We start from the raw sequence: 72089 nt of genomic DNA on the forward strand, positions 1-72089 counted from the left end.
ACATACATACACAATCATGTCATCTACACGCACACTCTTACACATACAGCCAGACAGACAGACATACATACAAATTTACACATACACACACACACACACACACACACACACACACACACACACACACACACACACACACACACACACACACACACACACACACACACACACACACACACACACACACACGCACACAGATACTACCGATGTGGAGAAGATAATTTAAGATGTAGGATACCCTGGACAGATCTGAAGATGAAGGATGAAGGAATCGGAAATAAACATTATACCGGGAAGCTGAACAAAATGACGTAAACATCGATGCCGTCCAGGGCTGACAGAGAACTGCACAGGGTGTCTGTGTGCACAAAGGGTATGTTTTATATTTGGTGGCACGTAGTGGAGCGGGTTGGGATGCATTTGGTGCCTGTGCGGCCGAAGTGCAGCTGCTGAATTTAAAAAAAAGAATGACATTAACTGAAAGTTTGCAGGAGGAGACTGAGAGAGTATTCATATGTCCCCGGATGCAGAGCACACTGATCTATTTGCAGATGAAACAGCAGGCGTGACAGTGAAAATTGCCGGAAATGCTGGACACATCGATTCCGGATTGCTTGTTGAAAGAGAGACACAGAGTAAGTTTGAGTTCGGAAAACCGGAACAGTCGTGACCGCTGCCGATACAACTGTGGAACGGTGTGAATACAGCCGCTCATTGCTCACTCACTGGTCTCATTGCCCGTTTCGGTCGCATTACACAGAGGGATCTGACTGAGGTAATACCAATGACATTGACGTGATCATGTTACATGCCCACAGCATGTGCACCTGAGACGCTACCGGTGATGTAATTAATTTGTTCAATAACAATGGGAGAGTTTGGGACCTTGTCACTGGAGATCGATCCCCTGTATAAATCAGAGCCTGTTGCAGTTCGTCAGTCCAGAATGTCTTGCGAGCTGTGGAATTCAGAGCAAAAGCGTTCACTGTGTCACTCAGATGGGGTATCCAGTAATCTGGCGGATAGAAGACATTTACTACCCGGTTATTTCAGCCGCTGGAATTCCCGGTAAGCCACTGACACACCAGCAAACGGCAGAAACTGAGAGTTAATTCTGATGTCCTGAAGCGATTCGCTGGGTAATTCTTTCCACAGCGGAAGGCGCTGATAATGTTAATCGCATTGCTTTCGTAGCGGGAGGCGTTGCGTATTGAAGCCTAGATGCTGCCTTTTCGCTGCCTCGATGTCATGAGGTAATTGTGAATTGAAATGTCTGTAAGGAGGAGACCGGGCTCTATTGCTTCTGAGGGAACCAGTTGTCTTTCTTTCTGTCCACAGGAATTGCATGACTGGGTGAGCAGAGGGAACTGCAGATGTGGATTTCATTTCATTCCTGTGCTGGTCAGAGCCAGTTATGCTGATAATGAATGCACATCCCGTACTGCGGCCGAGAAAGTATTTAAGCAGCTGTCCTCTCGCCGGTTTGAGAATGCACCCAGAATTAAACCATTTACAAAACTCTTGGCAAATCTTGGCAACTCAGTTACGCGGAGAATGCACATTGTCAGTTGCTTCATATAAACTGGGTCCAGTATTCACCCTTCGAGGCAGAAACAAAAACACAAGACCTAATTTGATTCTATCACACTGCGGCTCTATTCCACTTACTAGTGAGGGATTTCTCTGTTCTCTACACTCTCTGTTTCAGTAAACCTAGTGGCGATTGTGATCCTGTCCCGAGGAAAGTGCGGTCTCTCCAAATGTGTCACTCGCTACCTGCTGGGAATGGCAGCGGCCGATCTCCTCGTCGTTGTCTCTGACCCTCTGCTGAAGTGGACGGTTTTGATATATTTTAGATTTTCTTTCCTCTATTGGACACCCGTTTGCAGGGGAGTTCGTTGCCTGCTTTTAGCCAGCACCGGGGTCTCTGTCTGGCTGACAGTCGCGTTCACCTGTGACAGATTTGTGGCCATTTGTTGTGAAACGCTAAAAACAAAATATTGCACCGAAAGAACTGCGGGTGTGGTTATCGGGGCAGTGAGTGTTCTGAGCTGTTTGGAATGTATCCCTTTTTACTTTACATTAGAGCCTTCGGAGATAATTAACGGAGTTTTCTATGGCTGTTTTACCAAAGAGAGTTTTTATACGTCCCCCTCGTGGGCCGCATTTGAGACGATTCATCGCATTTTCATGCCGGGTCTCCCGTTTGTTCTGATTTTATTGTTCAATGCTCTGACAGTGAGACGGATCTTTTCCGCCAATAGAGTCCGGATGGGGCTCCGGGTCCGCAGCAACGGAAAGATTGACAAGGACCCGGAGATGGAGAACCGAAGGAAATCGGTCGTTTTACTGTTCAGCATAACCGGTAGTTTTATATTTCTGTGGTTGACACGACTGGTTTTCGATATCTATCGATGGATTGCAAACATCAATCGTTACACGGATTCGATTTATATCATAGAATCCACGGCGACGATGCTGCAGATCCTCAGTTCCAGCACCAACACATGTATTTACGCCGTGACTCAGAGCAAGTTCAGAGAGGAGCTGAAAAACGCGGTGAAATACCCGCTGAAACTGTTAAACACATTCGTTAAATCATAGAGCGACCAGCTTATTTCTGCAGTAGAATTAAGCCAAGGGCCATGTTTCCTCCATAAGCTATCCACTTGCCTATATATACTGCCGATATATATACACGGCTGACAACCGAGCGATTGATATAGTGGTAATATATTTTCCTCGCTGTCTACCACGTACAGATAAAAATTGTCCTTCCTCAGATTCCTCTCAAATAGGTAATTCACCCAGACCTTGTACAACACTTGAACAACCAGGGACGGTCCAGTAAGGTCCCGCCCGTTTTATTTTCATTCTCTCCATGAGATTTCATTCTTGGTTCTGGTGATGCTGGCAGCGTTTCACTCAGGGATTGTTCAGTCAGGATGGATCCACTCCCTTTTCTCCACCATGTCCGCTGCTTGTTACTCTTCCTTTTAGTGCTCACTGTGTTTTACTCCCAAACACTCTCACGATGCCCTCGATTCCACCAGAACCTCCCGCAATTCTCTTCTCCTCCGCCACTTTAGATTGGTCAGTTTCACAGCAAGAGGAAATATTAGCGGATTGAAGCATACCGTGTTTTTTTTCAGCTCCGGCTCCGTCTCTAGAATGCTCCTTTTTTGTCCGTGCGCATCTTTTCCCTCGATCGCATCTCAAGGTCCTGTGTTTCCTTACATCAAATTCTGTTCTCTGTCTCTCTCTCAATCTGCAAGTCCAGTCCCGATCTGACAGAAACCAGAAACCAGTCTCACTGCAGTACTTCGTAAAAAATATTTACACTGATAACAAAAAAGTAGGCAGAAATATAAAGAACTTCTGGAGCAACGGAAAAAAAAAATGTCGGCCTTTTGTTTGTTCGCGCTTCTCTCTCTCTCTCTCTCTCTCTCTCTCTCTCTCTCTCGCTCTCTGTTTTTCTGTCTTTCTCTGAACCTTCTCTGAAACTAATTAAGCTCTCCGTAATCTTAAATCGATATAAAAAAAAAACACTAGCAACCTGAATTAAAATCAGTACTTACTGGAAACACTCAGCTGATAAGGAAGGTTTGGTTAAAATTTTAATTATTAATTGAGGCATCTGTGCTTACCATTCATCGCTGTATGTTACCGTATTCTCCTTAATAAAGTAAATACTTCGTGTCTGTATAATCATTCAACACTGTATCTTTCACATTGATTATCTGATGCGCCAAGCCACAAATAGAAATATCGCAGAATTACTTTCAGAGCTGTGGTACAGCTTTCTGACCGATCATTACTCACTCTGTTGCAGTTCCAGTTCCGTCTCACTGTTATCTGTCCAGCAACCGATCAGCGTTATGCAACACCGGTGATTATTCTGGACCGGGGTTTGACCCATATAATCGGTAACACGACCTGTAGCGTTTCGACCGCAGAATAGATTTACGTCAGTTTTTAGTAACTCAATTCTTTGTCCTAAATAATATCTCCGATGATATGTAAGGATTATGCCCATCTCCGGCCACCCCGTGAACACAATAACAGTCTGAATCCCACGATACTTCATTCCAGTCTTGGCCACTTGCACTCCCGATCAGATTGAGTGGCTTAATAACTACGCCATCACTGTCTGGCATGATTAAATGAGAAAGTATTGCATTCCGGAGATGCTAATGACCAGGGATTAACTTTGCTGTCTGAAAACAGCGCATGTCCTTCTGTTGTTGACAGTTGTTCTGTTGTTGGCGACATATCGTAGACAAACAGGCACAACTTTTACACCTGATTTTAATTATAGAGTATATTATACATTGGGTCGTCTGAGGCCCCCAGGCCGTTGTGATACATTGCCACTAGCAAACCCTTGCTGAACATTGACGAATAATTGGAAAGGATCTGGATAGTCAGATATGCCCAAAGCAGGGGAGGCTGACAAAGCGGTGTTGAGAGCATTAAAGGCTGTGTTCATTTCCTGAGTTCACTGTATTCCGGCGGACATGCTCGGTAATGAGGGTTGTCGAAGAGGAGCCTCCATCATTCGATATTCAGAAATCCAATGACTACAGTAATCGACCGTTCCAAAACGGGCAGCATTTCAGTTCGGGTGCGGGGAGGTGGCTCATTAATAAAAGCAGCAATTTGTTCTTCGGAAAGTGGTTCAGTTCCTTTAGAAACCATGTGTCCCAAATACTGTAGAGCGGGCAGAAAAAGCTGATGTTTATTGAGGGAAACATTTTGTCCATTTTCAGCATGGTTTTTGCATAAAGCAACAAAGTCTTTTTTCACAATGATGTCGGCTGGGAGAGACAATAAGTAGATAATCGGCACTTTATAAAATTATACTTTACTCTGGCAACTGGAGAGCGCTTAAATCCCGTATGACTGCTGCGGCATAAAACGAGGGTCTCTCAGTATACTCAAGATTCAACCTGGACAAAGGTCACTGTCTACCACTGTAAGCAAAAACGAACAAATACTGACTATCCTTATGCACTGGGATGGAGAAAAGGGCAGAACAGGGTCTATAAGAGAATAACATTCAGATGTGGCAGGAATACCGAGAGGTTAACGTCAGTATTGTCAACGACGGGAGGAAGAGGTGCAAATATGTTGTGAATAGCCCTTAGCTCTTGTAAAAATCGTTACTCATTATCACGACCTGGTTTCAGAACTGGTAAAGTAGGGGAATTACAGAATCGACAGGTTGGTAGCAGCACTTCCTGATCCAAAAGTTATTTTATGACAAGCTTGATGCCTTACACTGCATCCGGTAAAAACAATCTGTTGCCATATGGAGGGTAGAATAGCATCGGTCTTCTTCTGGTGGGGCCGAATGTACACGACCCACGTGATTTGTGTATACCGCCCACAAGGTGGAAGGTACCTGCGAAGCAAAGCACTATATTACGATGTGCTCAGACAAAGCAGGGGAAGTAAACAGGTCAAACTTTGTTTTAACGATGACGAAGGAAGTATTGTACAACCAGCCTGAACGGAATGAAGTTCCAGAGTATCAGTGATATGAGGCAGAGTTATACACTTTGTGGGGTTTAACTCCTGTAAAGTCTGAAGCACGGGATCAAGTCGTTCAGGAGTAGGAGGGGGGTTGATGGCTCTTGTGACATGCGAGTTGAGTTTGGCAATTTAAATCACTCATTCTGTTCTTCACTCAAAATCACGTCTGAAACTCTGCCCTCTGGACCGTCAAAGATGCGTCGGATTAAAGAAAGAGTTTCTGCTCTGTTAAACACGGGAAGTACCTCTTGGTGATTGCTCGGCTGAAATGTCTCATTGTGTCGGGCGATGCAATGGAATGCATCAGATGTTCCATGCTGGAATAAGCTGTCGCTGATTATAAGGGTGGTTAGGCAGTCTAATTATATGTCTCGAAATTGTCCCCCTCCTGCTCCATGTTATATTATTTCCATAAGCTCATAAGACGCCCATAGAGCCGCCGTCCTTGAGTCCAACCACAAGCGTCATTCGTAAGAGGAACCACATGACCAACATACCCAGCTTCCAGCCAGACCTTATCAGCAGAAGACATTGTCGGCACCAGCGGTTCTCCCAGGGATTTCTTTACTCGTTCAACCTTCTGGAGCTTCTCTCCCTATTTCTACTTTACCTTTACAGAGAAAACACTCCACGAATTTCTCTCATCAACTTTACTATCATTACTTCCCATCTTCCTTCAATCTACTTACCTGGTTTTCATCATTTTCTTACAGGGAAATTTCTCCACTCATTACTTCACTGTCACTAATTATCATCCTACTTCAATCTGCTTACCTAGTCCTGCAAAGGAAAAAGGACAGTGTTAAAGTGTTACTTATATCTATTGGTTGTATTTGCTAATCCAATAACATATTGGGTGCGACTAGGATTCCCACCCTAACTTGCTTACTCCACACAATACTTCACATAATGCTGCAGTCTTACCTACGTCGTCTTGCCGATCCCGTCCTTTCCACCCGGACATGGGCCAGGGTCGGGGAAGCTCAAAGCGGATCACGCAACGGGTGGCGAACACAAATTGCCTTTGCGACCCTCACTTACTCCATCGTTCGTCTCCGTTTTGTTGGGATCCCACTCGACTAAGGTAAATTGTCAGAAACGTTAAAAATAAAGTTTAATTGGATTTTTTTAATTTCAGAATGATGTGACGGAGAGTCCACATGTGTGGAACTCTGATGTTCGGGTAAAATGCTTCTCGTTGAACCGACTAGCAGGGAATGTGTTAACCTTCAGCAGAACAATGGGATTTGTTCACAATGTCTACTTTCATGATTTGCTGTTCCTCGGTTTACACTTATTTGTGTCGCCGTGTTATTGTTCTGAGGAGTAGAACTGACAAGAACGATATTCTTAAGTGCAAAACACAGAAGTCCAGAATGTCAAAAAGCTAAAGCAACATGCAGCCCTGCAAACTTTATATTCTGAAAATTCATCCACAGGGAGGGAGGTTGGATATCAACCAGAGGGAGTGTGATGGTGGCGAATAATGTTCGGAGGGAGGGAGGGAGACCGTGAATGCCGTTTGGACGGAGTGGGGTCAAGGGGAGAAGGCACCAAGACTGTACAGATTGGTTATTTCAGCAGAACTTTACAATGGTGGCACTGCAGTCCCAGTACGCTATTCGTGATGGAAAGCCCTCAAGCTCCACACGGTATATATTTCTGCATTTTGACAGAGACTTCCCTACAAGCTCTCATCCCTGACGTACCCGCCCCGACATTTTGCTGTACCGCGACTCTCTCTGCCCAACCCCGGTCTCTTTCTCTTCCCAATGTCTCTCCGTACAGCTCAGTTTCCCTCTCCACCATCCTGCTGCACACAAAATGCACTGCCTCTCTTCACAGGCTTTCTTTCCCAGCTCCCCTCTCTCTGTCCGTCTCTATGCTGTTCCACTCTCTACCCCTCCGATATCTCTCTCATCACCCCGGCTTCTCTCTCCTCCCAAGCTCCCACTCGCCTGATCTTTTTCTCCCCATTGCTAGTTCGTATCTCACCGGCCTCTGTCCCGACTTTCTTCTCCACTCTCCTCTGCAGTCTTTCTCACCCCGATTCTGACTCTCCCTCGTCTTTCTTTCCCCAAATCTCCCTCTTTCCACACTCGTTTTCTACCCAGTCTCTCTCTCACCCAACCTCAGTGCTCGACCAATCACTTACCCATTTCTTGCACTGTCCCTCGTCTCTCTCCCTCTCTCCCTCTCTCCCTCCCTCCCCCCTCCCTGTCTCACCACCCCAAGGTATCGCAGTATCGCTCCGTTTGATGTCTCTGATGTACCCTCCCCCAATCTTCCTTTCGCCTGCATCTCCCTCTCAAGCTTTTCTTCGCTTCCGTTGGTCTTATTGCCTGTCTCGCTCCCTCAACAATCTCCCTTCCTGTACTTTTCTTCCATTGTCAGTCTCTTCCCATTTTCCCTAGCCCAGACTCTCTTTCCAGTACCTGCCTCTTACCTCAGTTCTTGTTTCAGTCCTTGTCTCTCTCATACACCAGTCTCTCTCACCCCCTCACTCCCTCTCTCCCTAGACCCTTACTAACCCGACCTTCACCCTATCTCTCTCCCACACTCTCTTTCTCCTACCCCTGTCAAGCTCACGTTCCCGTCTCTCTGACCGAATGTCGCTTCTCTCAGCCTTTCTCTTATCACTTACAGACAACAGTCTCCCTCGTACACCCCTCGCCCTCAATTTTCTCAATCCACGCCACGCCGTAACCCCACTCTCTATCCCCCTTTCACTGTTTCCTCAGCCCGTCCCCAGCCCACCTCTCCACTATCACTTTCTCCCTCAGTCGAACGCTACTCCGTCCCTAGCTAACACATATCTTAAACAACCGTCTTTAATTTGCTGAGGCATATTTTCACTTCCAGTGATAGAGATGAACGATGCCTTTTATTTCAAACGAACAAGAGATGCTTGTATTTCTACAAAAACTGCGGTTTGATATTTTCTTTTTAAAGTCTTGTGTTTGGTATTTTCATGTCACACTGCAATTAACTTTGTGGCAATAGTAATTCTCTGCCGAGGAAACTGCGGTCTTTCCAAAAGTGTTATGCGTTACCTGGTGGCGATGGCTGCGGCGGATCTACAGGTGGTGATTATTGAAGTCCTGTTCTACAAGATGTGTCCAGCACACGGACTTTACAGTGTCCAGGACAAGGCTCCGTTCTGCCTTGTCCACGACGTCCGTTGTCACGTGGCTGTTGACTGTTCCGTCTGGTTTACTGTCTCGTTTATAATCGATCACTTTGCGGCCATATCCATCTCTAAATTTAAAACAAAATTATGAATCCTCAAAAACTAGGGATTTTCTGGATTGGCACAGTATCCATCAAATTGTGTGTAAAAATTCCCATTGTATCTTATTTATATAGAAAGAAAAAAGTTGATGGTGACAGGTAATTGGGTCAGTTCCGGAAGACTCGGACTTCCTTTCTCAGAATCGTTTGAAGTGTTTTATTGGGTGGATCGTCTGTTGAATCCGCTACTTCCTTTCTTCCTCATATTGACCCTCAATCGTCTGACCGTCAGACAGATGCTCGGGGCGAGCAGAGTCCGCAGCGGACTCAATGGACGTGAACATTTCGGGAAACATCGAGATCCGGAGATGGAGAGTCAGAGACAATTCTTCATTCTGCTCTTCACCCTGTCGGCTTGTTTCCTTCTCTGTTGGGCGGCAGCCACTCTGGTCTTCATTCTCATGCGATGCCTCGACACAGACCTGAAATGTCTATTCGGCTTTTCCAGGCACATTTTGCGGGTTCTGTGATTCAGAATTTTCGCAGCTACACAAATGCATTTATCTATGCAGTGACACAAACGATTAAAGTTTAAAGTTCTTCTGCTCTCTACCGCTACCATCGTTTTGATTTTATTTAGAAGTCTGTACCGCTCCGATGAACGCGTCAAATAATGTTCCAAAATCAAGGTAATCTCACACCTGAACCACAAGGATTGTCGTAAATTAAACTGCCTGAAACTGTTGTTCTCAGTCATTACATCTGTTCCCAGCAGGACCGCATTGCCTTTCATTCAGCAAAAGATTCTCCTTTCCCGTTATTGATTACGGCGTTTGATTAATTCCCTCCCGTAGCAATGTAGTTTACCTTGCAGATTAAATCACCCGGGTATCCAATTGTGAAAGCACGTGTATCCATTCTCGAAGTACGTAATTCCTAAACTTTTGCGGTGTGCTGGTCGTGGCTGCCGAACCGGGCATTCAAATTCCATTCTCTTTCTCCCTTGTACGGTGTTTTCCCTTAATTTAATGTTCGCATTTACGTGGCATATTTCTGGGAGGCTGTTGTATTTTTTCTGTCTGGCTGAAGCATTCCAGTTTCAGCACATCGAAGTCCACAGTATGAATGAGAAATAGTTCCGCTTCGGCACAACTTCGCTCTAATTTGACAACACATTGGGACACATTTCCTATCGGCCTGACAGTATTTCCATACAGTAAATATAGGTTGCCCTTGCTAGAGCAGGTTTGCAGCACTGGCCCTTAACAGTAATGATGTCGAACATGGGGAACGACAAGAAACACGTTTAAAGACCTTACGTTTTGTTCCCGTACACTAATTCTGAAATGTATACATTCATATTGAGTTCGAACGAATACAATAGACAATAGACAAAAGGGGCAGAAGTAGGCCATTCGGCCCTTCCAGCCAGCACCGCTATTCACTGTGATCATGGCTGATCATACACAATTAGTGCCCCGTTCCTGCCCTCTCCCCATATCCCTTGATCCAGCTATCTATAAGAGATCTATCTAACTCTCTCTTGAATGCATCCAGAGACTTGGCTTCCACTCCCTCTGGGGTGGAGCATTCCACATATCCACCACTCTCAGGGTGAAACTGTTTTACCGCATCTCTGTTCTAAATGGCCTACCCCTTATTCTTAAACTGTGGCCTCTAGTTCTGGACTCACCCATCAGCGGGAACATGCCTCCTGCCTCCAGTGTGTCCAATCCCTTAATAATCTTATATGTCTCAATCAGATCCACTCTCATCCTTCTAAGTTCCAGTGTATAAAAGCCCAGTCGCTCCAATCTTTCAACATATGATAGTCCCGCCATTCCGGGAATTAACCTTGTGAACCTACGCTGCACTCCCTCAATAGCATGAATGTCCTTCTTCAAATTTGGAGACCAAACCTGCACAGAATACCTCACCAGGGCCCTGCACAGCTGCAGAAGGACCTCTTTACGACTATACTCAATTCCTCTTGTTATAAAGGCCAGCATGCCATTTGTTTTCTTCACTGCCTGCTGTAACTGCATGTTTGCTTTCATTGACTGATGTACAAGAACACTTAGATCTCGTTGTACTTCCCTTTTTCCTAACTTTACTCCATTTAGAGAGTAATCTGCCTTCCTGCTTTTGCCACCAAAGTGAATAACCTCACGTTTATCCACATTAAACTCCGTCTGCCATACATTTGCCCACGGACCCTATCTGTCCAAGTCACCCTGCATTCTCATAACCTTTTCCTGACATTTCACACTGCCACCCAGCTTTGTGTGATCACAAATTTGCTAATATTACTTTTAATCCTTTCATCTAAATCATTAATGTGTATTGTAAACAGCGGTCCTAGCACTGAACCTTCCGATACCCCACTGGTCACAGCCTGGCATTCCGAAAGGGACCCGTTAATCGCTATTCTTTGTTTCCTGTCAGGCAGCCAATTTTCAATCCATGTCAATCCATGTCCAATACCATGTGCCCTAATTTTGCTCACTAATCTCCTATGTGGGACATTATCAAAATCTTTCTGGAAGTCCAGGTACACTACATTCACTGGCTCTCCCTTGTCCATTTTCAAAGTTACATCCTCAAAAAAACTCCAGAAGAATAGTCAAGCATGATTTTCCCTTCATAAATCCATGTTGACTCGGACTGATGCTTCTACTGCTATCCAAATGTGTCGTCATTTTATCTTTGATAATTGGCTCCAGCATCTTTCCCACCACTGACGTCAGGCTAACTGGTCTATAATTCCCTGTTTTCTTTCTTCCTCCTTTCTTGAAAAGTGGGACAACATTAGCCGCCCGCCAATCAGCAGGAACTGTTCCTTAATTTATAGAACATTGGAAAATGATTAACAATGCGTCCACAATTTCTTGAGTCAGCTCTTTAAGTACCCTGTGATGCATACCATCAGGTGCCGGGGAATTATCAGCATTCAGATTCAACAGCCTATCCAACACCGTTTCTTGCCTAATATAGATTTCCTTCAGTTCATCCTTTACCCTGGTTCCTTTGGCCACTATTACATCTGGGAGATTCTTTGTGTCTTTCCTAGTGAAGACATATCCAAAGTACTTGTTCAACTCATCTGCCATTTCCTTGTTCCCCAGAATAAATTCACCAGTTTCTGGTGTCTTCAGTGCTCCAATTCTGGTCCTAACAATGTTTTTTTTTTTCTGTTCACATACCTAAAGAAGCTTTTACCATCCTTCTTTATATTTGCTAGTTTACCTTCGTACCTCATTTCTTCTTGGCGTATTGCCTTTTTTGTTATTTTCTGTTGCTCTTTAAGAGCTTCCCAGCCCTCTGGTTTCCCGCTCATCTTTGCTATGTTATACTTAAATTTCGTTTATTTTTATACTGCCCTTTACTTCCCTGGTCAGCCACGGCCGCCCTTTACTCCCCTCAGGATCTTTCTTCTTCTTTGGAAAGAACCAATCCTGCACCTTTTGCATTATTCACAGAAATACAGGTCATTGTTGTTCCACTGTCTTCCCTGCTAGGGTATTTTTCCACTAAACTTTGGCCAGGTCCTCCCTCATACGTCCAGAGTTCCATTTGTTCAACTATAATACTGACACATCCTATTTTCCCTTCTCCTTCTCAAATTGTAGGTTGAAACATACCATATTATGGTCACTACCTCCTAATGGTTCCTTTACCTCCAGGTTCCTGATCAAATCCCGTTCATTGCACAGCACTGAATCTAGAATTGCTTTCTCCCTGGAGGCTCGAGCACAAGTTGTTCTAAAAATCCATCTCGGAGGCACTCCAGAAACTCCCTTTCTTGGGATCCAGTGCCATTCTGATTCTCCCAGTCTACCTGCGTTGATATCCCTCATGAAAACTGTATCATGAGCTTTGCGACATGCCGATTTTAACTCTTCATTCAACTTACACCCTGCATCTAGACTGCTGTTTGGGGGCCTGTAGGTAATATACATTAGGGTCTTTCTACCCTTTGAATTTCTCAGTTCTATCCATACTGACTCTACATCTCCAGATTCTATGTCCCCCCTCGCAAGGGACCATATCATTCCTCACCGACAGAGCCCCTCTGCCAGTCAGTCTGTCCTTTCGATAAGATATATATCCTAGAAAATTCATTTCCCACGCCCTGTCCGCTTGAAGCCATGTCTCTGTTATTCCCACAATATCGTACATGCCAATTTCCAACTGAGCCTCAAGCTCATCTACTTTATTTCTTATCCTTCGTGCATTCATATATAATACGTTTAATTCGTTACTCCCCTCTCCTTTCATATCAAATCCTATTTCACTTGGCCATACTGTATGATCTCTTCTTGAGCTTTCTATTCCATTGATTCTGTTGTCCTTTTTAACGTTTCTTATTTTCACCTTCACTTTAACTCCATCCTTATATTTCCAGTTCATCCCCTCCCGCTCCCCCACTACTTAATTTAAAGACATCCGTGTTGCAGAGGCAACCCTGTCTGCCAGTATGCTGGTCCCCCGCCTATTAAGGTGCAACCCGTCCCTTTTGTAAAATTCATCCCTACCCCAAAACAGATCCCAGTGGTCCAATCCTTTCTTGCTGCACCAGTTCCTCAGCCACACATTCAAATCCATTATATCTCTGTTCCTGTCCTCTCCAGCACGAGGAACTGGAAGCAAACCGATAACCACCCTGGAAGTCCTGCTTTTCAGCTTTCTTCCCAGTTCTCTGAAGTCCCGCTGCAGAATGTCCTTCCCGATGTCATTTGTGCCGACATGCTCTACCACTTCCGGCTGTTCACCTTCACCCTTGAGGATTCCCTGCAATCGATCCGTGATGTCCTGGATCCTAGCACCAGGGAGGCAAAACACCATCCTTAAATCTCGCCTGTTGCCGCAGAAACCCCTTTCCGTACCTCTCACTATGGAGTCCCGTACTACCACGGCTCTTCCTGATGTCTGTCTCCTCGGTTCTGCTTCTGCACCAATTTTCGGCTCGGAGACCTGTCCGCCTCTCAGACTGCTGTATCTTCTGTCCTGACAGCTTCCAAGAGGGTGAACCTGATTACGAGAGGTACATGCCTAGTGTCTCCTGTATTTCAAGCATTTTTTCCGTCCTCATTGTCGCCCCCTTTCTCTCTTCTGGTATCCTCGGTGTGACAACCTCACTGTAGGTCCTGTCCAGAAAACTCTTATGTTCGCGGATAAAACTGAGGTCATCCAGTTTTTTCTTCAGTGCTGCAACATGATCCTTCAGAATCTGAATCTGGACACACTTTCCACAGCTGTAGTAGCCGGGGGCACCAGCAGTGTCCCTGGCCTCCCACATCATGCACGTAGCACATTGAATCAGCTTATCGATCATGCCTTCACCCTCTCCAATTGTGCCTGGCGTAGTCTCCTCCCACAAGCCTCAAACCTCCTCGCCTGAGACTCTCGAGCCAAAGACTAGCACTTTTCACAACAGGCAATTCCCTCAACCAAGCCGCACTGCGAGAGGTTTCCCTCTTTTTATTTGCTTGAGCTTTGCGAGCTGCAAGGACACCTGACCTCGATTGCCCAATCAGCTGTTTTCTGCTGAGTCTGAGCTATTCAAATCTTAATTGCCAAACAACTGCTAATCAATTCTTAATTGCACTATCCAACTGCCAAAACTGCCAGAATCTCTCGAGCCAAGGACTAGCACTTCTCACCCCAGGCACTTACCTCGAATAGGCCGCTTTCGGACAAACCCGATCCGAACACTGTCCCGCTCATTCAAGCTAATGTCCTGCTTTATATATTCCTGGATTCATTCTGTTTCCAGGGGTTTTGTATTGTGATGGTATTGAGCTGTGATCTCTTTGCAGTGACACATGTGGCAAGCTACTTGGTTGTAATCAATTACAGTGAATTGATTACACCGAGTCTGTATTCACGGGGGTTCAGAAGAATGAGGAGGGATCTGTTTGAAACCTTTCGAATGCTGCAATGCCTGGATAGAGTGGAGTTGGAGAGACATTTTCCGATAGTGGGAGAAATTAGGAGGGGATAGCACAGAATTGAGAGACATCGATTTGGCACATAGTTGAGGAATTTTTCCTTTAGCCACGCACGGTAAATTTGTGAACCGATTGGCACAGTCGGCGGTGCAGGTCCAGGCACTGGATGGATTTAAGGCGGATTTTTATATATTCTCAGTTAATCAGGGCATGAAGGTACAAAGTTAACAATAAATCAATCATAATGGAATGGCGGAGCGAAATGCACTTGCGGAATGGCCTAATTCTTTCCAAGGCTTTTATGGTCTCATTGCATTTATTCTGATTCAACGACACCATTTTCTCATGTTTTCAACGCCAGTTCTTAGATTTTAAAATGTAAATACAAAATCAGAATCAGCTGGAGGCTTTCTATCTGGTTTTCATGCTGGACTAAATGTAGCCTTAATCATTCTCCAATTTCCAAAGAGCGCGATACATCTGGAAATCCGGACGTCTGTCCCAGTCCCAGTAACACGTTGACAGCCGTTATACTAAAATCTGCATGAACAGTACAGGTTATCTAAAAAAGAGCATTCAATTACCTTTTTTTGACTCTACCTACCCAGAATAAACTCAATATGGAGCTGAAGTGCTGGCTGTGAACTCTGCCCCGTTTTCAGCATTCAAAACTCTGAACGGAGAAACGTTCCAATCAGTGAAGCAACTTCATATATCGGATTTTCGGAAATATATTGCGCAATCCAAGTTGGTGTATCACTTGACAAACGTTAAGTCATTAAGAATCAAACACGAGAAATCTGCAGATGCTGGAAATTTAAACAACAACATACAAAAAAATGATGTTAGAACACAGCAGGCTAGGCAGCATTTTGTGTGTGAAGTCATTAAGAAGTTGTTTCTAATTACTGAAACATCAGAATTGTCTTGTAATTCCTGCACAAGCTGTGCCACTTTGTTTCCACGTACTTTTTCCGAGGATAAGTTGCTGAAATGGCTGGTTTGCTATATGTTCAGTTCAGTGATCCCCATGAAAATGTTTTAAACTTGATATGGAGCAAAATCCTGAATTCACTTCGACTTGCATTTACCATCAGAGTCTGATGATGATTTAAAATTCAGACAGATACATTTGCGTACTTTGTTCCTATCGTAAGTAAACTGTCTCTGACTGACTAAGTCGTGTCCCATATGTGTATTGGTTAGGAAAATAATTCTCAAATGCTGAAGCTCCTGGAAGATGCTGGGTCTCCCGCTGCGCCTTTTCTAATTATACTTGCATTATCGGACGGTAAAAGGAGCCGGACACATTCGGTTATGGTGCATTGTAATGGCCAGGTGGGGTTAAATGTCTTTTTGTGAAGAAAGCGCGTTAAGTATTAAATACTTCGAGCAAAAGATCATTCAGTGGTGATGCATTCCTGCTCTCTGACTTTATCCGTAGGTGTAGCGTTTGAAATTAGGTAGTGTCAGAGCGACTCTGATAAATGTAATCACATTTCATTAGTCTTTTCCGAGATTGAGACTGCTGGAAGATAAAATCTCAAGAATGTAGAAGAATAATTAATAGCAATGGAGATGAGACCTCATAAGCGACATTGTGGACAAGTGAAATGAGTTAAATCAAGATTTTCCGGAGTTGTTCGCTGTCCTGCAGTTCCGTTTCAAGTTCCTCGCTCTCCAGTCATTGTTCAACCCCTTAATACGTTTCTCCTATCACGTGGTGCAGGATCGCTGACACAGTCGGCAACAAACACAAATATCAATTGTAAATGAACTGAATCAGTTGCTTGCACATATCAGTCAGCAGTGAAAGTGGTCACGTTGTTGTTGGTCTGCAGCAGGCCGGACCGTAGTTTTACGAACGTTAACTTCCCGAGTGAACCGAATGTAATATACAACCTCATGTCGCTGTAGGACTAACTTTCCAGATAAAGTGGGAGGAGGGATTTTATTGAATTGATTTGTTCAATTGAATTCAAATTTGCAGTGAAGTTGTCAGGTTATGAAATCATTCCCAATGCTCAATGCTCACTGCACGACGGGAAAGCATTCCCACGATAATTCATGATTACCGCGGTCAATGGCGATTTATAGATGTTTATATTCCGCCGAGTTAAGGTTTTAGAAGGAAGTTCATGCAGCTGATTCACTTCTTGTACAATAACATGTTCCACACACAAAATATTGGAGGAGCTCAGCAGGCCGGGCAGCATCTATGAAAAGAGTACAGTTAACGCATCGAGTCGAACCTCTTGTCGGACTGCTGAGGAATAAGGAATTAACTGCATGAGATAAATTATGCCCGTGACCTGTGATCACAATGGACAAACTGAGCATGCGTTGCACCAACTATTCCGGAAGGCGGCATTCTTGAGTAATTTATTCCTATGAAGCTGCCTGGTTTTCATCTTCGACATTATCTTCAGTAGGACTAACGTGCGCCCGGCAATTTTGCTTCAGAAAGGTCAATAACAGTATAAAATTTTATTATTTATGTTGTCTTCCTATCCTGAGAATCAAACGATAAGCTTGTAACATAAATGCTCAGAGTGTTTGCTGTCAGTTATATGGTTGATTTGGAAGAGGGGTTAGATTATCCTTGGAAGATGAGAGGCTGTGATGGAATCTGCCAGGATGACAAAAAGCCTGAAGGACAGAGTCAAATGTTAATAACGTTGGTTTTCAGTTATATGGAAGATTTGGCAAGAGATAGCACTTACATTAAATTAGCCTTGGATGAGAGAAGATGTGGAGAATCTGCCAGGATGGCAAGAGCATTTGGAAGGTAGAGTCAAATTAGGTGTTAGGACTGTGGACAGTCAGTACCGGAAGAATACATTGAATGTGTCTCGTAGAATCTAACCGAGAATGAAAACACATTCTACACCGAGGATGGAAATGCAGGCAAGGGGCTCGATTGGCACTCACTTGGAAGTGGCGATATGTTAGAACGGGATTGTTAAATACAAATCGCTTCTTAATAATATTTCAATGAAACATAAGTTGCGTAACAAATGAAATGGGGCAGTTACTTACTTCCAAATGCTGCTAGATAATTGGGTTGTCATGAAGATTAGATATCGTGTAATAATAGGGACTGAGAATCTGCAGAAACAAGTCCTCATATGTTGCTGGTTCTCTGGACCGCTGATGGATTTACACTGGACTTCCTCAAATTACAGTAGCATTTGGCGGTGAATTCATCTACCCCTTGCAGGGTGTGCTCGCAGATGCTGCTGCTCGGGAGATCACTGACGTCCTGGCCCATGATCTTGCATTCTTCAGACTGATGGTGAGACCAAACTCTTGGCAAGCATGAGACAGGGATCTGACTAGCCTCTGGAGAGCAGACTGTGTGTGTGACGTCAGGGCGGCATCATCAGTGACGACTATCTCCCGGATCAGGACCTGACGCAGTTTGGACTTCTCGCTGAGGCGTGAAAGGTTGAAGAGCTTGCCGTCGGCCCTCGTGTGTCGGTGCACTCCGTTATCAGATGTCCTGAAAGCGTACAGCAGTACGAGGCAGAAGAAGATCTCGAAGACCATTGCGACAAGGACACAACCATGCTTCACCCCTGCTCTGGATGGGGAAGGGCTCAGAGGATGATCCATCGAATTGTACTGTCCCCTGCATGCCGTCGTGGAAAGTCGCGATGAGATTCAGCAGCTTCGATGGGCAGCCGATCTTCGGCAGGAGTGTGAAGAAGCCCTTTCTGCTGACCAGCTCGGTAGCCATGGTAGATCGATAAAGGGAATGTACAAAGGCTGTCTCTGCTCCCGGCTCTTCTCCTGTCGCTGCCCAAGGGAGAAGATCTTGCCAATGTTGGATCTTTCTGCTTTGCAGCCACGCTGAGACTCAGGGCAGATGTGTTTTGCCAGAGTCTGCAGCCGCTTAAGAACTACTCGGGAAAATGTCCTCCGAATGGCGTTGAGCAGGAATATGCCTCCGTAATTATTACAGTCGTTGTGTTCTCCTTTATTCCCTAACAACGTGATGTGATGAAAAGAGAAATACCTACAGCACAACAGCAGAAGTACTGTCCAGGGAATTACACTAACATCAGATCTTCCAGTTTCCACAGAACCTTCCCTGTTGCAATGTTGGCTTCACCTGCTCTGTTTGCAGACGGTCCCGAACTTAAGGTGTACCCGTGGTGTCTTCCAGAGTGAAAACTAATGCAACGTACTTATTCAGTTCGTCCTCCATTTCCTTCTTCTCCCATCACTGCCCATCCAATAACATTTCTAGTCATTCACTGTCTACTGTCGCCTGAATTTTATATTTCATGTAGAATATCTGAATAAACTTTTAGTCTTGTATTATATAATTGGCTGGCTTTGCATTGGCCAGTTTTTTGGGTTGAATTCCCAATGGTTTGATTTCCACTGTGCATCACGTCAACGTATTTTGCTATCTATGGTAACAACAAAGTTCAAATTGCAAGGTACTTATCCTTTCTGTTTAAGAAAGTACATGCACATCTCTACATATTCCTGAGTTTCGTTTGCTTCCGGGCAGACTCAGTGTAACCGTGAATCCAAATAGAGTCAATGAAGTACCACATCCAACAAAACAGACAAAATAACCAACAGACAAAAGATAACATACTGTACAGATGCAAACGAAGGAAAAAATATAAATAATGATAACAAAGATTAAGCTATTACTTTCTAGAGAATGAGATGATCATTGACAGTGAGTCCAGAGATTGTGGGACCATTTTTGCAACGGGTCGAGTCAAACTGACTGAAGTCATCCTCTGTGGTTCCTGATGCTGAGGGGTAATAACTTCCTCAAACTGATGAAGTCAGCTTGAAGGCTACTGTATCTTCTCTCTGGTGGCAGCAACGAGGCGAGATCATGGCCTGGGCATCCATGACGATCGATGCTGACTAACTGTGGCCGCAGTCGGTGTAGATGACAAGAATGCTGTCGCTGGGTGGGTGACGAGGGCATTACCCAAGATGGATTGGAGTCGATCTGATACTTTTTCCAGAATGTTCGTTCAGGACCATTGTTTTTCCGGTACCTCTCTTTTTGCATCCAGTCAACATATTTGCTACGGAACACCAAATAATGTTCGTAGAAGCTTTGGATGTCACGCCGAATTTTCACAATCATTTATCCCCCACACAACCAGCCTTCGTGTGATCTGCAAACGGTATAACCCACCATTCCACCTATAAGCCATTTATAAAGATTACAAAGTGCAGGGATCCATGAACAAATTCCTCCGGAACACCACTAGTCACTGAACCCCAGGTACAATACACTCCATCGCTAACACCCACAGCCTTCCGTGGACATTCCAGTTCTGAATACAAGCAGTCCACAGACTTTCTGAATAAGTCTGCCATGGGGATCCAATAAATTGCCAACCCCTTGGGAAACTCTATGTCATCTTACCAGCAGCATGGTGGGAGAACTGGGTTATATCCTGGCGTCCTTTACCTCCCTACCCGGTTAAACAGTAGTGTCACATTTGAGAATTTCAAAATTTCCCGAAGTAAGTAATTTTTGTAAGACCACGACAAAACCCAGCACAATGTCCTCAGGTTTCTCATTCAGAAGCCTGGATGCGGTCCATGTGGCCCATGTGATTTAGTCATCTCCAGGCAATTCAGCCTGCCCAACCGTGTCTCTTCAGCAATGACTTTGGCACTCACCTCTATCGCTGAATCTCGTCAATTTCAGGCATATTGCTGGTGTCTTCCAGCGGAAAGGCAGCTGCAAAAACATATTCCGCTCCTCGCATTTTCCCTATTTCAATCACTTCAATTTTCAATTTCAATTAGTCCAATATTCCACCTGGCCTCTTGTTTGTTCTTCCTTTACCTAAAACCCTGATCTTCTTGGTTCCTTTGTAGTCCCCCTGGTCCGCACAATGTGCAGAGCTGAGATCTCACCTGCTCATTGCAGCCACCTCTTCAAATCCCGGTCGGTATAACACGGGAAATATCCACACACTTTTGCCCTGTTTAATATGACCCGGGAGACCCCGTCCTCTCTGTACAGTGCTTGACCCCTACCTGTCCTAGTGTCGTTATGTGCTGTAACTCTATAAATTAATCGGAAGGGGAACACAGTTGTCCGAGATGATTTATCAACTTAGCTTTCTGTTAGTGAAGAAATCACATATGATGTGATGTCGCAATGATCTATACCATTCAGGTACTTTCTACATATATCTTTAATTCAGTCCCCTGACGATTGAGACCAACACTTCTCACACCTTCTTGACAGCCCTATGAACTTGAGTGGCCACTTTGCTGGATCGATGGATGTGGACTCTGAGATGCTCCTAGTCCTGCGCGCAGTATTTAGGCAGTAATTATCCCTTCTAAATGAGGCCACACCTTTCCACATTGAACATAATTTGCCAATTCTCAGACCAGCTCCGCACTTATCAGTACCCTTTGGTAACCAACAAGAACCGACCACTCCATCCACAACAATACCAACATTAACGTGTTCTGCAATGGTACCAGCGCAAGGATCCACTTCCTCACCAAATTAGTTGGTAAAATTCAAAAGAGTTGGAGTCGTAGATCAGAACTCTGCGGAACCCCACTCGTCACCGATCTCCAGGTAGAGACTCTCCATCTAATATTGCAGACAACCTTCAATGGGCAGACAAAACCAGCTGTGAATCACCACAGCCATTTTTTTTCTATCACGTAACTTATTATTTTCCGAATGAGCCTACAATTGGGAATCTTATCAAGCGTTTTACTAAAATTCCTGTACACAGCATCCACTGTTGTATCTTCTTCGGTGTGCTTAATAATTAAATCACATTCGTGAATCATGACCGACCCTTTATAACTATCGCATATCAGTCCCTCCTCCACATAGTCAGAAATACCCTCCAAGAACATTTTCCAACACTGAGCCCACACTGACGTAAGACTTACTGGTCTGTAATTATCTGCGATGTTGTTATGACTTCTCTTACCACCTCCGCTGCACCCATTTGTAGAAGGATATGATCAAGCTTGGGAGAAGGCAGTGAAGAATCATGGTTCAGAAGGAAGACAGGTGCTGCTGCCTGGGATTCTGTGCTCGATAACACTAGGAGCAAGTTACCCGGCGCATCTGTGCCGCCACATTTCCACAGTCTCTTTGCCATTCCCAGCCGGTTCCGTGGAGCCGGTTCACTGCTGATCAAAACTATCTCTTCAGTGTTAGTCCACTCACAGAGACATTTCACTCAAGTTTCTCTCTTACCATTTCAATCCGGAGCTCCTGTTTATGGCCACGAGGGTATTCAACTGCCCGGTCCAGTGAGAATGAAGAACATGGTTTGGACCCGTCGCCTTGCTTCATGTTACACACCGCTCCCAACATCGATTCTCAGTATCAAAGCACTGGCCATTTCTCCCAGCCTGGCATCGGCACCCAATTACCGACAAGTGTGGGATCATCACCCACTCTCACAATGAGATCCATGCGGTTATATTAGTATCCCAGTTCTGGGGACATCCGGCCACCATGGTCCTCCACCGACCCAGGAATATCGGACCACGGTGATAGTGCAATTGGCCCTGAGAAGACCGTACTCCTCTTGGCCTGGGGATCCGCGCCACGGTGAACAGACAGAGCTGTCCTGCCACCAAGTCTTTTTTCATTCCTGATGCACGAGTGAGATCAGGAACACATCGAAAACCCCGAGCAACGCAAATTGATGGTTGGAGTTCGAGGGGATGTCTGTGTTTCCTCGGGGGACACACTGGGGAAGATGAAGGCCACAGGCCACTTCGGTCTGACCGCCTGGGTTGTCGGCGCCGCAGCGGTGCAGACTCTGGGCAGAACGGGCACCGGATGTTTCATATGTTGCACCTCCTGTGTCGATGTAACTGCAATAATTCCGTTCTTCTCTGATTATGGGAAAGGGTTAACGTATTCCTGTGTTCACATTAGTCTAACAGGTTAGATAGCGTGGGATCGAGAAAGACTGAGCGGATTGGGTTCACAATGACATCAGTGGGAGGAAGCAGAGGATGATAGTTGAAAGACTGAGCGGACTGGATTCACAATTACCTCAGTGGGAGGAAGCAGAGGATGATAGTTGAAATTCTGAGCGGATTGGGTTTACAATTACCTCAGTGGGAGGAAGCAGAGGATGATAGTTGAAAGACTGAGCGGATTGGGTTCACAATTACCTCCGTGGGAGGAAGCAGAGGATGATAGTTGAAAGTCTGAGCGGATTGCGTTTACAATTACCTCAGTGGGAGGAAGCAGAGGATGATAGTTGAAAGATTGAGCAGATTGGGTTCACAATTACCTCACTGGGAAGAAGCAGAGGATGATAGTTGAAAGACTGAGCCGATTGGGTTCACAATTACCTCAGCGGGAGGAAGCAGAGGATGATAATTGAAGTTTGTTTCTCAGAAATGAGACTTGTCTGTAATGTTGTATCACAGGGGCTAGTTCCAGGACATCTGTGCTTTAAACATTATATTAATTATTTGAGTGTGGATATGTGAGGCATGCTTAGTTTTCAAATGATACTAAAGTTGCTGTTGTTATACTAGTTTAGCTGACAATGAAAAAAAAACATAAGGGGATTATTTAGCAACGTGGGCTGTGGATTGGCAAATAGAGTTCAGACAACTACATGTGAAGCATTGCATCGTGGAACTTAAAACCAGTGTAGGATGTACACAGTGAAGAATGGAATCCAGGGAAAGGGAGGGGCCGAGGATGCAAAAGCATCGTTTACTGAAAACAATGGCACAGCTAGTTAGAGTGATGAAATACTTTTTTTTCATTCAGAGGACTAATAAATATAGGATTCGAGACATACACACAAAATGCTGAGGGATCTCAGCAGTCCAGGGAACATCTATCTAAAAGGTTACAGTCGATGTTTCAGATCGAGACCCTTCATTAGGACAGGAAGGAAAAAAAAACTGAGGTGTTTGTATTCCTGATGAACGACCTCGGCTACGAAAAATGGACTCTACATTTTCCATCGCTGCTGCCTGGCCTGCTGAGTTCCTCCAGCAGTTTGTGGTGTTGTTAGGATTTGCAGCATTTGCAGATTGTCTGTTGGTAGGAATTAGGAAGTTTTGTTGCTTTTATGCAATACGTGGATGTGGCGCACTTTGACTTTTCGGTACAGAGTTGATCATTGTGCTGAAGTTAAGATTTCATTAAAACATAAAGGGTTTACCAGGATGTTCCTTACTTTCGGGTCTGAAATACAAGAACTTTGCAAATTCCATGGACCGTAGAAGTTTGAAGGGTGAGCTGATGCAGGTTTAACAGCTCATGACTGACATAGATAAGATGAAAGCATAGTTGCTTCCCTCGGAAAGAGGTGATTAAAAACAAAACGGCTTTCACATTTTTGCGTATTGCATACAGAGAGTTTGATCAATTGAACTGAGAGTCTTTATTTGTGAATTTTCTGTTTTTCTTTTCCACAGAATCACCTAAAAGCGGAGATTATTGTAAATGTAAAAGACATAAAAAAAACCTCAACAACTGAAGTGTTAGCAGATAGAAAGTATTCATAGCACCTTTCTCAGTACCTAGTTCAATCATTTTAATGATATTACAGCCAGTATATTGCTTGGGATAATTCTCTATGAACTTTACACAGCAGAATGAAGGAAGATATGCCCCATTACACCTCGCAAAACTGTTCAAGCTATGCCAGGTTGGTTGTGGAGCGCCAGTGTTTAACACTCCTATGGACTTCCCAGGTCTGTTCGACTGGGTTAAGGTCAGGACTCTGACTGGGTCATTGAAGAACAGGATAACTCACCTATAGTCTCCTATTTACTGCCTCGAGCACATTCTTATAGCGGACGGACATTTGACATTTCCCATTCCGCTGGAACAATTCCCGAATTTAGTGATTCTTGAATGGTCATTACGAATAGCTTCAGCATCTCCTCAGAAATCCCTTTTCGAACCTTGGTGTTTCCTCGATCTTGTCCAGGTGACCTATATGCTGTCAAACCTTTCAGCATCCCAAGTACCTACTCGTTACCAAGAGCAAATACACCCACCCCTGCGCTCTGACATTCGCGACTTTTAAGTATATTGCTGGTGTGTTTAACAGTGAAGGCTGAGGCATAATAGTTATTTTCATCCGACATTTCTTTGAACTGCATTACACACTCAGCACTGTCATTCCCATTCTCATTGTCATTGCCTCAGCACTGCCAATATCCATCCTTGCCTCTCTCATACTGAATACTTGACAAAGACTTTTGGTTTATTCCTTAATGTAACTGACTGGATTACCCTGATATATCATCTTTTATATCTGTACCTCGTTTTATTTTTGTTGCATTCCGGGTTAACTTTGTAGACAAAATGTGCAAGTGGCAGGGCCCTGGGCTGTAAGCGAAGAACGATCGGCAATTTGAACAATTTAACTGCCGTGTCAGATTGAACCCGTCGTGGTGTCGGGGCTGGGAGCAAGGGAAGGGCTGGTTCAACTCACCGCTCGATCAGGTTTACTGATATCGGCGCTGGCCTGCATCTAATGGACTCCTGAATCGGCTGCGGTGATGAGTGGCTTCGTGGTTGTGGAATCACTTTCAGGAGCTTCACTTATGAATGATATTTGCTTACTTTTGTTGTCTGCACCTTGGATATGTTTTTCTACACATCAGGTGTTTGACGGTATTCTTTATTCGAATATTCTCTGTCCTGCGGCGGATCCGTGTTGGCAGCGCCGTGTTGATACTGAACAGGATATGAATACATTAGTTTCTATCCCTCCTTCGTTCTGTTGTTCACAACAGTACTCTCTCTCTCTCTCTCTCTCTCTCTCTCTCTCTCCAACGATTACAATACAACAACCATAACTACATCAGTACTCATGAACTGAACTGAACTTCATACTTTTCTATGACAATACATTTACCCCTAGACATCAATAGAGTTTGTTTATTATTGCTTATTATTATTCCTACACTTTGAGGCTTATTACTGCTAACTTGTTTTATATGTATCTTTGCATTATTGTTATGGTTTTGCTTATTTTTATAAATAAACATCTTTAGTTTGGTACCACCAGACTCCAACGAATTCTTCTTCCTCTGCTGTTTAAACACCCAGTTACGGGGTACGTAACAAATCTTCTATCCCATAGAGTGGTGACTAGTTGTAACCTGTCATCTCAGGGAGGGTGAGAGGGGAACGGCAGGGGTAGATTTTCATATACTGATATGGAACAGAAACATGAGCAGGAGCAAGATGGGCCAAGAGGCCTCTCCAGTGAGACATGGAATTTGATACAGAAGTGATTTATCTTTCACAGATTCAGAATATTAAACACCAGTCTAGTTTACGTCTAACATCAGCAGAACGGACCCCTGCAATGCTCAATGACCAGGATTCAGTCCTGGGGGCGATGAGCAGTCGCAAGAACTGCAGAATTTGACAGTAACAGTCCCTTATGAACCTGCAGCTGCCTTTAGTCACCGTGATGGTTAAACGTTTAACACACAGATGATTTGAACTTCCTCCCTGACGTGCAGTTGCTGGTGTTGCAGCAGCTGGGATGATTGAGTAAATCTCTTTGCTCACTCCGGACAGAAATGTGGCTTCTATTTATTGAGAACTCACCGGAGCATGACAAGGTGGGTTAACTGAATGAGTCTCTTCACACACACGGAGCAGTTGAACGGCCGCTTCGCAGGGCGAAGTTGTTGGTGTATCTGCGATGAATGACGTCAAACGGCTATCAACGTCATGGCAATGGATCAAGTCAGATCACGGACATGGACACGTGGTCGTTCCCTCCTTGTTGCGGAGGAAAAAGACTTCATCCTCTAACTGGCCACAGTTCCGGCATCAGGCACAATATCAAACTCTCTGCTTCTCTCTCTGTATCAAAATGAATCATTCCTCCCCTTCATTAGCCTGTGACTTGGCTGTTTGTCTGTCTCCTTCGCATTCTGAGCATGTGCCACACACCTACTGAGATCACATTTTATATACACGGCTGTGACTGGAGACTTTCTGATTATTATGTCCCTCCCGGCATTTGACAGTAGTAAACTCAGAGACAGCAATGGTATTGAACATCGGGAGTAGGTGATTAGGCTTTTTCGTTGGAGATCGATAAACTGCCGGTAGTGTGTGTCTGGATGAGTGGGTCGTTTTCAGACTGGAAGGAGGTAGCGTTTGGAGTTCCCCAGAGTTCAGTGCACTGTGGGACTGCAGTGGCGGGTTCCAATCTGCTAATTACATTTGCTGGCTGCACTACATTGAATCCAAATAACGAGGCAGCGTATAGAGAAGAAGACATCACCCCGACACAGTGGTGTCAAGAAAACAACCTCTCCCTCATTGTGACAAAAACAAAGGAGCTGGCTGTGGATTACAGGGGGAATGGAGACAGGGACCAAATTCAACATTTCCAAGTCTGTTATTGACACAAATGCACATTTTAATATTGATCATGACACAATGTATTTTTATATTGTTAATGACATATTGCATATTTATAGAGTTTTACTGACAGAGAATCGTATATTTCTGTTCCGTGTGTTATCCGAATGTACTTGCCTGTGATGCTGCCACAAGTCAGTATTTCTCTGTCCCTGTACCTTCCCGTACTTGTGCACTTGGCAATAAATTCAAGAGGACCTGAGAAATCTCAGTGAGATTTGATTAGTGATGATCATCTCGGCAGCTCGGTAGGTCGAATGTATGAGACAGTACACTGTTAAATGCAAAATCCAGAAGTGTTGATGATCAGAGGGATTTCAGACTCCAAGTTCATCGCTCCCTGAGAGAGACTGCACAGATTGATCGGGTGGTTATGAAGGCAAATGGCGTGGTTGTCTTTATTAGTTGAAGCATTGAGTTCAAAAGTCGGGAAGTTGTGTTGCAGCCGTTCCGAGCCTGCGGTCGTACTGTGACTGTTTCTTTAAGAGCGCCGGCGTGAGGAGGCGGGACTATGACGTCAGTCACAGGCTGACAGCGCTGACTGTGGATTAACCATGAGAGAGAGAGAGAGAGAGAGCGATCTGCAGACAGGCAGTCAGTCAGACTTAGAGAGAGAGAGAGACCGGAAAAGCTGATCGCTTCAGTTATTCGCAGCTGAGGCTTGGAACTCTGCTATGCCCGCAAGAGAGCGTTGATCATCGGTACACGGAACCACAACGAATGTGTGTGGCTGTCACTTCGTATAATCCATAACAGTGGATTTGGGAATATCTTGTATTAACCCTCGCCTGGGTATGTTGTGTGGTAACCCCGGGAAGACGGTATTCCTGTGACAGGTCACTTTCGCTGATAACTCGTATCTGGACTGATTCAGCGGATAAGAACTTCGTCGACGGTTATGTCGAAGTAACGGCCTTTTCTCTACGTTTCACCCTGGATTACAAATATCTCTGTCCCATCATTTATTCCGTGGATTACTGAACTTTCCTACTTTACCATCTCAAGACTCTAAGCTTTGTTCCCTCACGCTCGATAGTCTGTGAGATACATTTACACGTATCTACACATAACACTGTTAACTTTCATTTATTTCATTAAGTTACTATATTATAAGTAGATACTAATAAAGAGAGTGATTTTAACATCAAAACCAGACTCCGGTGCGAACTCTATTGCTGCTGGTTCGTTTCTAAAACGTTACAGTTCGTGACACGGTTTCATAAAACTAGTTAGACCACATCTGGAGTGTTTCATACAGTTCTTGTTGCCCCCATTTTCGGAATGATATCGGGGCTTTGGACAGGGCGCAGAAGAGGCTTACCAGGATACTGCCTGGATTAGAGGGCATGAACTATAACGAGAGGCTGGACAAACTTGTGTTGTTTTCTCCAGAGCGGCGCAGGCTGGTGTGAGCTTTGTGTCATCCACAAACATGGAGATGCTGCATTTAATTCCCTCGTCTAAATCATTAATGTATATTGCAAACAACTGGGGTCCCCGCACTGAGCCTTGCGGTACCCCACTAGTCACTGCTTGACATTCTGAAAGGGTTCCGTTTATTCCCACGCTTTGCTTCCTGTCTGCCAACCAATTCTCTATCCATATGAATACCATACACCCAATACGGTGTGCTTTAAGCTTGCACACTAATCTCCTGTGTGGGACCTTGTCAAAAGCCTTTTGAAAATACAAATATACAGCATCCACTGGCTCTCCCCTATCCACTCTACTAGTTACATCCTCAAAAAATTCTATAGATTCGTCAGACATGATTTTCCTTTCACAAATCCATGCTGACTTTGCCCGATGATTTCACCGCTTTCCAAATGTGCTGTTATCACATCTTTGATAACTGACTCTAGCATTTTCCCCACCACCGAAGTCAGACTAACCGGTCTATAATTCCCGGGTTTCTCTCTCCTTCCTTCCTTAAAAAGTGGGGTTACGTTTGCCCTCCAATTCTCAGAAACTAATCCAGAATCTAAAGTTTTGAAAAATTATCACTAATACATCCACTATTTGTTCGGCTACTTTGTAAGTCATCGATTGGCAATGATGCCCATTGTCAATCAGCCCATCGATTCTTCCATGACCAACATTTTCAATTAGCCCAGCACCCTCTCCCTGGCAGCCTTCTTCAGACAGTTTTTTCACTCCCTCCCAGGTGAACGTTTTATATCCTTGCTTTGTTTTCTCCCTAGAGACCATTTTCAATCGGGGGTCTCTGAAATGAAAGACTCTCTTGACCAGCCTCCACTGGAATTCAAGGACTGTTTATCAGAAATAATAAATATACTTCATATAAATATAAATCACCTCCAGATTCTGTGAGTTATTACTCCAAGCGTTGTGGAGGGAGAATCCAGAGGCTGGGAAACATGCTCAGTAAAACTCCAGGTGTGTAGACAGATGAGGAACCACCCCGGTAAATTTCACTGTTTGCCATATGAAGACCAGGAACCACGTGTGGTAAAACTTCCAGTGAGAGGGGTACAGAAACTAAAAACCGCTTACACTCATCCTTCCTCTTCAGAAAGGAGTTTCTGAGATGGGGAGAGGGACGCGATACTGTGAGACTGACCTCCCTCAGCCTGGAGGTGAGACTGTGCTGTGCCACTGTGAGGAGCTCAGGACAACTGTTGCAGTGAATGTGGTTCATGGGTCAGCAGTAACCTCAGGTCACTATGCATCAAATACAACTCAGGTCAGACATCAAGACAGGAAGATTAATTTATTTTATCATGTCAAATATGTATTAAACAACATGTGTCCTACCGGTTTGGGGGAATAAATAAGCTGCTGCCGATTTACTGAGAGTCACTCACAATAAACTGAACAGTGACAACGAGTGACAGGTTGAATAATCACTCCCGTTTCTCACCGTCATTCTGCATCGGGGAACTGATGATTATAAAATCACACATCAGGGCAGCGTCTGAGATTGCTGCAGATCCAGGGTCACTGTCGAGGTATTATATCGGCCAGACTCCCAACCCTCGTGGTGTAATTCCCAAGGGTCCCCCTGGCGAAACCTGCACCCGGACATCCAGCGAAAGCTGTGCCGCCGCAGGGAATGTGGGACTACGTGTCTGCAGATCACTTCAGTCATCGCCGAGGTCTTGTCTGGAGACAGGGTCCATTACAAACATTGGGAGTTAAATCTACAGGGCTGCCATTAAAAGGGAGGGTAAAATCTTCCCATCCCACAAGCAGATGTTCACAGGATCACGTCCAGTCCAGGTCTGCGTTCCTGCAGAGACCTCAGTTCCTCCTTTCCATTCCAACTGAACTGATTGTACCGCAGCCTGAAACAGATGGAACAATCAGCGAAATAAACAGCTTATAAAACAGTATCAGTAACAGGGACTGGGGTTAATCTACTGTGGGTATACCCGCACCATAGGGACCGCAGTGCTTCAAGAAGTCCTCACCACCTTCTCAAAGGCAACTGCGGGTGAGCAATAAATCCTGGCTCAGCTGGTGACGCCCACATTCCACATCCCGTAAATGTATCAATTTTTAAAAAGTTTTTCAACAACACTCATAGACAAGTATCGGCAGATATCTCGCGGATCTGCAGATATTTTACCACACTGAATATTAACACAAACACTCACTCGATCCGCTCCAGATTCGGGAGGGTCTCTATGAGGCGGCAGAGAGCGGGAGCAGATCGGTCTTTGAGTGAGTTCCATCCGAGGTTTAGCCCTGTCAGTGACCGGTTCATACTGAGAGTGGAGACGAGATCTTCAGCACCGGAATCTGTGAGACCAACACCCCACAGCCTGGATGTGAGAGAGTGAGAGTGAAGGACACAGCGACAAGAGACGATATCAGTAACACTATTACTGATCACATTAATGTTCAGTGTCAAACACCCGGAGAATGTAAGCACAATCTCCCACAGTTTGGTACTTACTGCAGTTTCTGTATTTTACATTCCGGGTTCCTCAGAGCTGCAGACACCAGTTTCACTCCTGAATCTCCCAGTTTATTTCCATTCAGGTTCAGCTGCGTCAGTGACCTGTTTGTATTGAGAGCGGAGGCGAGATATTCCGCACCAGCGTCTCCGAGACCAACATCGTCCAGGCTGGAGATGAGAGTGAGTGAGGGTGAAGGATGTAGAGAGATAGTGGACGGTACAGATCCCTAGTGTTTATCAGCAACACAATCACTGATCACATTAATATTCAGTGTCAGGCAACCAGTGACTATGAATGAATGAATGATCTTTATTGTCATTATACATAGATACAATGAATCTCTGTTTGGCTTCCTCTCAGGCAATTAAGTAAAGCGGTAGATAAAAACAAGACAGTAATAGAAAAACAGTATTAACTAGATAAGTAGCAGTAAATAAGTTGCTGCAGCACCGGAATATCACAATAATGCCCAAAGTGCCTCTATTGCAAGTATTTGAGTCCTTGTGTGTGCATGTGCGTGCTCACAGTTTCAGTCATTGTTCTGTGGGAGTGGTGTGATGGTGGCCACTGCTCCGGGGTAGAAGCTGTTCCTCAGTCTATTTATTCTGGCTTTTAGTGTTCTGGACCTTTTTCTGGAAGGCAGCTGGTCAAACAGGGAGGGGCCGGGAAGTGTGGTATCTCTGGTGTCACTACCTCCCAGTCTGATACTTACTCCAGTTTCTGTATCTTACACTCTGCATTTCCCAGAGCCGCAGACACCAGTTTCACTCCAGAATCTCCCAGTTCATTCCGACTCAGGTCCAGTTCCGTCAGTGATCGGTTAGTACTGAGGGAAGAGGAGAGATCCTCGGCACCAGAATCTGTGAGACTGACCTCCCTTAGCCTTCAGATGAGAGAGAGTGAGAGTGACAGACACAGAGAGAAAGGAGACGGTACAAATCCCCAGTGTTTATCAAAACACATTTACTGAGCACATTCATGGTCAGTGTCAGACACCCTGTGACTATAACCACAATCTCCCACGGTCTGGTACTTACCCCAGTTTCTGTGTTTTACACTCTGGGTTCCTCAGAGCCGCAGACACCAGTTCCACTCCTGAATCTCCCAGGTCATTACCACTCAGGTTCAGAACTGTCAGTGACCGGTTTGTACTGAGTGCGGAGATGAGATCCTCAGCACCAGAATCGGTGATACCCACGTGGTTTAGCCTGGAGATGAGAGAGAGTGAGGGGCAGGACACAGAGAGACAGGAGATGGTACTGACAACTGATCATATTAATGTTCAGTATTAGACACCCAGTGACGGTAAACACAATCTCCCACAGTCTGGTACTTACCACAGTTTCTGTATTTTACACTCCGGGTTGATCAGAGCCGCAGACACCAGTTCCACTCCTGAATCTCCCAGTTCATTCCACCCAAGTCTAAACTCAAACAGACAATTTGATGAATCAAGTGATTCCAACGGTGGGTCTGAGGGATTTTCATCACTTGGAGATATGAGGAAACATTAAAACCTCTGATAATCACTGATCGGAATTGCTCAGCTCCAGGTTAGTCACCGAATGTTAGTAATTTAGTCTGTCGTTCTGTCCCTGTAAACTTACCACATTTTGTTTCCCACAACAAGGAGTTGTGGGTGGGAAAATGTCCAGAGGTGATGGTGTAAGTGACTCCACCAGAGTAAAAGCACTGGAACAGATAGATAACAAAGGAAACGGGATGATCGAGGAAGAGATTCAACAGGAGTGAAAGGGTATGGGGAAAGTGAGATCCCCATGGGAGAAAAGGGGTTGGGGGGCGTGAGATCCCTCAGGAGGAAGGGGGATTGGGACAGAGATCACTCAGGATGAAGGGGGATTGGGAAGAATCCTCTAGCAGAAGGGGTGAGGGAGAGAGATCCCAGAGGTGGAAGGGAATGGGGAAAGAAATCCCTCAGCAGGAAGGAGGATCGGGAGGGAGATCCCTCAGGAGAAAGGGGTATTTGGAGGGAGATCCCTCAGGAGGAAAAGGGGATGGGGAGACATATCTCTCAGGAGGAAGTGGGATGGGGAGGGAGATCTCTTAAAAGGAATGGGGGATGAGGCTGAGAGATCCCAACAGGAAGAAGAGGTAGAGAAATAGATCACACAGAAGTAAGGCGGATGGGGAAGAGAGATCCTAACAGGAAGAACGTGACGAGGGAAGTGATATCCCACAGGAGGATGGGAGATGGAGTAGGGAGATCCCTTAGGAGGACAGTAATCAGAAAAGATGATCTGCAGTTCAACTCAGTAAGACAAAGGAGATGTTGACATACCATAGGAAGACCAGACCTTCACGGCTCCCTGTTACTACTGATGGTGAGAACGTGGATGTGGTGAGGACAAGAGCCTGGATGACAGACTCGAGTGGAGAGCCAACACATGGCTGGGTACAAGAAAAGAAAGAGTTGCCTCGACTTCCTGAGGAGATAGCGTTCATTTTTCGCATGCAGGCCTCTCCTTCACATGTTCTACCAGTCTGGTGTCACTAGTATAATCTCTTATATATGGTGTTCTGGAGAATGGCATCACCACGGGTGATGCCAACAGGATCAATAAACTGAACAGAAATGCTGACAGTGTTATAGGAGTCACACTAGACACATGGAGGCTGTGGTAGAACAAAGGACCCTTCGGAAAATCCTGGCAGTTCTGGGCAATGTTTCTCCATCTCTGCATGTCACCTTGGCTGAATATAGGGGTACTCTGAGTACTAGACTAAGACAACTATGCTGTTCCAAAAAGCGCTATATGAGGTCATCTTTACCCTCGGTCATTAGACTCTATAATAAGTCAATCTGTAGCCGGGGATGTGATTACTCTCTCCTGTTAGACTGTTTCAGTTGCTTAATTTTTATTCTTTTCAGCTTCTCTTCTCATATTTGTATACTTACATGTTTGTGCACTTCTAATGCCAGTGTAACACTGTAATTCCCTTTTAGATCAATGAAGTATCTGTCCCACTAGGGAGGTGATCTGGACATATATTGCGCGGGAAAGGTTGTCCTGAACTGAGGCCCACAATCGGAGAGGAGATGGCCACGTGAAGTCTGGGTATATGGTGGTAAAGAGCAAAATGACGCAGGTGGAGTTATGGTGACAGTCACACATGGGAAGGGGGAGACAATAGCTTTCACTGGGTCAGCACACTGACCTTCAGGGGAAGTGGGTGTAAATCTCCAAACCACCTGCTGCAATCAGTGTTGGCCTGGGTGTCAGAAACAGTGACATGGGCATTGTCAATGGACGTGTCACAGGCAGCAAAAACACTGCCATCCCTGTCATTTACGACCATTAAACTAATGGCCATTGTTCACTGATCTGATGAAGTCTAACATCCCCTCACAAAGAAACCACAGAACCTTCCTGACTTTGGGGAATTACTGACAGATCCCCTGCTCATTTGACAGAGTTCTTTACTATCTGATTCACTACAGTTACATCCAAATTCCTTAACATTGAAATAACATTGAATTGGAACAGTATCACAGTACAGAGTGAGAGACAAATGAAGTTACCTCAACTCCTGGCACTTGTGCAGCCCGGGCCCCAGCCGCTGGATTCCTTCACACTGAATGTGGCAGTCCAAAAGGTCGAGATGTTTTATTGTATCACAGATTCCGATGGCATGAGACAGGACCGCGCAGTCAATCGGGGTCAGTAACATTCGACTGAATGAAAGTGTTTCCACAGATCCCATTGTGGCCTGAGCCAGCCCACAATTTTGAGACTCAAACAGGTAGTGTAATGTGTTCAGGAGGCTCCTTTTACCAGCTTCGCTCCTCGTGTTACCACTCTGGCGTTTAACCTCCTCCCTCACCCAGTCAATCACCCGGCAGGTTGTTTGATGAGGAAATGGACCCAGAAACTCCTCCAGGCCCCGAGCTGTCAGTGGGGAGGAGAGACCAGCAATAAAACGGAGAAATGCCTCAAATCGCCCATCTGTCGTCTTGTGGGCTTCAGTGAGAAATTTCAGGATATCCCCGGGATGTATAGTCAGGAATTGTGCAACTGCAGCTATAAACTCTTGGATGGTGAGGTGTGGGAATGTGTACACCACGCACCGGCCAGAATCCTCCCTCTCCAAAAGCTCCATCAAGAACCCGGACAGGATCTGGGAAGGCTGCAGATTGTACTTGATCAAATCTCCATCTGTAAACACAATCTTCTTCTCGGACACTCCTCTGAAGGCCATCTGACCAACCCTGAGTAACACTTCACGGGGGTTCTCGATCTCTCGGCCGTGGTTTTTCAGGATGTTGTAAATATAGTAGGAGTACAGTTGGGTGATGGTCTTGGGAACTTTCTGCGGGTCCCTGATATTTTGTGTGAAGAAGGGGCTCAATGCCAGAGCGAGGATCCAGCAGTAGGAGGGGTTGTAGCTCATGGTGTACAGGATCTCGTTCTCCTGCATGTATTTGAAAACAGCTGCAGCCACCGTCTGATCTTCAAAATGCCTGATGAAATATTGCTTCCGTTCCTCACCAACAAATCCCAGGATTTCAGCCCAGACACTGATCTCACCCTTTTTCAATAAATCTAACGCAGTGGGGCGGGTGGTCACCAGCACTGAACACCCTGGGAGCAGCTTGCCCTGGATTAAACTGTACACAATGTCAGACACTTCACACCAGCACTTGGGATCTGGGCACTGGTGCTTGCGTTCTGTGTCTCTCTGACTGTCAGCAAAATCGATTCTGTGCTTGAATTCATCCAAACCATCAAATATAAACAGCAATCTCTTTGGGTTCTTCCAGACCTCTCTCAGGATATTCCCAAAGTAAGGATACTGATCCAGAATCAGTTCCATCAGGCTTGTTTGACGGTTAATGGAGTTTAAATCCCGGAATTTGAAACTGAACACAAACTGGAATTGTTGGTATATTTTCCCTGTGGCCCAGTCGTAAACAATCTTTTGTACCATCGTTGTTTTCCCGATCCCCGGGGCTCCAGCCACTGCTGCCGAGCTCCCAGATTTGGAGTTACTGCTCTGGAACAATGTTTCAGTCCCGAATTTTTCCAGCTCTCCACGGAGATATTTCTCTCTCCACTCCTCGTGGTCTCTGCCTCTTGCCAGCAGCTCATGTTCCACCAGTGTCCGATCTCGAACAGTAGAAATGATCGTGAGCTCAGCGTATCGATCAACCAGTTGGAAAACCTTCACCTTCTCCCTCATCAGGATTGTGTTCACTCTCAGTGTTTCAGTTTTTGCCCGCAGAGTCTCCTTGTGTTTCTGTTGAACATCTTCAATGGGAACTGAGAGTGGACTAACTTTTAGATGCCTCAATTCAGAACTCAGTATTTAAGTACTCAAGAATTAGTTCAAAGCTATTTCATTAATTGGATTCATCAATGGAGGCTCGTACAGTAAATTCAATTAACAGACTCCTTACTGGATAGAGAGGCCTGGTCCAGATAAACACCGGATCATCACATTTCCAGATTAATTGTGGTGTGAAGATGCGTATTGCCCTGGTAGTTTACTGACCCCCGACTGTCCTGTACTGGAAAACAACGATAACCCAGAGCTATCTTCGTTCCTGTGGAGGAACTTTGAAAGCCCGATGTTTGATATGGAGATGGAGAAAAGGGTTGTGGGCATTCCGTCAAAGGAACAGGCCTGGTAACCACAGCTCCCCCTCATACCGTCACTGATTCAAAGCACAAAGTATATTTGTTGATTAGCTCCTGCACTGTGGGTGGGAGTTGTTGGGGGAGAAAATGTCACTGTCTTGCTCAGGGGATTGAGATAGTCAGCATCTTGACAGAGAATGCAGACAATCCTCCCCCCCCAACCCACTATCATCACAGAAGCTGCTCAGCTTACTGAGTTCCTCCAGAAAATGGTTCGAGACGCAGATCTGCAGTCTGGTGTCTCCGAAAGTGTCCATGTTGCAAATACTCAAAAGATTCAAGATTGAAGATACACAAGTGAAAAGGGGAAGGAAATAATTGTTATTTTGGATCTGATGTAGCACAGGAAACTCAGATAAAGAACACAATGGAAAACACAATAAATATAAATATATACGGTACAGGAGACACTCTGAACTCAGGTGGTGGTGGTGGAGTGCAGGTTGTCAGTTATGGAGGGGAGGCTTAGTCTGTGTGATGAAGGGAAATGTAAACTTAGGTAGAAGGATAGGTAGATGGGGGAATGGATTAAGGGGTATGATTAGCTTATGAACAATAGTCTTACAGGTACCTTATGTTACTGAGCAGTCAGAAAGGAACTCCACCCGGCAACAGGTGACGCACTAGGCATGTTCGGTAAAAGTGCTTAGCATAACTAAATATGGGTATGGTATGATTGAATGGACATCTTAAGGCATAACTAAATATGGGACATCATGTTCGAGAGCAGGGGGAAATGTCAGGGGGAGGTACCAATATGAGCAAGTTTGGCTGCATCCAGGCTGGCCTTGGCAGGAATAATTATAACTAACCAATAATGATTTTACATTAATTGTATCTTAGCATGTGATTGAAATTATTCTAAAACTGTATTAACTCACGTAATTATAATATTTCTTGTAATGATTGCTGTTATAAATTGTGTGGAATTGTGTTCGGGGGAGGGCACTGTCTCTTTGGGAGAACATCTGTAACTCCCCCCATATTATGGTTTTATTGAATTCGTGGTACCTTGCGTTATTGCATCGGGTCAATCCGCCTTTGACAATTGGAGGTGTTGATCAGTCTTACTGCTTGGGAAAAGTTACTGAATTTGAGTCTGGTTGCCCTTCTGTGCATGCTATGTAGTCTGCCCCCTCACCGGAGAGGGGCAAACAGCCCATACCAGGATAGGTGGTAACCCTCCTGATGCTGCTGGCCCTTTTCCGGAGCCTTTCTGTATGTACGTCCCTGATAGAAGGTAGGCTGGGGGTGCCGGTGATGCACTGGGCAGTTTTGACAACCCGTTGTAGGGCCTTTCAGTCCGCCACAGATATGCAGCATGTTGGCCTGTCCTCTGCAGCACAGCTGTAGAAGGACGGGAGTGTAGATGTGAGTACAGATCAGACAACGTCTGTGGAAAGGGGAGAAAGGGGAGATGCTACCGGTCTGTGACTTGAAATACAAGTTTGAAAACCATGCCGATTACAGGTCGGGTGGTGTAGAAGAGAGCAGAGACAGAGGAACTTCGGTAGCAGGTGGTTCAGGATTTCAACTGTCACAAGTCCTGCGTAGAACATAGAACAGCACAGGAATAGGCCCTTCGGCCCACAACATTGATGCCAGCATAATGCCACATTAAACTCGGATGTTTAAACATTCAACCCATTTAGATTACAGTCTGTAGTATCGTTCCTTTTACCAAAATGCATTATCATATGCTTTCCAACAATGTAGTCCATCTGCCAGGTTTTGTCCATTCTTCTAATTTGTCTAAGTCTTGCTGCAATCGCATTGCTCCCTCAGAACTACCGATCCCTCCACCTATCTTCGTATGATCTGTAACCTTTGCCACAAAACCATCAGTTCCATGATCTAAATCATTAACAAACCATCTGAAAAGTAGCGGACCCAATACTGACCCCTGAGGAAAGCCGGCAGCCAACCAGAAAAGATTCCTTTTACTCCCACTTGCTGCCCCCTGCCTGTCGGCCATTCCGCTGTCCATGCCAGTATCTTTCCTGTAACGCCGTTGGAGTTTATCTTGTTAAGCAGCCTCATGTATGGCAACATATCAAACGCCTTCTGAAATCTAAGTAAATGACATCCTCTGCCTCTCCTTTGTACACCCTGCTTCGTATTTATTCAATGAACTCTAGCAAATTCGTAAAACAAGTTTTGCCTTCATATAATCTATGTTGATTTTGACTTATTTTATCATTAGGCTCTAAATACCTCGAAACCTGAACATTAATAATTGAATGGAATTGACTTTATTTCTTACATCCTTCACATACATGAGGAGTAAAAATCGTTACGTTACGTCTCCATCTAAATTTGCAATCAGAGTAAACATAGCAATCCGTATGTGCAATCCCAGTAATTTAAAATAATTTATAGACTCCAACAGTTTCCCAGTCACTTAGGTTAGGCTAACTGGCCTATAGTTTCACAAACAAGAGAAAATCTGCAGATGCTGGAAATCCAAGCAACACACACAAACTGTTGGAGGAACTCAGCAGGCCAGGCAGCATCTATGGGACAGTTGACGTTTTGGGCCGAGATCCGTCAGTGGGACTGGAGGTAAAAGGCTGAGGAGAAGATTTGAAACCTGGGGTGGGGGGAGGAGAGAAATGTCAGGCGATAGGTGAAACTTGGATGGGAAGGGATGAAGCAAAGCGCTAGGAAGTTGATTCTTGATAGAGACTGAAGGCCCTGGAAGAAAGATAATGGGTGCACCAGAGGAAGGTGGCAAGGAGATAACACGAGAGAAGTACGAGGGCATGGGGAACGGTGAAGGGGGAGCGGAAGCTTCACTGGAAGATTGAGAAATCGATATTCATGCCATCAGGTTGGAGGCTACCCAAACGGAACATAAGGTGGTGTTCCTCCAACCTGAGTGTGACCTTATCCCGAGATTGGAAGAGGCCATTGATTGATATATTGGAATGGGAATGGGAAGTGGAAATAAAATGGGTGGCCTCTAGAGATCCCGCTTGTTCTGGCGGACACAGCGTAGATGCTCGGTCTCCCAGTCTACGTCGTGTCTCACCGATGTACAAGAGGCCACACCGAGATCATCTACCCCTCCCTCTGGTGTTCTCCCCACCCCCTTTTTTTTCCTTTTCTCCATGGCCTTCTGTCTCTTTCATTAAACAACCTCCCAGCTCTTCGCTCATCCCTCCCCTTCAAAGTTTCACCTACCACCTGGCGTTTCTCTCTCCCCTCCCACCCCCGCCCTCCACCTTTCAAACCGACTCCTCAGCGTTTTATCTCCAGTCCCACCGGATTTTCTCAGGCCGAAACGTTGACTGCATTTTCTCCATAGATGCTGTCTGGTCTGTTGAGTTTCTCCATCATTTTCTGTGTGTTTGCCGATAATTTCAATTCTTTCGCTTTCTTCATGTTTTTTGTTGCCTTTTGATAGATTTTAAAAGTTTCCCAATCAACTAACTTCCCACTCACTTTCGCTACATTATATTGCATTTCCTTTTCATTTATGCAGTCCCTAGCTTCCTCCTAGGGGTTCATTTACATTCATCTCCCTAATAAAACTGATCTCACAGTCTGTCAGGACCATAACAGAGGTGTGTGGGGTCTCACAGTGTGTCAGGACCCTCTGTGGGCTCCTGACCCTGTGTATGTGTGGGGTCTCCAATCAATGTATTCGGCTGTGATGGGGAGCGTAGTAAAACAGTGATTGTGGACATACTTACTTTAGAGAATGTGACAGTGGCAGAAATTATGTTCTTCAATAATCAGTAGATCCTCTGTCTGGCTGAAGCTGAGGTGAGGACGACCCTGGCCAGAGTCAACCCATCCAGATCTGCCGGGCCCGATAATATACCAGGTGGGGTTCTGAAAGACTGGGCAGCCCAGCTAACTGAGTTGCTGACAGATATATTCAACATCTCTCTGGAACAGTCCATATATCACAGTTGTGTCTGCTCTCTCGGCAAACAACATGAGGAAAAGTGAAGAACAGGCTTGCAGCAATTTACCAAATCCATGGTGCAGGGAAACTGAGGGGTTTCATTGACCGGAACTGAACTGGAACAGCATTAACAGTGGTGACAGGGACTTGAGTAGTTTGTAAGCTTCTATCAATGGACCCATATTTAAATTATCGTCTTTGCGATTTGTTCGTGTAAATGAGAGAGACTGAACCAGGGTTCTGACCAGGATTCCTTATATTTCTATTAAAAGTTTCTAATAATCAGATAAAACATGAGCTGATGCAATATTAATATGTTTTGTGATATTTGTCTTTCCTACGCTCTTTCCTCTGTTAAATGTGCAGTTGGGTGATCTAACTCAGTCTGCAGTGATGAAGCCTCACAATCTCTGAGCCCATGCACTGCCCCGGGCTCCGTTTTCACAGACAAGACGGGCTTATGGATGTAGTGAAGTTTCCAATCCAGATGGTCACAATATAACTAATTGCAATACTATTTATAGATATTTTCAGTCCTTTGCAATTTTCTTGCCGCGATCCCACAACCCTGGGTTTCCCTGTCCTAATTCCCATCTCTCACCCTCCCACAGTGTCCATCACACAACACCGGCAGACAGGAATTTCAGCTTCTGTGGACTGAGCTGAGGAATATGTCCCCCAGTCTCACCCTCTGTAATACTGTAGCAGTGATTGTACTAGGGAGTGTATATGTGAACACAGTGTGTTCATATGCTACTCTGTGGTTGAACAGACCAGTTGGGATGTTACCCGGTTTTCTAATTAAAGTGATGCTATTGTTACTATTCTGTGACTGGAACTTCAGTGACGCCCAACTCTAAGAAACGATAATCTGCAGGAACCGGGGGATTTTAGAAACTGGTTAAGGGTGAGGCTGTTCAGGAGGGGTCACTGGCTGACAAGGGAAGGTTTTGACTTTTTGGTGTGAGGAAATATAAGTTGTTTATGTTTTTTTCCTTTCTCCAGATCACCCCCTTCTCCACTCTCCGGTGGAGAGATCTGTATTTGCAGGCCCCAGAGCGGTCTGACCACTTTCCTCAAACTCGGCAGATCTCTGTCCCTTTGCTCAAATGTCCTTTAAAAACTCTCCCTCTACCAAACACATTTCCTTGTGTCTCTCTGTGCTCCCTGTCACAGTGCCAACATTTACATGGTCAGCTCCGCATGGCGGAACAACTTAGAGGCCCTGCCCAAATTACAGCCGCTGGTGGAGACAGAGGTCAAGTTTCAACTTGATGAACTCTGCTTCGGCCCTGTCTGGACCAGTGCGTAACGCTCTGATCACCCCACTACCGGAGGGATTGTGAGGCTTTAGAGAGGGAGCAGAAGAGGTTTACCAGGATACTGCCTGGTTCAGAGGGCATGTGCTATCATGAGAGGCAGGATAAAATTAGTTTGTATTCCCTGGATCATCAGGGGCTGAGGGAAGCTCTGACACAGGTAGACAACATTATGGGAGGCATAGATAGAGTAGACAGAGAGAATTGGTTTGTCGCGGTTGAAATGTCTGATACCAGAGGGAATACATTGAAGTTGAGAGTGTGCAGAATGAATGGGGATGTCAGGGATAATCAGAGAGTCGTGGTTGCCTGGAACACATTGCCCGGTAAGATGATAGAGGCAAATTATTAAAAGCTTTTAAGAGACGTTTGGACAGGCACATGGATGTAAGAAGGATGGAGGCATAGGGACATGGTGTAGGAGGGATAGGTTAGTGATTGATATGTTTGATTTACATCTTAGCTCTTTCGGCACAATATTATTTGCCTTATGGCTTATTCCAGTGTTATAATCTTCAATGTTCAAAGCACATTCACTTACCTTTCAGCTCACTGAGAACCTCTTGTAAAAGTTGACCGGGATTTGGTCGATGGGAGGGATCACAACCTGATTAAATTTAAACAAATTGAGGAAATCATTTTCGTAAAATTGTAAAGTGAGATGTGATGCGATCCAAATTTAAATTAATGTCTGATATTATCTCACCATATATCTGCATTTCCTTCAGTATTTTGTCCAAATTTGGGACACCAATCCGCATTTTCACAAAGGTTTTCCACATCACCCTCTGGGCACGGGAGCCTTTCTCCATCACCAGGCTCATGAGGAGTTTAGAACTGTCCGCCCGCTCTCCCTTATCAGCGAGATCAGAGATTTTCTGTGAAGAGTAACGGTGAACATATTGGGGACTGACAGATTCACACAGAGAATGAGAAGTAAATGATGTGCTGTGTAACGGGATCACACTGAGCAGTCACCCGGACGGGTGCTGAACCTGTCTGGACATGGACTGTACATTCTGAGTACAGAGCACAGGGAGGGACATTCACCGTGAACCTGGTCCACCAGTCAATGAGATCCTGGCTGGTCTGTGACCGCTTCATTGACGTGGCTCCAAATCCATAAATAATTCCTCACTGGATTTGACGGTGTAAAACAGAAATCATAAAATAACGATCACAGATGAAGAAATAAAACAGGAGGGTTTTTAAAACGGAGTGGACAATCGCAGGGAAGTTGCACAAAAGGTGATATGATTCATCTCCTCAATCTGCCAGTGATAGCGGATTACTGGCTGACACTTGATACCTTTCCTTTGCCTTTTCCAGTGGAGGGTTATTCAGTGATTACACATTACAACAGTTCAGTATACCCCGATCCACACAGTTTGGAGTTGCAGATCGTAACACAATCATCTCCACCCAGAACAGGGCACACTCGAGCTCCTCTGGCACCCACAGGTGATGCCCTGGTTCTCACTGACATCCTGCCGCCATGCTGCATGTTATTCCCAAACCGAAACCTCCCGTCATACTTCCATTTCATACTGTAAGCACACACAACTGTTACTTGCTCAACCCACTCTGAACACTGAGCAGCTACCCAGCAGTCCACGGGGTCTCTTCACCCCTTTCGATCACTGGTTCAGATTCACATGTGTGCGATTGTATGTACAGTATTTGTTTCCCAGTTGTTCTTTTGTCTAATTTAATATCCGATGAGTCAGAGCTCCAACACCATCAGTCCTGTGATGTGTGAAAATTCAAACACATTCTCCCTCCCACTCACCCGATGTTCCTCTCCACTGAACTGATTCTCGGCCGTTAACGCCAGGCTCACTCCGTGCACCCCTCCTTCCATCGCCAGTTCCAGCCTGTCCCGGTAGAAGTCCGTCAACTGCAGCAGCTGGAAATCGTCCCAGCTTGCCAGGAGATCGGTGATCACTGAGCTCGAGACTGTGAAGCACAATGGGGAAATTAAATAAATTACTGACGCCATATTGGGCAGTAACTTTCTCTCTGGAAACTAAAGACCACCAAACTCAGTCCAAAATATGCATATGCAGGTGGGGAGGTGGTAGGAGGAATGGGCTTGTGGTAGTGCCAGGGGCGTAGGAGAGGGTATAGTTCCATGTGTTGAAGCTGCTCTTTCGTGTCCCCGGGAATATACCGCTCTGTTTGGAAAGTAATCTGCTTATTCCTGAGAATATAGTAAACCATCACCATCACTCTCCTGGTACTGCCCATCACCACCGCTTTGCTCTGGGTTACTGTCTGCCTGCCTGGTCAAGCCCTTCCTTGGAAAATCTCTAGAGAAACTCACAAAATGCTGGAGGTACTCAGCATGTCATGCAGCATCTATGGTGGAGAATAAACGGTCAAAATTGCAGGCCAAGGCTTTTCATCGGACTGGAAATAAGGGGACAGAAATTCTAGGTATTGCCACATTACTTTCTATTCCTTGCGGTCCTAATCCAAAACTTCAAATGTTTATTCTTCTCCACGGATGCTGCCTGACCTGCTGAGTTTTGCGAATATATTATGCGTCTTCTCATTGCCCAAATCTTTCAGCATCTGCAGAATGTCTTGTCTTCTGGAGTAACCCGCTATTTTAATGGGCATCACAATCTGCTAGAGGAGCAGGAGCTGACGGTAACTGTACTCCTTCCACATGTGTCTGTGATTCCCCCCGGAGATGTTAACTTCTCTCCCATCTCTCTGCTCAGTTTTGTGAATTGCCGGTATGAATTAAACCCAGACGCAGACTCAGCAGAGTATTTATAAATTAAAATAATTCGACAACATGCCCGTGTCCTTTCCCAATGGTGACGTCACTGGATCTCCTCCACTGCTCGGAGCTTGACTCATTTTGAGGACAGGTGTGATCAGTTTCTGATGCTCTGTAACAAACAAAAAGTGGGTCAGACATTAATTGGGATTTCAAGGAGTACCCCGTTTTGTTTTTAAACAGAGTCAAACACCTCCAAACATCTTGGGCCTGTCCACTGAAGCCTTGACATGGCTTGGTCCACCTGCGCCCATCCACCCACAGTCTCACAATGTCCATTTCCACTCCCTCCATGGACTGTACACTGGGCCAGGTTTCTCCAGGGTATCTTCTCGCTATATTGCAGGCAATTCGCTTTTAGGAACCAGTCTTGTATCCTGGACTGGCAGTGATGTGTCAATGGAATGACAAGCCAGATTGAGCAGAGAGCGCCCACTGCTTTGGTCCTCCTACCACTGGTGGCGCTATGGAGAGTAATGGACAGCTGTTACAGCAGTGTGGGGTGAATCATTTCTGCTGACCAAAGGGACATCTACTCCTCTCGTCACTGAATTATACAGATTTCTCAGTCATACCTGATTCTCACCCTTTCAGTTTAACATCCCCTGGCATTGACACCTATGGCAATACACGGGTTGAGTCTATACAGAGACACTCTGACATCCCAAACAATGTAATGCCACATATACCATTACAACATCTTGTCCTGAACCACCACATTTTCTCTGGCAGGACTTTAAGACCATTATTATCACCTAAACTCGGTCACGATTTCTTTGACCATATCACCTATTATCAGACAATTACATGGCACCTTGTTAAGCACAATGTAGACCCACAATATATCCGAAACAGCAAGTTTGGAAAAGAATATTTGACATATATAAAACAAAATGCTGGAATTATTCAACAAGACATACAGTATGTGAATATTTCAGGTGGAAGCCCCTGTATCAGAAACGCAAAGGGAATCAGTTATACATTTGTTCTTTATTCTGTGCGGTACACAGCTGGGGACTGACGGAAGTCATCTCTGTTGTTATTATTATCTCAAACTCGCTGGACTTATACTTGGGTATACTTCAGTTTCATCGCTTCAAGATTGTATGTTTGCTGATTGCTAAGAAAGGATTGAGTACATATCACCGACATTTGCAACAATCATCACTGGAGCTGAGAGGACGCCATAACAAATCCGTGGCGTACCAGGCAACGCACATTAGTTTGGTTAGAATTCACTGCCGCATCCTCAACAGATGTTTCTCAATCAGCCGATCATTTAAAATATTCTGATGTAATTAATGAATACTTTGCTTCATTATTCACAGGTGAAAAGGACCTTGGACGTTGTGGGGATGACTTACAGTGGACTGAAACACTTGAGTACATAGTCTTTAAGAAAGAGGATGTGCTGGGTCTCTTGAAATTCATCAAGTTTGATAAGTTGCCGGGACTGGATGAGATATACGCCAGGCTACTACGGGAACCAAGGGAGGAGATTACTGAGCCTCTGGTGATGATCTTTTCATCATCAATAGGGATGGGAGAATTATCAGAGGATTGAAGGTTGCAAATCTTGTCCCCTTGTTCAAGACGTGGAATAGAGATAACCCAGGAAATTATAGACCAGTGAGTCTTACTTCAGTTGTGGACAAGTTTTGGAGAAGATCCTGAGACTCAGGGTTTATGAACATTTGGACAGGCATAATCTGATTAGGGATAGTTAGCATAGCTTTGCCGAGGGCAGGTCATGCTTTATGAACCTGATTGAGTTCTTTGAGGATGTAAAAAACACATTGATGAAGGTAGAGCAGTGAAAGTACTGTATATGGATTTCATTAAGAGGTTAGCTGAGGTTTCCCATTGAAAGCTCATTCAGAAAATAATGAGTATGTAATCCAAGGAGACATTGCTTTGTGAATCCAGAACAGGCATGCACACAGAAGGCAAAGGACGGTTGTAGATGGTTTGTATTCTGCATGAATGATGGTGACAAATAGTGTTCACCCATTCTCTTTGTGATTTTTACAAATGACTTGGATGAGAAAGTTGAAGGATGGGTTAGTAAGTTTGCTGATGACACAAAAGTTGGGAGTGTTGTGGATCGTCTGCAGGGTTGTCAGATATTACAGTGCAATATCGATAGGATGCAGAACTGGGCAGAGAAGTGGCAGATGGAGTTCAATACTGAGAAGCGTGAAGTGGGTCAGTTCGGTAGTTTAAATTTGAAGACAGTAAATATTAATGGTAAGACGCTTGGCAAAGTGAAGGATCAGTAAGATCTTGGGTTCTGTGTCGATAGAACACCTAAAGCTGCTGCCCACGGTGACAGTGTTGTTAAGAAATCATATGGTGTGTTGACATTCATCAGCCATGGGATTGAGTTCAAGAGCGTGAGGTAATGTTACAGCTATATATGACCTTGATTACACTCCTTTTGGGGGGTACTGTGTTCACTTCTGGTCACCTCTCTACAGGAAACAATATGGATGCTATAGTGAGCGTATAGAGGATATTTACAAGGATGTTGACTGGATTGGGGAGCATGTCTGATAAGAATAGTTTGAGTGAACTTGGCCTTTTCTCCTTGAAGCAACGCAGGATGAGATGTGGCCTGACAGAGATGCATAAGATGAGGGATTTGTTGCATCGATAGCCAGAGGCTTTTTCCCAGTGTTGAAATGGATAAAAAGAGGGAGCATAGTATTAATGTGCTTGGAGGTAAGTGCAAGGAAGATGTCAGGGGTAAGTTTTTTTAACATTGAGTGGTGGGTGTGTGGGAAGCACTGGCAGTGACGATTGGAGAGGCGGATACAATAGGGTCTTTTAAGAGACTCTTAGACAGGTACATAGCACGTATCAAAATAAAGGGCATGGTCCGGATCCGTTCCCCTTTAAATTTAGTTTGGTTGCATTATAATCCGGACCATTGACTCCTCATTCGCTTCTAATCCCGTTTCACGTGTCCCTTGAGCTTGGCCATTAGGGTAATTTACATTTGACCCAAACCGGCAGCTTATAAGCCCCTCGTTTTAGCTGTTCGGGGCGAGAGCGTTATGAAGCATTAGCAAGTCACCGTCGCCGCCACAGGTCAGGGTTATCCACCCCCACATTGCACTGCCGGAAATTCGCCTTCCTTCGCCAGGGTGGGTCCGGGCAAGCTCAACTGCCAGGGGTGAGTTTGAAGGTGGGAGTCCTGGCTCAATGTTCCGTGTCCAGCCCTCGAAGAAGAGTCCCGGCTCGATACCTGACCTGAAAGCGGAGTCCTGGCTCGGTGTGTCAGGTCCAAGTTTCCACGTCTCTGGCTGGGGCGATTCAAGGCCCTAGTTTCCAGGCCCAAGGTCCGCGGCGATCCAAGTTCCCTGACTCCAAGCCCAGGGTCCCAGTCATGGCCGCGACGATCCACGTCCCCAGTTTCCAGGTCCGCGGTCCCTAGCTTCCTAGCCCAAAGTTCGTGTTCCCCTTGACCTACTCGATTTCCCGTTTCTCTGTGTAGCGAGCAATAAACGCTATTTTATTGATCCAAAAGAGACGTGTTTGTGTCCAGCTTGTGGGTCCTCTCCCAGCACCCTTGCCCTCACCTTGTAAAAAAAACCTGGGGGGAAGGTGGAAAACCAATCCTGATCGAAAAGTGCTTTTACAACAGGTTTGAAACTTTCCACTGCCTCCACTGACAAATTATTTTTTCGTATAAAGGGTAGAATAGCATTGGTCTTCTTGTGGTGGGGTGGAACGTACAAGTCCTGCATTTTTTATATCACCCACAAGACAGAAACAGTAGTACGTTTCAACAGATGCTGTTCGACCTGCTGAGTTCCTGTAGCTTATTTGTACGTGTTGATTTGACCACAGCATCTGCAGTATACTTTGTGTTACATGGTCAGCACAACAATGTGGGCTGAAGGGCCTGTTATGTGCTGTAGATTTCTATTCCTATGTTCTTTACATTTGACCTACCGAGGTGCCAAAGATGGCCATCACTAATCTAATCTCACTGAGTTATCGCAGGTCCTGTTCAATTTATTGCCAAGTGAGCAAGCACAGTAAGTACAGGTACAGAGAAACGCTGGTGTGTAGCAGGATTGCAAGCAAGTACATTCAGATAACACACAGAACAGCAACTATACAATTCTGTGTCACTAACAACATGAAAATACAGACTGCCAGAGTTTGCCCCCAAAGTGGTGAATATCTTTGCTCATCACCACACTGGGCTCAGACGAGACCCTCATGTCCCTTCCCCATTGTTAATGGGCTCCGTCCCTCATCCTACTCCTTGATCACCTCTCAGACTCCATCCTATCCAACCTCTCACACCACGTTTATTCCCTTTGCCTCCTCCTGCTGTGATAACTCCCTCCCCGGCGGAGCCAACATCAACCGATGGGCTGAGCAGTCTCCTCACAATTCTCAGCGATACATCAGACACTGGCCTCAGGAGATACTTCAGAATCACCCCCAACTTGCCTTGGAGGAAAATGGATATAATTCAAAATGCTGGACATCGGAATTTTTCTGCTTTGACGGTGAGTACCACCCGGGAGCGGGAGTCCATATCAGCGGGGGTAATGCCCTCTCGGCTGGTCTACCTCTACTATTGGGTGTAACTAGTGATTGACATCTCTTCGCACCAATGGGAAGAATGCAATTCCTCTGTTGACTATGGAGTGGGATGGATTGGTCAGGTAACTGTTAGCTTAGCAGGTAAAGTTCAACTGTCTCAGCGCCAGTGTGACGAAAGGAACTGAAGACGGGACGTCAGGCATGTGGGGGCGCAGACGGGCGTCAGATCCAGTTGTGGGGAACCCATTAGGCATATGAGGCTGCAAACTGTTGCCAGATCCCAGTGTGGTGTCACAGAGAGATGTCTCATGTGAGTGAGAGCTTGTTTTCAAAAACTGTTCAATGAACTTTTTTTTTAAAGATTTCAGTGGAAAAAAGAAGGAAAATTAACAGGATTCATCACTGAAGCCAGTGTTGTGTTAGGGAAAGTCCCCTGCTATGTGCCCGGCTTCCCCATGTTGTTGATGGAGTGGGCAGTGTGGACTCTTTTTTGAGTTGGATTACCAAACCTCAGATGTTTCTGGTGAGGACTTACCAGTGTGATCTGATCTGAGGTGGTTCAGTCAGTACAGTATCACCCCTTTTGACAGAGTCCACAACAGAGGTATAATCAGCAAACATATATAGTAGTTGAGGTGGGCACAGTCACAGGTGTAAAGCGAGTAGAGCAGGGGACTAAGTACACATTCCTGTGGTACTCTGGTACTGATAGTGTTTCTGGTGGAGATGTTTTTGCAGATCTGAACTGAGTGGGGTCTACAAGGGAGGAAATCCAGGATCCAGCTGCACAAGGAGGTGTTGAGGTCAGATCTTGGAGTTTACTGATTAGTTTTGAGGGGATGATCATTTTAAAGGTACTCTGATAAATTTTACTTTGAACTTCCCCAGCATCCCTTATGAGGTAAATGACATCGAGCTGCAGCTCCAGTTCCTTAACGCATTCTCTGAGGAGTTGCATTTTGGTGCACCTGGTGCAGACGTGGTTATCTAGGAGGTTGGAGGTCTGCCACAATCTTCAACAATTTCTCTTTTTTATTTTAATTAATGCACAAACACTGACTGATTTCAAGATGTTTGTGACGTCCTGAACAGACTTTGCAATGCCCATGTTCATTAGTCTTTTCTTCATTCCATACAGACAGAGTTCACCACATACTCCCCCTCCCCACCTCACTGCCAATCTGTTTCATCTGCTCCTGAGCTCACTTGTCTCTTCACAGAGGGACAGTGATCAGAGAGCAAAAAAAATCATGCAACTGTCCTTCGTCGGCTGTCAATGAACACGTGGCTCACCAAAAACAAACAAAAAGGCAGATAACAAAGCTCTTCAGTGTAAACTGTGAGTTTAATCATTACCAAGAGTAATGCGGCTGAATTCATAACAATGAAAATAAAGTTGTAATGGCTCCTTTTACCCTGCTTCGTGCTGCATTTAATTCACCCTGTGCTGGTAATGCTTCTCCCGGCTCACTGCCCCCGGGGCCGAGGGTCCTCTCCCAATCCCGACTTCACAGACAATCCCAACGCAGAATGGAAAGGAAGCTGCAGCCCAACGTGGAACAGTGAGCATGCGGATATTGGTTGTTATATCATCAGTGCCGGGGTGGGGTTGGGGTGAGCAGGAGTGAAATCAAACCCACTGTGGGACACAGGATCCTGGGACTGCCCAGCATCGGACCTCCTCACTCGGGACTGGTTTCAATACTCAGATGTGTACACCTTTCTGAGAAGCTCAGAAAAATAGAAAAGGCTAAATTCTCACATAAATGGGTAATACACCCAGAAACATTGACTGCATTTCGGCAGGCCATAAGAGTGGAATGGAGTCCAGAAAAGCATATTTCCCACACACAACGAAAGGACGTGACGGATGTAGATCTCACTGCTTTGTCCAAACGGGCGAGAGAAGGGTGTGCTTCCAGCATCAACGCCTCATCTCCACCTCTCCCGAATAGCAGAACAAAAGGGGCTGAACGGCAGCTCATCCCAGGCGGTTAGGTGTGAAGGACCCGGGACCCCGGCAGGTTCCGTCCAGGAAGCGGGGCGAAGGCCCCCAGTTCGAGTGAGTTAACGGGACTCCTGCCCAGCATCAGACCGCCTCACTCGGGACTGGTCTCAAAGTGAACTTTATGCCTTTGCCATGCAGTCAGTGATCCAACCCCCGGCTCCTTCACCCAGGAGCGAGGGGCTTGTCGCGATCCCAAAACTGAAGATCATCGGCCGCCGAGCCGCTGCAACAATGAATGCAATAGAAACCACCGTCCATCTGGGAATATGAGCATGGCAATGTGAACAATGCGTCATCAGAGTGGTCTAGGGACTGTCCAGGGTAGTCTGCTTGTTCAGGATTTTCATAAACGACAGTTTTATTGATGTAAACTGGAATTGCCAGCAGGGAAATCACAGACTGCATCAGGTAACAGAACACCTCTCGTCCTTGGTCTTTGTCTCCTGAGTAACTGAACACTTTGACAATGTCGACTGTAGGTAGCCCTTACTCTGACAGTGAGTGAATCATCCAGAACGCTGATCACTGAGAGGAATTATGTTTGTTGGCCATTCAAGTTTGCCCAGGGTGGTATGGATGGAGTTGATGTGGAGTTCGGGGTGCCACAGTGAAGGAACCGGTTAGCCGAACGCTCTGGCCACGGATGATGCCGCGGCGAACCCCCTGCAAAACCCATGCGCGGTGTCACCGGCGGTACAGTACTCTTGTTCGGGTGCCGGTGAGGAAGGGGCTTATCTCGAGTCTGTGTAAATCGAGGGCCGTTTGCAAAGGGAAATGATCCGGATCGAGCTCTGCTGGACAGCTAGAAATTTCGGGCTCTCCAGTCTTGTAGCCCCGATTTTAGTTTTGCGCCTGAGCCGGGATTGTGGGATCAGTTAATTCTGTGTCCCCTCGCTGGGAAGGTGGATGTGGGTGAAGGGGATAAGTCTACGTGTATGGGTCTGGGCTGAATGGTGGGGAGGATGTGGGGCGATTGGCAGGGTAGAGGGAGGGTGGGATACTGGGCGTATCAGATGCTGCGTGACTCGGGCAGGATGGACACGTGGCCAATTAAGTTGTGAACAAGGGAGGATTTGGTCCGTTGAATCAGACAACTCAGCTCGTGTGTCCTTTCAGGAAGCAACACTACTTTCTTCATATTAGTTACTGTCTAATCTAGTTGTTAATTTTGTGTTTGTTACTGAGCCCCAGAGTCTGGGACATCTGTCACCGTCATTGTCAGCAAGTGCAGATTGGGAAGGGCTAGTAGGTGTCAGGACACGGAGAATTACAGCCTCGTGTGAGATATAAATGTCCTCACAGTGGGTTCAGATCTGGCGGCATATCTGGAGTTGAAGAAAATGGGATCTTGTCCTACGCAATGATCACATTTCCTGCAGGCTAACAGGAATAAAATGTTTTTAACCCAAATTTTAATGCAAACTGCTGGAAACACGGTACATCAGATTGGATGTGTGGAAAAAGAAACTGTAGAAGACCCTGTGTCAGAACTGGAACTGTCCAAGATGTTGCCCGATCTGCTGAACGTTTCCAGCATTTTCTCTTTTTACTTTAAATGATGCACAACTATTGACTGATTACACGATGTTTGTGATGAACAAAGTCGCACGAATGTAAGTCCCACATTCATTAGTTTTCACTTCAATCCAATACAGGGTTAATACAGTCCTCCCTACATACTCCCCAACTCACTATCAATCTGTTACTTCTACTCCCGAGGCCACTAACTCCCCCTGAGGGGAATTGAACACAGAGAGGAAAATGTGCACCACTCCTTGCTGATCCTGTGGTTGTTCCTGGCCACGGAGAACGTGGCTCTCCAAACATGACCAAAACAGAAAATAACAGACTCAACTTTAAACGCTGAGAGTCTCCGTCTGACAAAGATTAACACAGCGGTCATTTGTTAACATTGAAACTAAAATTGTAATGGCTGTCTTGACCCTACCTCGTGCTGTATTCAATAAATCCTCTGGTAATTTCAGGTAACAAACACCGATTTCAGAAATAACTCAGAGAGACAAAATACTTCACAATGAAGACAACGGTAGAAGAGAGACTGTTGATATTTATCATTGTGGTGACGGGATACGGGCTGGACTGAGGTTGAACAAGATGACTGCTGAATACTGAGGTGGTGAGATACAGGTTGGACAGAGATTGAACAAGATGATTGCTGTATACCACAGAGGTGGTGAGATACAGGCTGGACAGAGATTGAACAAGATGGGAAGGGGATAAGCAGATGGAAGCAGATGGGAAAGCAATCAAGGATGGTCACTGATGCTCCCCCAGCAATACACAGAGACTACATTAATAGTAGGGACTTGGTCATTCTAAAATGACCAAGATAGAACAACAGGGGATTTGGCAAATACCCTTCTCCCTCAACCAAATGTTATTAACGCACCATGGAAAGTATCCCGTCCAAATACCTGACACCTCCGTCTGGCTACTGCTCTGCCCATGACTGCAAGGAACAGTGGAGAGCTGTGGACACAGCTGAGTATATCATAGAAACCAACTTCCCCTCCACGGCCTCTGGCGACACTTCCCACCGCCTCAGTAAAACAGGCCTTGTACTCAAAAATCACCACAACCTGGGACATTCTCACCTCACACATTCCCCATCGGGGGTGAACTACAAAACCCTTAAAGCATGTACCACCAGGCTCAAGGACGGTTTCCATTCTGCTGTTATAAGCAAACAGAATGCCCCCAGTGTGATAAGATGGAAAGCTCACTACACTGTGTTACTTGAAGTAACCTGACACTTTCTGCACTGCTCCAGAGAAAACAACACAAGTTTGTCCAACCTCTCAATATAGCTCATGCCCTCTAATCCAGGCAATATCCTGGTAATCCTCTTCTCACCCTCTCCAAACCCCAGACACGGGCGATCAGAACAGTATGAAATGCTCCAGGTGTAGTCTAACAGACTGGAAATGTTCAATTTCCTCTCTCAGCCAAATTGTTGACACAGTTGACTGGATCCGAACTGTCCCTACAACACACATTTTTTGACATCCTGAAGGCCAACAAAGGTCTGGTTATTCCTTCTCTTTAAACACACAGACAACAGGAACAGGAGCAGGCCACTCGGCCCTTCTAGCTTGCCCTGTCATTCAATAAGACGCTAGTCCAGTCCACCCTTGCCCCCCCCCTCCAACACTACTCCAATCCCCACTTTTCCTGGACCATTGGCCCCGTTTGCAGGTCAACAGTGTGCCGGTTTTTGTCCCCAATGAGGTGAATCCCTCTGCTCGCCACCACCATGGGCTCAGACATTTCCACAGATGAGTCCCATCTGCCCCCACCGGGACAAACATCCTGTCCGCCCCCTCTCACACCATCTTTATTCTTTCAATAAAATCCCCCGTCTCCCTCCTTGTTCTTCCAGGATACCTCCCTCCCCGTGGAGACAAAATCAGGCTGATGGGCCAAATGGTCTCCTCCTACCTCTCAGTGATACATCAAACTCCGGCCACAGGAGACGCTTCACAAACTCCCCCACTTCCCTCGGAGGGAAATGAAAATAAGTCAAAAATCGGGACATTCACTATGAGGTTTGTTCCGCTTTGACGGGGAGTTGGTGGGGGGAGGAGACATTGATCAGCAGAGATAACGCCCTCTTGGCTACTCCGCCTCCGCTTGGGTGTAACCAGTAATGACCTCTCTTCGCATCCAGGGGAATTACACGGCTTGTGAATACTCCGTGAGAGTGCCATTGGAGGAGAAGTTACTGATTAGTACTTCAGCCATTAACTCGTCTCTGCGCGAGCTGGGTAGCGGGTGTATGATACCGCACATTTGACGACAGATTTCGGTGTGGGGGGAGGGGCACTTGTGCTTTAAAATACTTGAATGGATGTTTAATTTGATTTCCAAAGGAAAACAAAATCAATCATGGGAATCGCCCGGCTGAACTATCTTACTTGTTGAGTGGGCAGTGTGCTGTTTGTCTCGAGTTGGGTCACAAAATCCCAGTTTTTTGGGGGAGGATCTTCCAGGCTGATGCTGTTTCTTATCGTTTTAACTGGTGCAGTATCTTGTTGTTCAGTATTTTGAAAAACAACTGCTAACCAATGCAAACCAGAAACGCCAGCCAGGTCTGCACATCGTGTATTAGACAACAGAAGACTTCTCAGTCCTGCAGCGTTTAAGTCCTAAAATCCAGGGGAGCACTCAGTCAGCTGATCGCTGAGAGGAATTACGCTTCTTGATTGTTAAAGTTTTCCCAAAGTCGGATGGATGGAGTTGATGTAGAAGCCGGGAGTGTCGCAGAGAAAGGGCCGGACAGCCGAGCCCACATCTTGTCTCTCCGGCTTCCGACCAATGTGGGGACGTCCGGCCACTGGGGGCTCCGCGGAGATCTCTTCTTAATTTCCCAGGAATATTCTGACAGTGTGGGTATGATTTCAATATCCATCGTTCCTTTCTCCTAATTTCATCTTATTCTGCACTCTGCCCCACACGCGGTACCTCCCTGTTCTTTCGTAACCATGGCAATGCGTGAATTGCAAGAAGAACTCAGCAGTCCTGGTAGCATCCGTGGATAGAAACAGTCGACGTACCGGGTCGGAAACTTAATCAGGAAAGGAAGGGGGAAGGGCCAGTTGATTGATTGATTAGGGAGGCGTCGGTCGTGGTTCTGATGGACTCGGGGTTGTGTTTCTGCAGCTGCCTGTCCGCGCTCATTCCTCACAAAAGAGTGGTCTTTCTACTGAAATTAAATCCAATTTATCCACCAACTCACTCTCATTCGGGAATGGGCAAATTCGCTTTGACCCTTTCTCTTGCAAGGAAAACGATAAAGCCCATAAACTGATATAGGATGCTGTAACCGGATGGCGTTCAGTGCGGTCCCGGGTAACCACAGTCTGACTTCCCGGGTGAGCGACAATGGATCTGGCCCGGTGTGCTTAACCTGCACGGACAGTTCAGACTGAGATAAGGCATGAATTGACATTTTCCGGCACCAATGTGAATCAAATATCTGGCACATCACCTGATGACAGATGTCTGGCAGATGACGGGCGCGCAAGATTTCCCAAATCGTCTCAGTGTGAGCCTGGGGGCGCGAGCGTTACGAGCTCTGCGAGAGAGCGCGTGTCGGGCAGTGGGCGGGGCGGGGCGGTGAACCGGAGCCACGACAGCCCCAGGGAGCTTGCAACGGGGTTAACAGGGAACTCTCTCGGTCCGATACCGTGCTGTCCAGCACTCCAAGGTAGTCAACAGTTCGACCCCCTAACGCAGCTGGGGCACATAAATAACGCACAAAGCTGGACGTAAATAACTAATGTTTGATTTCAGTTCAAATACATAAATGAAATAGTACCTCCCTTCGCATACAGTCATTACAACGGCTAACATTAAATAAATCCTCAGACCTTCTCTAGCCAAGATATCCATACGCATAATGGACCCCACGAACCCTCGAGACTGCTACAAATTATTGAATCATGGGTGATCAAATCTAAAGTGTCATTACTTATTCCCCCATATCCATCCCTGTAACCCTTCAAACCCACTGTTTATCAAGAATCCCGGACTGAAACAGAATTACAGTTTTTTCTTCCACTGGCCATTCAGAAGAAGAGTTCAAATTGAACACAATCAACACAGGAACAATAGATGTATTCGTCTGAAATCAGAAACTATGGAAAGGGGACAGGCGTTTGCTGTACAGAGCTCGCACCCTTGCTTTGAAACAGGTGGCCGTTGTTCTAGAGCTGATCATGATTTTTACCTAACCTGTGGAAAACGTAAATCATGTCAGCAGGAAACAGTTGGAACGCAAAAGGCACCACAGCCAGTGGCTTAAAAATCCAATGCACAGACAACTGGTTGACTGAAAATAAAGTTCCGCAATAAATATCAGAAGCGGAATTATTCTCACATTAATTCCCCAAGAATACTGTGTGTCGTTTCTTACAAATAGCCCCGCCCACCTCCCCGTACGGATCTCTCGTAACCATGGCAACACATGGGGTGCCGGGGGAATTCAGCAGGTCAGGCAGCATCTATGGATGGGTATAAACAATCGACGTCACGGACCGAGTCCCTTCATCAGGACTAGAATGGAAAGAGGAAGAGGGCAGAGCATCGACTGATTTGGAAAGTGCGGCTTGTTGTTCTGTCAGACTCGGTGCTTAGGGTCTGCGAGCAAGCAGCAGCCTGTCCACGCACATTCCTCAGAACAGGGAGCGGCCGTTCTGCTGAAATCAAATCCAAACCGGTGCAGCAAAACACTGTCATTCAAATGTGAAGAAAGTTTAAGCCTTTCTGCTACAGGTAAAAGCGATAGAACCAATAACGCGATGTGAACTACATTAGCTGGGGTCTCGAAGGTCTATAGATGCTGACTGGCCTGTAGAGTTCCTCCAGCATTTTGTGTGTGTTTCTGGGATTTCCAGCCTCTGCTGATTTTCTCTTGTTTGAGAGAGATCGGTGACGGGTCACTGACCCGTGGCATATTTCACATGCCACTACCAGGGTGAAAGATGCCCTCTGTTCGCACTCAGTGGGCGCCAGTGTCGCTGTTGTGTGAGACTCGGTGCAATTTTCTGCGTGCAAGCTGCAGCCTGTCCGCAGGGCGGATCCTCTGCTGAAACTAAACAGACCAGTTCGACACTCCCCTTAAACTGCACCAAGTTGGCTGGATATTGTATTAAATTACTTCTGTTACAGAAACTAAAGCAATAAATACCCGATGGTAGGGAAAAGAAAGTTCCACAGTGTCTGCAATCTGAATGACTACTTGTTACAATTGCTAATAGACTTTGTGAGATTCTAGCATTTAATTTTACCTCAAACACCTATCATGTGTAGCTTTAATATCATAATTTGCAATTTAATTAAATAAGTTGCTCTGTGGCATTCTCCACTGCGACGTCCCGAACAGTAAAATCTCACAGTCGCTCTGTTATTCTGAGTAAACCCGCTGTAAACGCTCACTGATTTGCAGAATCGGAGACAGAATTTACCTCTGACGTTCAATCCGGTCGGAGTTTAGTTCTGTGTGGATTTCCAGTCCCAACAAAAGCCGAGCCCCGCTGTAAAAGCTCACTGATTTGCAGAATTGGAGACAGAATTTACCTCTGATGTTGAAACCGGTCGGAATTTAGTTCTGTGCGGATTTCCAGTCCCGACAAAAGCCGAGCCCCGCTGTAAGCTCTCACTGATTTGCAGAATCGGAGACAGAATTTACCTCTGATGTTGAAACCAGTCGGAGTTCAGTGCTGTCTGGATGACAAATGTGCCGACCATGCACCGAGAATTCAGCCGGTGCTGCTGCTCCCGGGACTATTCGGTTATGGAGAGTCAGTCGCTGATTACAGATAGACAGGTCCGGATGATCTGGGGTTAATGAGGCAGTCCGCAGTTCTGGTTCCACACCTCCTCACCGGTCTGGTACAAGTCGGTCAGCGGGAGGAGAGGGGACTAGGACAAATGAAGCAAACACAGACAGAATTACAGAGGATGTGTGAACCTTCCCTCGCCGTCGCAAGTAGTTTCTGTCTGGACTTTCCATACACATCTTACTTTTCCTCCTTATTCTCCTGTCGCAACCAGCTTCTCCGTTTGATTCAGCCTGTCCCAGCTGTGAATTTGATCCAGCCAGGTTCGGGCTCCACCCCTTTTGTCAACGGGGATATCCGCTGCAGGGCGAGGTTCAACTAAAACACCCCACACCCGTCACACCTATTTCGAGGGCAATTATTTAAGACATGACGGAGCAGGATTAATGAAGGATAAGTGGCGTTACCAGGCAGTGCTCTGTCAGAACAGACGGTAGAACTCAGCTAGCGAAGCGATATGTGTGAAACTGAGAAATAAGAAAGGTATGGCCACATTAATGGGGCTATATAAAAGACAGTCCAACAGCCCTAGCGATTTAGAGGAACAAATTTGTAAGATCGCAGATTGTTGTAAGAAACTTAAGGTTGTTAACACTTGGTGATTTTAACTTTCCACATAATGACTTAGGAACCTCATACTGTAACTGGACCAGGTGGGATAGAGTTTGTCATATGTGTCGAAGAACTTCTCCTTCATCAGTACGCAGAAGTTCCAACAGTAAGCGTGCAATACTGACTCTTCCATTGAGGAATGGGGCAGGGCAGGGGGCAGAAGTTTGCGTATGGGAACACTTTGCATACAGTGAGCACGATGCCCGTAATGTCCACGTAAATGTACAAAAAGTTAGGCCTGACCCGTGGGTTGAGATTCTAAATTGAAGAAGGCACAATTTTGATGGTATTGGAATGGATCTGGCAAGTGTGGATTGAGACAGGCTGCTGCTTTGTGGCGAAAGTGTACTTGGAAGGTGTGAGGCCTTCAAAAACGAAATATTGAGACTACAAGCTTGCAAGTGTCTGGCAGAATGAAAGGTCAGGATAACAAGTGTAGAAACCTTGATATGCAAGTGTTCCTGAAGTGCCGGTTAAAAGAAGAAAGGTGGTGCATGGCAGAGATTGGCAAGTTGGATAGAATGAGGCCTTTATGCAGTATAATACGTGCAGGAGAACACTGAAGAAAGAAATAAGCGAGGCTAGAATGCATGAAGTTCCTCTAATAGACGAGGTGAAGGAGAATTATTGAGGATTCCACAAACATGATGAGAACAAAAGGATTGCAAGGGATACAACTGGAAGAGCGGAATGATAATCTGATGTAGCAGTATTTCAGTGGAATAAGGTATATTACCGTGTTATGAGAAAGGAGCTGGCCAAAGTAAATCGGAAGGAGCTGCTGACAGGGGTGTCAGCAGAATGGCAAAACGTGCGTTTCTGTAGAAAAGTGAGGAAGGCGCAGGACATGTGCATTCCAAAAATGAATAAATATTCAAATGGCAAACTAATACAGCCGTGGCTGCGAAGGGAAGTCAAAGCTATTGCAAAATCAAGAGAAAGGACTCACAACAAAGCAAAATATTGGGAGGTTTTTTAAAAACTTACAGAAAGCAACGAAAAAAATCTTTAGAAGGGACAAAATATGAAAGCGAGCCGGCAAATAATATCAAAGTAGATAGTAAAAACTTTTTTTAAGTATGTTAAAAATAAAAGAGAAATGATAATGTAGTTGGTGACACAGTACACGATAATCCTGCCTGACGAACCTGGTGGAATTCTTTGAGAAGATAACAAGTAGGATGGATAAAGGGGATGCAGTGGATGTTGTATATTTGGACTTTCAGAAGAACTTTGACAAGGTCTCACACATGAGGCTGCTTACCCAGTTAAGAGCCCCTAGTATAACAGGAAAGGTACTAACACAGTTAGAGAATTGACTGATTGGTAGGAGGCAAGGAGTGGGAATAAAAGGGTCAGTTTCTGTTTGGCTGCCAGTGACCAGTAGTGTTCCGCAGGGCGTCGGTGTTGGGAACTTTTCTTTTTCTGATGTACATTAACGATTTAGATGGTAGAATAGATGGTTTGTAGATGATACGAAGGTTGATGGAGCGGCAGGTAGAGTTCAGGAAACAGGTCTGATGCAGAAGGACTTAGAAATATTAGGAGAATGGGCAAGTAAGTGGGAAATGTTTGAAAATGCATGGTCGTGCAATTTAGTAGTAGAAATATATGTGCGTACTATATTTTTATAATGCCGAGGGGAGAAAATCCAGGAATCTGAAATGCAGCTGGACTTGTGCAGAACCCCCAGAAGTTTATTTTGCATGTTCAGCCGGTATTGAAGAAGGTACAATGTTAGCATTTATTTCAAAAGGTCTAGAATACAAGAACAAAGATGTGATGCTGGCTTAACAAGGCCCGGGTGAGGCATCACCTTGAGTATTGTGAACAGTTTCTTGCCACAAGAAACACCTTTGGCTTTGGTTAACGAGCGGGTTGTTGATTTACACTGCGCCCGAAAGATTTGAGAAATTTATCTTTCTTAACAGACACCCGTTCCAAATGGACAGAAAATGTGCAAATGTAAGGAGTGAGAGGTTGTTTGGAAATGGGCGCTATCGAGGGGGTGACGCACGACCTTGAGATGGGCGTCCTCACTGTTATTGGAGTGGCCATCGGGGAGGGAGAGACAGCGAAAATGACAATCTTCACTGCAGTTAACCTGGCTGTCAGGGGGGAATGATGGAGTGACCGAAAATTGGAACCAGTCAGGGAGTTATGTGGTAGGGAAAATGGGATCCAGGAAGGGAATGATTTCCAATTTAAAAATATTTAAGGGAGTGCAGGCCAAAGCGCTGATGACATTCGCAAACTGACAATGATCTACGGCAGGAAGAGTGAGTGGAGAAGACAGAGACTGTAGTGAATGGAGAGAGTGGGGGAGGAGAGAGAAATAGAGACAGAGAGGAGAGAGATTTGAAAAGGAAGAGAGAAAACAGAAATGAGTGGAGATTGGTGAGTGGAAGAGGGAGAGGGTGGAGGGAAGGAGGAGATAGACGGTGAGAGAGGGAAAGGGAACATGTTGAAGAGGGTGAGTGAAAGTGGGACAGGGTGGTTACAGGTGGAGGCAGAGAGGAACAGAAAGCTGGGGGAGAGGGTGCAAGAGATTGCGAAACAGTTAGCTTCAAGGAAAGAGTTTGCAGCGTGGGCTACGGAGACCTGGACTGGGCGTAGGGAACAGTGCAGAGGTGCATACAACTCTGTGGGGTGTAGGCAAGGTTAATGCAAGCAGGCTTTTTCCACTTAAGTTGGGTGTCATTGGACCTAGAGGTCATGGGTTAAGTGTCACATGCAAGCTGAAATATATAAGGTGAATATAAGGGGAAACTCTTCGATCAGAGGGTGGTGAGAGTGGGAACTGATGGAAGTTGGATGTGGGTTTGACTTCCAATAACGAGATGCAAATGTACGGATTCATAGAGACGTACAACACAGAAACAGACTTCGGCCCATCTATTCTGTGAACAGGACTGCCTATTCGCATCGACCTGCCCCGGACCACAGCCGTCCATGCCCCTGCCATCCATGTGTCTATCCAACCTTCTCTGAAACGTTGAAAACGAGCTCATTTTCCTCTTCAGCTTTTCAACGTTCATCCACCGCCCCTGAACACTACAACACAGTACAGGCCCTTCAGCCCTCCATGGTGTGCCGACCCATATAATCCTTAAACAAAACAGTAAACCCACACTACCCATAAGCCTCCATTTTTCTTTTATCCATATGCCTGTCCAAGAGGCTCTTAAATACCCTTAATGTTTTAGCCTCCACCACCATCCCTGGTAATTCATTCCAGGCACTCACAATCCTCTGCGGAAAGAAGCTTACCCCTGATGTCTCCCCTAAACTTCCCTCTCTTAATTTTTTTACATATGCCCTCTGGTGTTTGCTATTGGTGCCCTGGGAAACAGGTACTGACTATCCACCCTGTCTATGCCTCTCATAATCTTATAGACCTCTATCAAGTCCCCTCTCATCCTTCTACACTCCAAAGAGAAAAGTTCCAGCTCTGCTAACATTGCTTCATATGACTTGTTCTCCAATCCAGGCAACATCCTGGTAAATCTCCTCTGCACTCTCTCCATAGTTTCCACATACTTCCTATAATGAGGTGAACAGAATTGAACACAATAGTCTAAGTGCGGCCTCACCAGAGATTTGTAGAGTTTCAACATGACCACTCTACTCTTGAACTCAATCCCCCTGTTGATGAAGCCTAGCAACCCATAGGCCTTCTTAACCGCCCCTATCAACCTGTACAGCGACCTTGAGGGATATATGGATTTGAACCCCAAGGTCCCTTTGTTCATCCACACTCTTAAGTAACTGACCATTAATCCTGTACTCAGTCTTCTGGTTAGTCGTTCCAAAATGCATCACCTCACACTTGCCCGAATTGAACTCCATCTGCCATTTTTTGCCCAACTCTGCAGCCTGTCTATATCCTCTTGTAACCTTCAATCACCTACAGCTCCATCCACAACTCCTCCAATCTTCGATTCAGCCGCAAACTTACTCATCCATCCTTCCACCTCGACATCCAGGTTATTTATAAAAATCACAAATAGCATGGGTCCCAGGACATATCCCTGCGGCACTACACTAGTCATCGACCTCCAGGCAGAATACTTTCCTTCCACAACTACACTCTGCTTTCTTCCTTTAAGTCAATTTTTTATCTAAGCAGCCAAGGTTCTACTTATCCCACGCCTCATGACTTTCTGGATGAGTCTCTCATCAGGGACCTTGTCAAATGCTTTGCTATAGTCCATGTGGACCACAAACACTGTCCTACCCTCATCCATTTCTTTTGTTACCTCTTCAAAAAATTCAATCAGGCTCGTGAGGCATGATCTTCCTTTCACAAAGCCATGTTGACTATCCATGAGTAGACTGTACTTCTTCAAATGCTCGTAGATCCTGTCCTTAAGAATACTTTCCAGTAGTTTGCAGACCACCGACATAAGACTCACCAGTCTATAGTTCCCAGGTTTCTCCTTATAACCTTTTTAAACAAGACAACTACTTTTGCCATTTCCAATCTTCTGGCAATTCCCCTGCAGTCAAAGAGGATACAAAGATCATAGCTAATGCTCCTGCGATCTCTTCTCTTAATTCCCACAACAACCTGGGGTGTATCATATCCGGCCCTGGGGATTTATCAATCTTAATGTTTTTAAGAAGATCCAGCACTACTTCTTCCTTAATCTCCACATTGTCCAGCACACAGGCCTGCTCTACTTCGACCTCATCCAGATCAAGATCCTTTTCACTTGTGAATACTGAAGCAAAGTATTCACTTAGGACCTCTCCAACCTCGTCCGCCTCCAGGTGCATGTTGTCCATGTTCCCACCTTCGTTCTCGTCATCCTCCTATTCTTCGCATACGCAGAGAACGCCTTGGGGTTCTCCTTAATTCTACATGCCAAGGCCTTCTCATGCCCCCTTCGAGCTCTCCTAAGTCCTTTCTTTGGCTCCTGCCTGGCTACCCTATATTTCTCATATGCTCCTCCTACTTCCTCTTTCTTATATCTAACATATGCTTCTGTTTTCCTCTTGACGAGTTGCCTCACATGTTTCGTCAGCCACGGTTCCCTTTTCCTACCATTTTTCCTTGCCTCAGTGGGACAAATCTGTCCTGAACCCAGCACAAGTGTTCCCTAAACTTCTCCCACGTTACTTCTGTGCTTTCCCCTTTGAACATCTGTTTCCAATTTACTCTCGCTAGCTCTTGCCTCATCCCTTCAAAGTTAGCCCTTCCCCAGTTAAGCACTTTACCATTTTGTCTGATTTTAACCCTTTCCACACCTATGCTGAAGCTAAGTGTGTTGTGGTCTCTCTCTCCAAAATGCTCCCCCACCAAGAGGTCAAGTCAATATATTTCAAGACTACTCATTGTAGTCTCGCAGATGCTGGAAGTCAAACCAACAGGCACACAATGCAATTCCAATGTGAATTCCACACACTGGAACTCAACAGGCCAGGTCGCATTTATTGAAAAGATTGAACATTTCAGGCTCAGTCTTGATGAAGGGTCTCGACACGAAACGTCGACAGCTTACATTGTGCATAGATGCTGTCTGGCCTGAGGATTTCCTCTAGAATTTAGTGTTGCTCAGTGGAAAAATCCTGCTTGCATTTGTCCTATACGTACGCCTCAGTATTTATTATGCCTCTATTAAATCTCCCTCTACGCTCCAAGAATTAAAATGCCAACCTATCCTTCTTTCCTTATAACTCAGGTCCTCCAGATCCGACAAGGTCTTTTGAAATATCCTCTGGACTGCTTCAACCTGATTTATATCCTTCTTGTTAGCAGATGACCAAACTTGCGCACAGTACTCCCAGTCAGGCCTCAATGGCGTCTGATTCAACTTCAACATTACATCCTGTCTCCTGTAATCAGTACTTTGATTTATGAAAGCCAGTGCGCAAAAGGCTTTCATTTCAACCCCTATACCTCTGCCAACATTTAAATGAACTAAGGACCCGTATTGCCAGATCCGTTTGTTCCACCGCACACCCCAGCGTACCGTTCACTGTGTAAATCCTACCCTGGGGGGTCCTACTGAAATGCAGCACCTCGCACTTGTCTGCATTAAAATCCATCCACCAGTTGTACAGCTGGTCCAAATCCCACTGGAATTTAATAGACTTCCTTGTTGTCCACTGGACCCCTAATATTGGAGTCATCCGCAAATGTGCGGATCCAGTTAGCCGCATTATCATCCATATCAATGGTATAGATGTCAAGCAACAGCGGAACCGGCACGATCCCTTTGGCACTCCACTAGTCACAGGCCTCCAGTCAGAGAGGCAATTACTCCCTCGCTTCTCCCACAAAGCTAATACTTAATACAATTTACTACCTCTCATTGAATGCCAAGCCACTGAACTTTATTGACAAGCATCCCATGCGGGACCTTGTCAAATATCTTGATAAAATCCATGCACATAACATCCACTTCTTTGCCTTCATCAACGTTCCTAGTAAATTGCCCTTAAAAAGCTATCATATTCATTAGACTTGACCTACAGGACGCAAAACTGTTCTGACTATCCGTAATCAGCCCCTGTCCATGCAAATACTCACAAAGCTGATACTTTAGAATACCGTCCACTATCTTTCCCACCACTGATGTCAAGCTCACATCAGCTTTCTTAAACAGCGGAACAACATTACACATTACTCATCGACACGATGGGGCAAGTGACCTAATTCTGATCTATTATAGTATGGTCGTGTTCTTGAGTCAGAGAGGGTAATTAAATCGGCCAGAATGAAATGGCAGTGCCAACTCCATGGGGCAGATTCCTCAAATCTGCCCTTATACCTTATCACCTTATTCGCTATTCTCCAGTTTCCCGTTTTCTCACCCGCCGCTAATGGTGATTGAAACATTTCTGCTGGAGCCCGAGCAGTTTCTGCATCTGCCTTTTCGGAGGGAGCATCTTGGCAGGACCTGGGAGTTTGTCAACTGAATTTGCCTCAAGGCAGGAACATGTCCGTCTCTGTGATAAGTATATGGTCAATGAGCTGCTTCGCCTCTTCAGATTCTGCCTCCGTCTCCCGAATGTGATAACACCCACAGCTCCCGATAACAATTGGCTTCATGCACTGATGACCGTTCAGGATACAAATTTTGTCTCTTGCAATTATTTTGCTTTTTCCTTTTCTGAAATCCCCTTCGGATTCTAGTCATATCGTCTCCTTGGGCAACCCCGTGTCTTCTTTAACCTTCCTGATCTTTTCTTTAGTGTTCTCTTGCATCTCCCATACCCCAGAAGTACCTCACTTGTCCCTACCTGCCAATACCTGTTAAGCTACTTCATGTATTTCTTCAATGTCTGCCACAATATCTCTTGAAAAACAAAGTTCTCTAAACCTGTTACCTTTACCTTTTATTCTGACAGGCACATTCAAGCTCGCTACTCTCAAAATGTCACTTTTGAAGGCATCCCTTTCGCCAAGTACACCACTGCCTGATAACAGCGTGTTGCAAAGCACAGTTCTCAAAGCCTTCTTAGACCCCACAAGCCAGACCGTTGCTTATCTATACTTACTTTTAAAATAACGGCATTGTGATCGCTAGGTGTTAAGATTTCGCCTACACAATCTTCTGTCACCAGCCGTGTCTCAGTATCTAATCGGGAATCAAATCTCGATAGGAGATTCTTGATAGGACTTCCACAAACTGATGAAGGAAACTTTTCTGAACATATTTAACAAACACTATCCAACCTAGGAATTTTGAGCATGGGAGGCCCAGTGAATGTGTGGAAAGTTAAAATCAGCTACTTTCACAAAGTTATGTTTCCTTATACAATCTGGGATCTCGCTACAAATACGTTCCTCGAAATGGCTCGGACTGCTGGGTGGTCCGTAATATAGCCCTAGTAACGTGGTCCGACCTTTTCACCCTTAACGCCTCACTAGAGGAATTCTCCAGTCTGTTCTGATGGAGCACTGCCACGGTATTTTCCTGTGCCGGTAACGCGACCACTTCTCCTTTAACCCCACCCCGCTCTGTGGCGTCTAAAACAACGGAACCCCGGAATATAGATCTGTCACTCCTGCCCCTGTCTCTCTAATGACTACAATATTGTAAACCCTGTCGATTTATGTTCTGACCTTAAATGCCTTTTCTTCAATACTTCTTGCATTGAAATATATGAAGAACTGGACATTAATCTCAACATGCTTTACTTCTTGATTCTTGACTTTGCCTGAGGGCTTAACATCTGTTTGAGAAACTTGGATAAGTACGTGGATGGGAGGGGTATGGAGAGCAGGTCAGTGGCAATCAGCACAATAATAATTTAACACGGAGACTGGAAGCAGTACACAAATAACCGGTGTGGAATACGGAGACTGACAATCGTATGTGGTAAAATTCCCCGCTGTTGGATATGGAGACCAGAACCGCACGCGGTAAAACTGCTGGCCTGGAAACGTAATCCCACGGTGGATTTTGTCAGTGACTGTGAACAGACATGATTAATGACATTGCAAATGGGGACTGAATAAATAGTTGGTCTAACAATTCTAATCAGTCACACCATCTACTTGCATTTCTCCCTCACTCCTGACTACTTACACTGTCTCCCTCACCACTCCCTCCTCCCAGTCCCTCTTCATCTTCCGGCCCTCTACTCCAGCCTTCCCTTCTTGCTCACTGTCTCCCTGAACGTCACGCCTCTCCCTAACCCCTTCCTTATCATCGCCTCTCTCAATTATCTGTGCTTCCTCACCGCCTCTCTCTCCCTCCCCCTTCCCTATCCCTCTCAGTTACACCCCTACTCGACCAGTCTCCCACTCTCTTCCACCCCTGTCCTCGCTCTTTCCTTCTCTCTACTACTCTATCATCAACAGCTCAACAGAGGACGCCATCTCCACGGCACTTCACTCTGCCCTGACCCACCTGGACAACCCCAACTCTCACGTCAGAATGCTTTTCATTGACTTTAGTAGCTGTTTGAAAGCAACAGCAGCCACACCCCGGGCAATGGCTACGACAAGCCGGCTAAACCAGGTGAGGGTAGCCGACGGGTCTCAAACGCGCAGTGAGATAGGGAGTTGTCTATCCCAGCACGTGAAGACAGACTCCAGCGGATAGAGCGTACGAGACCAATGGAAGGTCCAACGGTCAAAAAGGCGGTCTCTGCAAGCATTGTGGAACGTGCAGACTAGGACAAGACACAGAAGACATCCTGGTCAACCTCTGTGCCTAGTCTCATCTCCAGACGTCTCGACTCTTGTCTTGCCACTAGATCCAGATGGGAATTGGGAAGTCAGAGTGAGGCTGATGCTGCGCAGCTCTCCCTCATTTAAATCCAAATCATGCTCTAGTCTCGACACCATCATCATCATAATGGCATCGAGGTCTTCATTGACGATGACGATGGACGAACAACACGTCAGGCTCACTACCAGCTCTCTGCGGCTTGCAGAGAGACACACTGAGAGTTGATTACATTATACATTGTATCCTTGTTTGAATAAAGAGAGGAGGACTCACTGTTAAGGACAGGAATGAACATCTGTCTAGCACCCAATAAGCATTTTACCTTTTGTCTCTCTCCGTTAGTCGCTTGCCCAAGGCTGATCAAATACCTTGACGGGATTGGGAAGAATCTGTTGGAAGACTCGTATAAGGTAGACAAAATTTTACCAAGTGGAAAGGAGGCAGTATCAGTTAAATTTTGCTAAATGGGCAGCAGGCGGTACCGGGTAAATTTTATGAAGTGGGCAGGAGGCAGATGTGCCAGGTAAATTTATCAATTGTGCAGGAGGTTCCAGCCGGGTAAATTTATTAAGTGGGCAGGAAGTGCCAGTCAAGTAAATTTATCCGTTTGTTAATTGAGCAGGAGGCTTTGTGCCGGGTACAATAGTTAGGGAACATTGGTCAATTGCAGTTGATTGATATGAGTGGGCCAGGAGCAGCCCTACACAATGTGTGTGTGAGAGTTTTCCAGACAAGGAAAAAGATTGTGAAATTGGGGGAAAAAATGTGGCAGAGGAACCAGCATTATTACCTCATGAGAACAAGCAGTAAATTTGATATGGAAAAAGAAGTGTGGAAAGAAATGGAAATTGTTGAAAAGGGAATGGAAGGAAAGGCAGATGCAAAGTGGAATAGTATATTATTCGCAAGTTGGTGGAATAATGCATGTGACGAAGTGATAGAGGTACGTACTGCAGAAGGAACGCCAAAGGTTGGGAGACGCTAACAGCAGAACGTGAAAGGGTGGATGGGCACCTAAAACAAGAGCAGGAAAAACAATATAAACAAACCAAAGCCATTCTAGATAGGACAGCAGGGCTGGAAAGTCAGTTTGAAGTTTGAACTGTTAGGGAAACAAGGGATCCTGAACCCATATCTGGCTGTCCTGACGAAGGGTCTTGGCCTGAAATGTCAACAGTGCCTCTCCCAATAGATGCTGCCTGGCCTGCTGTGTTCCACCAGCATTTTGTGTGTGTTGCTTGAATTTCCTGCATCTGCAGATTTCCTCGTGTCTGGCATCCCAACACTGTTTGAGGACAGTGACCATGATGAGGAGTGGGCACCCACCGTACTCCTCCACCTTGCCAGTAGCCAAGTGCAGCCAGTGCCCCGAAACACAATCCTCCCAGAACTCAGATATGGTGGCTGCCCGGGTAAAACAGCGGCATGTCTCTACACCCTGAGATCCAGAAAGTGAATACCAAGGATTATTCCGAGACATGAAGGGAAGAATCCAAAAAAACTCCAGAGTTAATGGCTCTACAAAGACAATTGCCCACCTGAATGCTGCCCAATCCATGAGCAGGAATAGGAACAGCCCTCAGTGATTCCTGTGTTTGCACCCTGGAAGCCTCAAGAAATGATAATGATCATGAATCAGGCCCCAGATAGAAAAGAAAAACCAACACAGTTTGTTCAGTGTGTCCACAGTACTATACAGATGTGTAATGCCACTCCACAAGATTTATTCGGTCTCTGCTGCACGATTCTCCCAGCTGATGAGGGGTGGAACTGGAAGGCAGAATTGAGATACCAAACCTATCAGGAGTTACAGACGGGAAACCATAATGAGAATGAACAGACAGACCAGATTATTCAAGCCTCCGAAAGGGCTCTCCAGCAACCTGTAAACATCACTAAAATACTTGAATGCAAACCTTAGCCTGGGGAATCAGGACCATTAGGAGCGACTTAGGGCCTGCTATGGCACTTTCACAGGAGATCAAGCCTGTCATGGTGGAAATCCGTCCCCCCAGTTTAAAGCCTTACTGCTCCGATGCTTAACAACTAAGTTAGCCAACGTGATTAAAACAAATAATATGGATTGTGCTGACAATGACCGAAATCGAATGCGATGAGCTTTGACAAATTATTGGGACCCAACCTTCGAATCCCGATCAATCCTGAAGGGAACTCATACTAAAAGTGAATAGGTTCAGCGGGAAGAAGGACGCGAAGGGGCTACATCTGGAGATCAGAAATGGGAACAAAAACCCACCAAGGGACCGGTGGGGACAACAGCCCGCTTAGAAATTGACAAGCAAGGATGCTTCCAACCATGAGTATCACCCCTCAGGAAGAGCCCAATGTAGTATTGCAAGTTGCTGGAATTCCAATTCTGTTTCTGATTGATATGGGGGCAACCACAAACACTCTCAATCAGGAAATGGTATCCGAACAGGGATTCCAGCCATCAGCCACCACTATCAGTCTGTCTGGGTTCGAAGGCACAGAACATACGTATTCACGTACCCAGCCACTGCAGGTGGAATTCCGGGGGGATCCGGTGTGAAGTTTCATTTACAGTCACCAGCAGTCGGGGGTGTAATCTTCCAGGAAAAAGCATGCCCTATCCTTTGAAACAAGAGATTCTGTGCATGGACAAGGGTATCACCCTGGAACTAATGAACAGACGACATCTTCCCCAGTTTCTGACCACCCAATGGTGGCACTTAATCTGGACTGAACTGCGTTTGCACCCCTTCTGGCAGTGGCCAACTATCATGTGACAACTGAGGTAAGCCAATACTATGCACCCCTCGAGGACCATTAGATATCAGTCACAGTGATAGGAGAGGCTAGAGGAAGAGAGGGCAGTGCATTTCTGGCCAAAGTTCCGGATTTCCTTTGGCGACAGAGAGGACTTGTGGTTCCCCATACCACCGTTTGGGTTCGTCCCAGGTTCAAGCCAAAGAGCCTCGGGTTCCTCGCTTAAACGTTGATGAAACAGAACTTCCTAGATTGGGAAACATGCATCCTAGCCAGACTTGCAGGTGCCCAGCAACGGAGAGGAATAACTGAGACTGAGTGATTTTGGAAGATCACTTTTCATTCCTGTGGAGTAGCCAGGAATTCACCAGAGATAATCAATTTGGCTACAGCACTTGAGGAGCTGGCCACAATACTGCAGGGGCTCTGACAGAAACACAGGCCCAAGTAACAGAAATATCCACTGAAATGATTGCAATCCAGCAAACAGTCGTACAGAATCATTTGGCTTTAGATTTTATCCTCACTGAGAAAGGGGGAACCTGTGCTATTAGTGACATAGAATGCTGCACTTATATCCCTAATGAGTCTACTAACATTACATCCCTCTCCAAGCACACTGCCAAGGAGATTGACAACATCAAGAAAGTAGGGCAGGATTTACATGGGTTCACCGAAGGGTTGAAGACCTGTTAGGTAATATGTCGGGCATGATATTGCATTATGGCTCAATAGTTGTACATAATGATCAAAAGGAAGGAATGATAATGTATGTAAAAGGGTTAACACTTTGCTAAACAGGAGCAGCCTGTTTTTCTGAAAGAAACTGCTGATGATCCACAGATGTGCTAAGCCATGCTGAGCCGTATTT

The 72089-nt window shown here is 45.6% G+C and overlaps 1 protein-coding gene across 3 annotated transcripts; it reads right to left on the reverse strand.

The window, feature by feature from the left end:
- Positions 1-29749: 29749 nt before the first annotated feature.
- LOC132386732 (NACHT, LRR and PYD domains-containing protein 3-like) lies at positions 29750-44511 on the reverse strand. Of its 3 annotated transcripts, none has more exons than XM_059959083.1 (10): positions 43740-44511; positions 42657-42828; positions 42492-42557; positions 34603-36328; positions 32399-32551; positions 32099-32269; positions 31774-31887; positions 31058-31228; positions 30756-30923; positions 29750-30443 (listed from the first exon to the last, which is right to left on the reverse strand). In XM_059959083.1, exons 1-10 carry the CDS (start codon positions 43947-43949, stop codon positions 30356-30358), a joined length of 3039 nt encoding a protein of 1012 aa, XP_059815066.1. In that variant the 5' UTR covers positions 43950-44511; the 3' UTR covers positions 29750-30355. The 3 variants fall into 3 exon arrangements, with proteins under 3 accessions (XP_059815066.1, XP_059815067.1, XP_059815069.1); XM_059959084.1 differs by having other exon boundaries at positions 29751-30443; positions 31774-31944; positions 32399-32485; positions 43740-44510; XM_059959086.1 differs by lacking the exon at positions 32399-32551 and having other exon boundaries at positions 29751-30443; positions 31774-31944; positions 43740-44509.
- Between the last annotated feature and the right edge of the window lie 27578 nt (positions 44512-72089).

Source organism: Hypanus sabinus, unplaced genomic scaffold (assembly GCF_030144855.1).
Source record: "Hypanus sabinus isolate sHypSab1 unplaced genomic scaffold, sHypSab1.hap1 scaffold_1281, whole genome shotgun sequence".
Classification (NCBI taxonomy): Eukaryota; Metazoa; Chordata; class Chondrichthyes; order Myliobatiformes; family Dasyatidae; genus Hypanus; species Hypanus sabinus.

Coding starts and splice junctions, on each gene's coding strand:
- LOC132386732 (XM_059959083.1), bottom strand. CDS start 43,949: ATGGCGTCAGTAATTTATTTAATTTCCCCATTGTGCTTCACAGTCTCG. Junction 36,329..42,491: donor GGTTCTCAGTGAGCTGAAAG/GTAAGTGAATGT, acceptor TTCCCATTGAAG/ATGTTCAACAGAAACACAAG. Junction 31,888..32,098: donor TGTAAAACACAGAAACTGGG/GTAAGTACCAGA, acceptor CTCTTCCCTCAG/TACTAACCGATCACTGACGG.